Source organism: Gallinula chloropus (genome assembly GCF_964237585.1).
Source record: "Gallinula chloropus genome assembly, chromosome: 17".
In the NCBI taxonomy this organism is placed as follows: Eukaryota; Metazoa; Chordata; class Aves; order Gruiformes; family Rallidae; genus Gallinula; species Gallinula chloropus.
In genome coordinates, this window is record NC_140102.1 from 14,389,238 (window position 1) to 14,459,238 (window position 70,001).

At 46.2% G+C, this 70,001-nt stretch overlaps 2 protein-coding genes and 1 long non-coding RNA gene across 3 annotated transcripts in view; 2 read left to right on the forward strand and 1 right to left on the reverse strand.

Moving 5' to 3' along the window:
- The first annotated feature begins 11,187 nt into the window (after window positions 1-11,187).
- On the forward strand, window positions 11,188-57,186 carry MTMR3 (myotubularin related protein 3). Its single transcript, XM_084272155.1, has 19 exons — window positions 11,188-11,257; window positions 16,094-16,171; window positions 16,550-16,639; window positions 17,575-17,691; window positions 25,279-25,361; window positions 27,892-28,058; window positions 31,543-31,639; window positions 33,043-33,156; window positions 39,046-39,251; window positions 39,329-39,460; window positions 41,172-41,283; window positions 42,365-42,560; window positions 44,085-44,270; window positions 45,570-45,740; window positions 47,814-47,959; window positions 48,613-50,035; window positions 52,232-52,342; window positions 52,863-52,951; window positions 56,730-57,186. Exons 2-19 carry the CDS (start codon window positions 16,169-16,171, stop codon window positions 56,899-56,901), a joined length of 3,615 nt encoding a protein of 1,204 aa, XP_084128281.1. The 5' UTR covers window positions 11,188-11,257; window positions 16,094-16,168; the 3' UTR covers window positions 56,902-57,186.
- A 39-nt stretch (window positions 57,187-57,225) lies between these two features.
- Window positions 57,226-60,057, forward strand: LOC311198100. The gene is made up of 2 exons (XR_014617683.1): window positions 57,226-59,612; window positions 59,646-60,057. It is a non-coding gene; the product is annotated as an uncharacterized lncRNA (long non-coding RNA).
- A 2,216-nt stretch (window positions 60,058-62,273) lies between these two features.
- Window positions 62,274-70,001, reverse strand: part of LOC311197973 (acyl-CoA dehydrogenase family member 11-like) — a gene marked incomplete at its 5' end in the record, with an annotated part of 17,111 nt that continues 9,383 nt past the window's right edge. Inside the window, 6 exons of the mRNA XM_084271830.1 lie at window positions 62,274-62,730; window positions 63,019-63,085; window positions 63,306-63,477; window positions 67,789-67,896; window positions 68,270-68,362; window positions 68,861-69,001. Of these exons, the coding sequence (XP_084127956.1) occupies window positions 62,607-62,730; window positions 63,019-63,085; window positions 63,306-63,477; window positions 67,789-67,896; window positions 68,270-68,362; window positions 68,861-69,001 (705 nt within the window). The 3' untranslated portion in view covers window positions 62,274-62,606. The remainder of the gene's footprint in view (window positions 62,731-63,018; window positions 63,086-63,305; window positions 63,478-67,788; window positions 67,897-68,269; window positions 68,363-68,860; window positions 69,002-70,001) is intronic.

Below are 70,001 nucleotides of genomic sequence, written 5' to 3' on the forward strand. Positions count from 1 at the left end.
TTACACCAGTTGCGTAGCCTCTGGCAATAAAGGCTTGAAAAAAGTATTCTGAGTGGTGTTGCATTCCTCAGTTTTGCTCAGTGTGAAAACTTCTTTGCCTGTGAGTTGTTTTTCTGAACTTAGTTGAAGATTCCAACCTTAATACTGGGACATGGGACAGGTTGTCTAGAAATTGTGCTTAGTGGTACTCAAACCTTGTCTAGACAAGTCTTTCAGCAGCTTGATCTATTTGGAACTGTCAGGCAGGGGCTTGGACTACCTGATGTTCAGTTTTCCCATTCAACCAAAATAGTTGTGAGGGGGTTTTTTTTGTATGCATATCTATCCTGGCTCTTTATACTTCCCTGTTTGGACTTACAGGGGAAGAAGTAACTAAAGCTTCTTTTTTGTAATTTAATATTGAATCTTGTTCCTGTGACTTAACAGCCTAGAAATATCTGGTGTTGAATTTGAGTCTCATTCACAGAAAGCTCTCCTGAAGTTTGGACCTCCTGGACCTGATGGCAAACTTCACTGCAGGCAGCTTTCGCTTTCAGAGTTACGGGAAGGAATGAAATTCCTGCCCTTTTTGGTTTGGACTTTGCCCAAGGTTGACACCTCATAAGATCTTGAAGGGGATCCTTGAGTCCCTGAGCAAGCTGAGGGTGGGTATTGTGGTCATATGTTGTCAGCAGCTTCATCCTGCTTACACAACATGAAACAAGACTGTCAGTTGAGGTCAGGGGGCTTTGCCATTTAATTTAATCAGGAGCAAAGCAGTAAGTTAGGACCCCAAATTCAAGTACTAAACCTCTTCTTGCTCCTTATGTTTTATCTACCTTTTTTACCAAAAATTCACTGATTTCCTTTTTGAATCTAAGCAAAGGCCTTATTCTCATGGCTTTAAGACTGGCATCTCTGAGTTCATGTTGAGTAAGCACAGGCTTGGCTTTACTGCATGTCGACTATGTGAGGGAACTTCAAATTGGAGGATAAAGAATGAAAAGACTAATTTAGTTGATGTTACTTTTTGAAGTGCTACTAGCTTGACATCAGTGAGTCAGAGGTAAGAATTTGTGTTACACATGGGTAACTTATGCTATTTCTATGTCTTTAAGCAAGCCCTTGAACTAATGCAGACATTCTTGGGTGTCTTTATGACACAGAACTTCAAGGGGACATGCTAAATTACCAGAAGATGGTTAGAAATCTTTTTTCCTTCTTTAAAGGAAGGTAAAGTCTTGCCTACTGATAAATCCAATACAAAACAAATTTTAAGTGGGTAACTGAAGTTTCCTGCATATTTCTGTACATCTCAATTTGGGGTTAAATCCTATTTAAAATACAAATGCCTTACTTGATGCATCAGGAACAGAATTAGCTGTTTTGCTGTGCTGACTGCTGCAGTGCCTGTGGGAAAGATGTGAATGCATTGTGTTTAGGTAACTCACTGAAGAAACTAAAAGTTAGGTCTCTTAAAACAATGATTTATCTCTTAATTACAACCAAGTCATCTTCAGTAAACCAGGTTTGTTTTGAGTCATACAGGGAAGGAGTGAATGTTCTCTAAAGGATAAACTCCTAAATGACTTACGGTCTTTGTATTATTAGTGTTCTTCCTTCTCAGACTTCGTTATATCTGCCAGTATGAATGAGTTTCTCTAAGGAAAACGAGAGCTTTTAAATTGGGGTTTGCCTGACTTGAATGAAGCCAGACTAAATCAAATATTGGGGGGAAATTGTGTCCTGGATAGTCCAATTGGAGTTCACCAGGACATAAGTGCGTGTATCTATAGGCAAATGCAATCCTACACAGTTCAACACTGGAACCAGAGGTTGCTGTAGATTAAGGGCTTCTAGTGTTGGATTGTAGGAAGGTGTTTGGCTACCTACACAGACACTTGCTGCTGTCTTGCACTACTAATGTGCTGTGCTTTATGAAAGGGCATTTACTATAAGGTAATAACTCTTTTGGGTAAAAACTAATCAGCTGTACAGAACCTAGTGTGGATTGATCTAAGTGAGCAGGTAGGAAATCCAGACTTTGGTCTGCGTGTTCCCTAGAGAAACTCATTCCTTTTGGTTGATCTTGCCATTGAAGTGGTGATTTCAGGGGAGATATGTTACCATATGGGATTGATACCTTTTTCCACTTAAGGCAAATATGTACTGATACCTTCCTAAGGAAGCTTGAACACTTAAGTCACTGGATTTTTAACTTGAAGTATAGGAGGGAGGAGGAGTGGCTAGTAAATATTAACTGGAGATAGGCCAAACCTTGTTTGACTAGCAGAGTTGCAGTCTACTGCAGAATGTAGCTTCAGTTACAGTTTAAATTCAGTGTTTTGATATGCATCTGTGCCTTAAAACTAGCCACAGACCTTTCTGAAATGCCTGAATATATTTAACTTAGACTTCAGCTGTTTAGTCTTTAGAATAAGCATATTCTGTTGATACCAATAAATTTTTGGGTGACTCTGAATGCCTGTGCACCTTCAGTGTAAACTGACAAGCTTGTGTCAGTAGTGGGATGGCAGTTGTTATATAGCAAAAGGATCTTGGAGTTGTCATGACTGAATTCAGCCTCCCTGGGTAGCTTGGAAACATGACTTCAGAAATTGTAATTGTTCTTGCCTTTGACGTGGTCAAGATTTGAGCAAGCTGGCTGCATAGCTCACTGGGCCAGTTTAGTAGCTGGAGGGATACTGGACTTAACAATGAATAAGCTGAAGAAAACTTACGTAACACAGCCAGCCTGTTCTAAAGCCCACTGCTGTGCCTGGAGAGGAATAAATCTTGCAGTGTGATGAAACTAACCAGTCTATTGAAGACCTCTGTACTTAACTTAATACTGGATACTCATAATGTATGTGATCGGTCTTCAGAACCAGTTATGGAAATTGTACCACATTAAGACCAGCTTCTCATTTCTGTAGGCAATTGAGACTCCTTACTGTGCATCCCACATCAAAGATGGGCTGATGAAGATGCTGGTTAAATCTGGTATTTGATTTGGCTCTCAAGTGAGATAGTCTCAGCTGTTCAGAGCTCCTCTCTGTAGTTTGGCTCTGTCCTTTTTCTGCATATGGTTGTTAGGACCCCTTTTAAGACTCTTTGCCTCTTATTTTAGTTGTGGAGTCCCATCTCTTATTTAAGGGCAGCTTGCAAATGGAAGATAGTATTTTGCTGCTTCCTAACTCTACTCTGCAAGTTAACTATTACTTTGCATGAATGGAAAAAGATGGGAATTAACAACTGTTGTAATAATTGTAAGATACTGAAGTGAATTAACTAGAGGAGAAAGGTATTTGTTTTTCCTGCTCTTTTTTCTGGTGTTAGTGAATTGACTTGGCCAACCAAAGGACATGAAGTAGCAGGTTTCTTGGAGGCAGTGTGCTTGTGGATTAGCCAGACCAGTTTGTCCCTTGTGGTCTAAATATAGGAAGGCTCCTTAATTGGGGAAGGCATCTGAGTTCTGTGTATGTCTTAATATGTTTAGGGAGCCTGAGCTCTTCACTGCTGGACCTAGCTGAAGGGCAATGCTATGTGAGTCTTTGCTACAGCTTCACTAGTAAGAGTACTGACAGTTTGCCAGTTCTCACTTCTCCAATGGATTGGTGCAGTAATCTGCTTGCTCTAGTCTGACAGGGTTGGCTGCTCACATGTGAGGAGAGGGTAATGTGGTCTGGGAAACTGGGTGGCTGGCTTTGAACTGGAACATGCTGTCTCAATAGGAGCTAGCAGAAAATTCCTTATACTTCCCTGGTTGCTGGTGTTTCCTTACCCAGCTTCTCCTGGTGGCCTTCTCAGGCACAAGCAGACATGATGTTATCTCCATAACTTTACTTTTGCCTTAAAATATTTGCACATTTTAAGTGGCTGGTTGAGTAGTGAGTGCTGCTGAGGTCTTGGCAGTCTCATGGATGATGCCCAAACAAGAATTTGGGCTGCCCTCTAGGAGTAAACTGTTTGTCATCCTAGAAAAGCTAGCCTGATCCTTTACTAAACTCCTGAAATGTGAAATTTAGGTGGTCTGTTAATAAAAAGGAGTGTCTAATGGCCAAATAAAGTCTGCTTTCTACCTAGGGCAGCTCTCTTGGGATGATATCTTGGTTCACTTGTGCTCCTAGGATTGTTTTGCATGTACCAATGAAGAGATACCCGAACTCATGCTTTTCTTGTATTAAGTTATTTCACACTGTAAACAAACAGTAGTGCTAATGCTGTGATCAAACATCCTTTTCCCTGCTGTGGTTGGTTGGAAGAGACTAGCTTTTCATCCCTGAGATCTTGGACACTGCCAGCAGTCACTGCTCTGTGTGTTACACCAAAGGGCACCTTCAGATCCTCTTGGTACAGGATGCAGTTGGATGTGTAATAGCTCTAATGCGGATTTGGTCTTTCTGAGCTCGTTTGGTATTTGAATTGTAAACTCTGCCATTTAAACTTAGCCTGTTTAATGCTTTGAGAAATAAATATCGAAGTAATTTGAGATGAGCAAGTTAATTGACTAGTTCTGGACAGAAAATGTCACTTCTGCAGGTGCTGAAGTAATTCTTCAGCTACCTCAAGTTCTATAAAAACTAAATGCCATGCAGGAGCTTTCAGGCTATGCTTTCTATCTGCACCTGGTCTGGAAACACAGCACTGTGGAGTATAGAATCACAGAGTGGCTTGGGTTCATAGGAACCTCTAAAAGACATCCTCCACCAACCCAGGGTGCCTCAAGCCTCATCTAACCTGGTCTTGAACCCTGCCAAGGATCCAGGGGCAGCTCCAGCTTCTCTGGGCACCTGTGCCAGGGCCTCCCCCCTCCCCAGGAAGGATTTCTGCCTCTCAGCCCCTCTCCAGCTGCCTCCCTGCAGCTGAAGGCCATTCCCCTGGGCCTGGCCTTCCCTGGCACCAACCCCCCTCCAGATTTCTTGGAGCCCCTTGAGGGATGGGAAGGGGCTCTGAGGCCTCTCTGCAGCCTTTTCTCCGGGCTGAACTAGACCAGCTTTCCTAGCCTGGCTCCAGAGCAGAGGTACTTCAGCCCTCAGATCATCTCTGGCTTCCCTAGGACTTGCTCCAGCAGCTCCATGACTTAGTCCTGGGGACCCCCCAAGCTGGACACAGCACTGGGGGGGTGGTGGTGGGGGTGGGTGTCATCTCATGAAAGCAGAGAGGCAGAATCCTCTCTCTTGACTTGCTTGTAGTACTGCTACAATGTGACTGATTTCTGGATTGTTTTGTGCATGTAGAAGTTGGATTAAGTTATGAGGGGTCTGAAATATCCATGTGGGTGTAAGATAAGGGAGTGTTTTGCTGGGGAGCAGGATGAGAGCAGTACCCATTCTGATGGCTCCTTGTATTTCAGGGAATGTGAACAAAGGCTGTTTTAAAAGTAGAAGTGTTACATTTAAAAAAAAAAAGGCATTTTTGGGGTGTGCCACAGTTTCACCAGGTGCTCATGTGAAATGATTTTCCTGCTTGTATAAGGCATAAGTCATTGAACACTGAGCCTCACAAATGGCCTTCTCTTCCTAGAAGAAGACAGTGAAGGTGGAGATTATATATATCTTACCCAAGTGATGTCCTTGACAGAACAGGTTTTTTCAATGCAATTTAAGAATTAATGGATTAAAGCTTAAGTACTGCATTGTGCAAGGGGTGCAGTAAAAGTGACTTCTGGTTACAGGCCATGGTGACAGAGAGTGGTTCTCCACTGTCCAGGGTGTTCCTGGTTGCGTAGCTGATCAATCCTGCTGCTGCTCTGAGAGGCTGTTTCCTGTTAGAAACCTTTATAACAACTTCACCCCTTCAACAAACAGTTATTTCTCAGGGTGTTTTATTGTTGAGTCGTCTTCTAAAAGCTTTGTCCTGGGCAGTGTGGTGAAAAGGAGAGGTACTCAGGCTCTTGGGAGCTGATAGCTGTGACTGGGCACCTTGTCCTCTTGTAGTTCAGTGGAGGAAAAAATCTCATGGGGGTGTAACTTTAAAGAAGTCCTCAAATCAAATTTGCCTCTTAAGATTTTTAAAACTTTGAAAACTTTATTTTCTTTAATTGTAGATTTCTTCAGTGTTGTGTTGACTGTCAATAAAATCCAACACATAAGGAGCCTGTATTGCACAAGGTATTGTGTAATGCTGCTTTCCTACAATGTTACCAAAGGACTGAGGAAATCCTACTGGAGGAGGGAAGGAGAATGAATAGGAGTTTGGGAGAATAAGTTTGAAACTCTGGTTAACAGCCTCTTGGCCCTTATTTGTTGCTTTTCTTCTAGTAAGGAAGCCTTGACTCATGGCAAATGGGCTGTGAGGTCTCTAGTGGAAAAAGAAGTATGAGGAGCAAATGACTTCCTCCTTACTCTGCTTTGCCATTTCAGATGGAAGCTCTTGCTGCCTGGTCTGTCTTGTGCAATTCTTCTTTGTTTCATAACTACATTGTAGCATTGCCCTACTTTTCGTAGGGTTTTGGTTACCTTTTGATGTAACTTTCCCTCCCTGACACACTTGGTCACCTTTCTAGCTTAGAACCTACACCAGTCTACTCAGCTGAGGCCCTGGTCAGCATTTCCTAAATTCAGACCCTGTCCTTACAGAGCTGTCCACAGTTCAGACCAATTTGTGCAGTTCTGTGGTTCTTTCTAGGTGTTATTTGTCTGTCATGTGCATAAAATAGAGGAGTAGAGAGTAATTGAAATAAAAGAAAAAATGATAGAATGGGTTATATTAACTTGAGTTTTAGACTTCCAGTGGCTCATCAGAAGATCTCTGATGGATAAATTGTATCCTGGCTTATGTATGAACAACTACAGCATTTGAATCTCATCCAAAATGAAAAGAATTCAAAGAAAACCTTCAATCTTATGGAAAGTGACTTTCTTCAGCCCTTGGTTTCAAGCTTGCTGCAGTGGCTTGGCCTGAGTGGTTTTGAGATCAGTGAAGGAGAATGCTGATAGATAATTTATTACTCATAAACACTTTCCTAAAACCCCTCATTTATTGGAATGATTAATACCACCTAAAGTTCTACTGATGTTTATTTGCATGAGTTATGGATCTTTTCTAATGCAAGATTGTATTTCTCTTTCCTCCCCTTAACCTGTGGGATAGCTGCAGCCTCAGCAGTGCTTTCACTGCCTCCCCTACTGCATTCTGCTTCAGTCTTTGCTCACTTATTTGGTTTTCCTTTTCACTTAAAACAGTTGCTTCTGCATTTAATTTTTGAAGAGGAAAATAAGTGATTTTTCTAAACTAGTGTGCAGAGATAATCAGCTTAAACTAATGTAAAAACAGATTAATGCTGCTCCTGAGTGGGAAGATGAAGGAAACTAATATGCTTGCCTTTACAGGGTTCCTTAATTGCCTACCATGAGTGTGTGAGTCAGTGCAGTGACAGATGTTGGCAAAACCTTTTTGATGCTTTGGACTTACAATTAATTTTCTTCCCTCCCAGAAGCACAGGTAGAATGTTTTATGTAGGACACTTAGCTGTGATAAGGGAAAGTGAGGTACTTGGTCTGGCTGCTGGTCTCTGCTCACTGTTGTGTATGTGAGTATTGATATGAAAGCTTCACTTGCTTTCCAAGCTGGAAATGATGTAACATCATCTGGGCAAGTGGATGATAGCCATGTGGCAGTATAAACCAGACAGTACAGCCTTGGAGATCAGCAGTCCTGCTTATGTACATGTTTTAAACCCCTTTTATAGAAAGTAGTAACCTTGCAATATCCAGCTTCAGAAGCAACTGTGTTCTGGATAGCAATCTCCAGGCTGCTCTGATCCCCTGGTTTTTAGCCCTTCCACAAGATAACCACATCACCCTGTGAGGTAGGTAGCTGATAGTAGCTATTCGTTCCTCTTCCTTAGCATGATGAGGACAGGATAAAACTAGGTTTGGGGAGAGCAAGCTAAAATCCATCAGGAAGAACATTGAGGACAAGAACAATCTATAACCAGTACGTGAGCTGAAGCTGAGGAGAAAGCAGCCAGACAAACAGGTGATGAAATAGTGTGTGTGCTGATATGGGGCAAGAGAAGGTTCGGTGGCTGCAAAGCTACCTTGTGTGGGAACAGTGATACTGGGAAGTTACAATGCAGAAGTGGAGAACTCCTGATCAGAAGCTGCACTTGGGTAATAGTCAGGTTGTGACATGGTGTGGCATAAGCAGTGCAGAAATGCCATATTTCAGCAAAAAGAGGAAAAAAATACACCTTCAAAATAGTCAGTTACCAGAAGAAAGTTTGGTTTGGTTTTGTGTGTGTCTGAGGATAACTGTGTGGCCGGAGGAGATTGGGTGTTGTGGCTCAAGCTGCTTTTCTTTTCTGTCACTTCACATACCTGCCAAATTATAATCTCTCCTCTTCTTGCTAGCTGCAGCCTTTCAGCTAAGAAACTGAAATGACAAAATTTCAATCTTCTAATTAAACACTTACTAAAACTTGTCAAGAGTAGTGTCTGAGCTTCATTTCAGTGTCAAGTGAAACATTGTCACAGGCTCATGGTGTAATTTAGGTTGGAGGCTGTGTAGTCCACCACACTGCTCAGAGTATGGCCAACTTTATGTTGGATTGGGTTGCTCAAGGGCTGCTCAGCTTTGGAGTATCTCCAGAGATGGACACTGTACAACTGGGAAACCTGTTGTAGTGTTCAACCATTACTCTGAATTTCCCTTCACAACTATTATTGCTTGTGTTCAGCTCTTAGCGACTGGAATGATGCATCAATCATACTCTGACTTCTCCAGAGCATCTTCCAGGAAAAAACAGTGGAGACAAGGCCTGTGTGGTAGTTAGTGTTCAAGTACACAAATACCCAACAGAGATGGATCCTCAGAAAATAGTTCAAGGCAAAAACCTGGTTTAAGTCTTCTTGTTTGCATCACCTCAAGTACTGGAGCCCTAGGACAGAATGACTTCTCAGATATTTAAAGCTGGGTGATGTTAGTATGACCTTCAGCCCCTGTGCTTCAAGTCTTAAATGTTAAGGCTATGAGACTGCAACATGCTGCTAGGAAGGATGGTGCCAATTCCTTCACTGGATGTGTTGGCTCTGTAGGATTTCTTGAAAATAAATGGTCCTGGTGCCTCTTCCATCTTCTACTCTTTGCTGATGGTGCCAAATCTGTTCTTCCTGGATCAAACAGAAGAGCTAATGCAAAGGAAATGGTGGGAGCACATGGGGTGGGCAAACTTCTGGGGTGCTTAGCTTAGATCTGGGATTGCCCCTTCCCTGAGTAGTGTTTCTGAGACGGTGGTAGAGTTCAGAGATGTTTTTTCTCAGCTTTTTTTTTTATTTTGGCAGAAGTTGTTGACTTAGGAAGTGATAACATTTGAGGTGCTTATCTGTGACTAGCAGCTTTGCAAGAGGAATGCTGATGAGTGTGTTGCAAAGTGTTTTCTGAATACTGGCAGGAATAACGTGGAATTATTAACATTTATATTGGAACATTTTCCTCCTGTTTTTAAACTTCTCTACAAAACTCTGGAGATCCAGCGGCTTCTTCCAAACCTCATTAAATTCAATAAAAAGCTTGTTGCAGATTTTGTGAAAGCTTTTATTCTTGGACCTAAACCACACACAAGTTTGACTCTCTTGCTACCCTAAATGTGTATCTTGCTGCCTTTTAAAGCAAGGCTGTGGCCAGAAAGCTGTCTCTTCAAAGTCAGGCTGCCTTCCCAGCTTTCTTGTTTGATAGGCTTGTGGAGTTACTCCTGTCAGAGGTGACTCTGTACAAACTGAGCAGCTCTACAGTTGAACTTGTTGCATGATTAGGCTGGTACCTCAGAGTAAAACTGCCTCTTTTGCTTTGTGTGCTGCATTTAATTACCAACCCATAAAACTGTTGGGTTAGTGTTTGGCTTGTTGGTGGGGAGTATTTTAAAATAAAATTGAAAAAAGCTGACCTCTCTTGCATGTAACCAAAAGCTGCTTTTAGAAACTCTTTTATAGTATTATAATTCAGGGTTAGCTGAGGTGTTTAATGGTTGTGTGTCCATTGTGTGAACTATTAGGATTTCTCTTGTTTGATGACTTTTAAAACTATTTATTTCTGCTACATCATATTCTTTTTGTGTGCCAAAAGTATCTTTTTTTCCTCTCATAAGCCATAAACTAAAGGTCACAAATGCAGAATAGAGATTTTTTTTCTAATGAATCAGAATGTGAAAATTATCACTAGCTATCATAAAATCTTTTAAGGTAGGAAGAGACCTCTAAGATCAAGTCCAACCACCTGTCCAACCCCACCATGACAACTAACCTGTGTGCTGGAGTGCCACGACTACACGTTTCATTGGATACCTCCAGGGATGGTGACTCCACCACCTCTCTGGGCAGCCTGGTCCAATGCCTGACCATTCTTTCAGATATCTATCCAAACTTCCCCTGATGCAACTTGAGACCACTTCTAACCAAGCACTTAGAAAGTGCAGAATTCTGTGTTTATGCAAGTTGGACTTTCCAGGCGCTGTTGGGATAACTTCCAAGTCATTGTGAAGAGCAAATCTTCTGGTACACTGGATACAAGGGAGTGGTATTCCATCAGTCTGGCTGCCTGCGTGCTGTAGGAGGATTCAGCTTTAGTCCAAGCTTTAATTTTAGGTTTTGGGTATTTTAGTGTAGAGCTTGGTGTCCCACGTGACTCAGGCTGTTGGAGGAGTCATTCACATACCATAGAAGACACCTGTGAATACCTGCTGATGTCACTGCGTAAGAATGAGGCCAATTGGAGTTTATACATAGAATTTTTGGGGGGCAAACATATTTAAGTTGCAACACATCTTTTTAGGAAATAATTGTACAGCACTTAGGAAGCCCCACAGATAAGGGTGTTTTTAGTTATTAAATTAAAACATGCTTTTGAAGATCCATATAAAAGCATATAAAATGAGCTCTCCTGTAGTTGCAAAGTAACTTTTTAACATCTATGTACCAAAGGGTATTACAAAAAAAGGATTGTATTGTGGCCATGCTTTCTGCACTGTTCCCTACCAGAAGAGAGGCCTTGACCAGCACATGTGTACTTGTCAGTCTCATCGCTGAATTCCCTCCTGGGGCATATTTAGATCTCAGCAGTTATGACTTAGTATTTTTCACTTTTCCTCTTTAAGTTTAATGTAACAGTTGAGTGTTTTGTGTAAGTTCTTGGCTATTTAATGAGGGTGTTTCTCCATTGAAGGCTCCTGTTTTAAGGTACCATCTTTCCATTTGCAGTTGCCAATGTGACGTATCGGAAGAGCATCGCCTGAAGCTTTCTGGGGCAAAGAGGGGCTGGTTTAGTATCTTGTTCTTTGGTAAGTCAATCTTATTATTTTGATAAGACAGTCTACTTGATGGTGGGTTCTACACTTACAATTGATTACTCTCTGAATTAAGAAAGCATTTTCCAGTGTGTTAGACAAAAGTCTGTATTCTGCTGATTTGGAATTTGCAAGGTTTAACTATAAAACAGGCTGCTTCTGACTTCAGTGTACATCATCTGATGTGATTCCTTGTCTGTTCCACCCCAAGTGATGTGTCAGTGTCTACATTCCCCAGTAAATACATCTGAAGGCTATTCAATTACTCCTGCATTCAGTGCCAGGAAAGAGGGGGGAACCTTGCTGTCAGGGATTGAAATGTGGGAAACTGTGTTTATCCTTATCTCAGAATAACTTCCTTCCTCGTGTGAGAGGGAGAGAAGTGTTTCGCTTCAACAGAAACATCTTTTGCTAAAGGTGGATCACATTCTTGAATCTTTCATGCTCAAATTTTTTAATACTGCTTTGTCAAAACCTTTGGATTCCCATCTAAAACACTTGCAGGAAGACTGACACACAATGTAAATAGCTGTGTTTTGAGGCTGAGGGACAACTTGGTTTGATTTTGGTACTAAAATAAATGGAATTCAGGATCTGGACAGGGGAAGGCAGGGGAAGAAAGTGAAAATGCCTGGGTACTTCCTTTTTCTTTTTTCTTTTTCCACTTTTTCTCTTTCCTTGCTATAAAGTCTAATTACATCTAAACACATGTGAATTTAAATGATCCTTTATAATAATTTTGAATAGTTAATGGTGAATAGTTACTGCTTGTCTTAATGTGTATAATTTAGTCCAGAATGTGCATCTGGATTAAAAGATAATTAAGATGTTCCTGTACTAGCTGAACAAGAGGCTGAGGTTACAACCCTTACTAATCATTTATCCTTTGAAGCAGAACATGAAGATGGAAAATCAACAAGACAAACTCTTTTTTGATGTAGTTTAATATATGTGAAACCAGAGCAGAAAGGGCAGCACAGTAAACTGATAACAGCCCCTTTTGGCCTCAGTTCTGACAAATATTTCTAACATATTTCTAACAATAGAATAAAATTTCACTACACTGCATATAAGTTATCTACTATTTATATGTGATCCTATTTAAGTAGGAGCCTGAGTCTGAGGGGACTCTTTATGAAGATGTTTTCTTGGTCAGTTATTACCTAAGCTGTATTGGAACAGTTCTGTTTCATTCCTGGGAAGTGGCTTTACAGTTATGGGAGGGCTGATTGTTTGCCAGCTGCAGCCAAACAAAATGATTCCATTCTTCCACTCATCAAAAAAGATGGTGGAGTCAACTTGAGAAGAGATTTTTCTGGGTTTGTGCTGGACTCACTTCGAAGTGGCGCAGTGTGGGGATGATCCTGGGTCACTGAATGGGCTTGTTGGGGTTCATGGTTTGCAGGATGTCCCTGTTCTCACTGCTGAGGCACAGCTCAGATCTCAGCCTCCCTGTGCTTGTCACACAGTGTCATTGTTTTTCTACTCACATCACTATCCTGGAAGAGTTTGCTAAAAGTACAGGTGGCAATGGGTTAGAAAGCTTTGGTATAGACAGAAATTCAGGTTGAAACTGTGGCTTTGGGGCTAATTCCCTCAATCTCAGTACAGGCTGCTACTGAGCATAGCGTGTGGTCCCCATCCCTGGTCCCAGTGGTGTTTCCTGCCCCTTCAGCTCAGTCTGGTGATCATGAAGGGAATGGGCTCAGTCTGTTGGCATGATGGGAAATGTGTTATTTCTTCCAGTAAACTCACCACCTATCAGATCAATGACCACCTTTCCAACAATTCAGTATTTCTTGCTATTTTTGCCAATAACTTTTAGAAATGCTTTTGTGTTGTGGCAGTTAAGTTCAAGTGTTTCACTAATACCTAGAAGCAGCATGAGCATGTAAACTATTAGTTTTAGAACCAGCCTTAAAAGCTCTTGTACCGTGCCTGTTGGCAACATCACAACTTATATCTGGTAATCTTGATTGAAACAACTGTGCTGTTTCATCCAGCTTTCCTAAAATTCAATTTAAAAGGAAGATTCTCACACTGATGTCAAAAGCCACAGTAGTATAACAGAAGCTGTTCTGCAGATGAATGCAGCAGTTAGGAATGTGTTCTGCAGTACCTTGGGTAGTCTCTGCTGATGGCTTATGATGGATGGTAGGAGCACAGCTGTAAAATTTTAAAGATGCTTTTTTCTAATAATGTCCTTATTAACGTGTGTGGAGATGGTTGTGCAGTAAACTTGAAAAATAGATCTAATCAATCTGAAGCATAAAAGGCCAATTCTGTTACAGCACAGTGCCTAAGACATTAAAACTTCTAATCAGTAATACTAAGCATGCTTTAGCTTTGTAATAAAGCTCATCTTTTTAATTAGGTCAGTGTTTCTTTGGTAATTGTGCTTGACGTTGAGGGAGGAAAGTATTTCTTTCTATATTCAGAAGGCTTTGCTATGAAATGTTTAAAGCTTTCTTCAAGGTGTATGTAACTTGTCTGGATTAATTGATCTGGAAACATTTGGTCCTTTGGTCTTAATGACTTTAACAGTGGCTGCTCTTCTGGACGAGCAGCATCGGTGCTGGTGAAGAGGCAGTTGGCTGCAGAAGGCAGTAGTGCCAACAGCAGCCTGCAGAACTGCTGAGGCATTCCTATAAATATGTCCGAGCTCTCCCATCACTCCTCTGGCTGGATGTACACTTGACAGCTGGGTGTGTAAGCTTATGATTATTTTCAGGGTGAGGAAGGTGATTTGTGTAAACCTTACAGCTTTTAAACCCATCTTCTCTGGAATCTTTGTTATATCGGGGTATCCTGCAAAGCTAATCCAGCCTGCACCTTTCTTGATGGATGAGCTGTGCGATAGTGGTTGATTGGACAAATAAGGTTGTTGTTTAGCCAGCCATCAGTTTAAATTTGATTGAGCAGGAGGTTCATTTTTAAAACCTTGTAGCTCAAGAAAAGTCTATCATGTAATCCAGAAAACATACAGGGAGAAGCAGAAGCCAAAATGCATCTGAGTGCTGAACCCCTCCTTTCGTGGTATCTCCAAGCCAAGAGGAGACGTGGCTCTGGCAGATAAGCGAACCCACACACCACACACACAGGGTACCACGTCATGCTGCGATCGAGCACCAGCTCTTGTTTTGAATACAAGGGCTGGAATTTTCTAGCCTCTGATATACTAGAGGTCAAACCTGGTGAATTTATGGGCTTTTTAGCCTTTATTGTGATTCTGGGAATGTTCTCATCAGTTACAGTATGGGTTATATATCAACTACCTTCTGCTGCCTTTGAAACAAATGTTAAATAATTCTGCCTTCTTTAAACCACTCCTACAACACCACTGTCTTCATCATGCTGTTGCTAAAAAGCATTTCTAGGTTTCCTTGGTTTCTGATAACTTAAAGGAGTGTTCTTACTCTTTGTTGTTCTAGCAGGTGTGGAAACTTCAGTGCCAGTTTTTTATTTTTCTTTATCAGTTTCCACAGTTGGTAGACTCAGAATTCTATCATGTATATATATGATATACATGTTTATATGTACTTTTTGTATTAATTTTTAGTGAATTGGTGTGAGTTCAGCATGGTTCTGTTTGTAATTTATTCATATATATGTGTCTGTGTACATGTCCTTCTGCAAGCTGGGGGATTTTGAATGTACTTCCAGACACTTGTTACGTGGTTTCTTCTCTACCCTGGGGATGTAAAGGTATCTTGTTAATTCAGGATATTCCTATTTAAACAGAGGTTTTGGGGACATGTGCTGTGGTTTCTTCTCACTGATCGCTTCTAAAGAGCAGGATTAGTTTCAGAATATGTGTATCTCCTGCTCCTTTCCCTTGGTAGATCTTCTGTAGAATATAGGCCTTCTCTTCCTGCAGTGGTCATGTGCCTGTGAGCTGATGGGTTCGCAGTGCTTTCCGGTCAACAGCAACACTGCTGATGCTAATCTGTGAGGTGATACAGGAACTGAGAACTGACTGAACTCAGCTGATGCATTTTCATTTGAATCTTATGTTCTTTAGAATGCAAAGCCCATAAAATACCAAAATGAGTCTTTTTTTTAAAAATAAGAACCCACTAATAGAACTGAACATAAGAGAAATCTCAAAATCAATGGTAATCCCCATGTTCACTTCCATCATTACATTCCTAATAGCATCAGCTGCACAAATGTCAAGACAGACTGCTCTTTGATACCTCCAGAAAACGTGTGGGTAATGAAAGATCTGGGCATTGGGAGATGCTGGAGATAGCAATTCATTAGTTAGTGATCTGGAGCTCCTGGAAAGGTTGGTGCAAGAAAATGGGTATCTTGATACATTGTGGATATAGAAAATGAGTCATAACTATAAAATGAAGCATTTTATCGGTGGATGAATTCTAGTTTGTATGCCATAATTGAAACAAGATTCTTTCAGGAGGGTCTGTCAACCTGTAAGATCAGACTAAATGATCGCAGCAATCTCTGGTTTTATAACTGATGGATTTGTGAATCACCATCTGCAAGTGACTTGGGAGAAAATTCAGGGTGATTTAGAAAAATGAACATGTTTTAATTTAAATTATATAAACAGTGATCTAATTGCTGCATTCAGATGGGTATTCTCCCAGCAGTACATTCAGAGATGATTTTTCAGAATGAACAGGAGCCAGACACATTTCAAAACAATTTTGTGTCTCAGGAGGGTTAGTTTATATGGATTTCATCTTTTCATAATTACTGCTCACTTGCAGCTTGTGAACAGATGAGTTCTCAGTCTTTAAAAGTTAATTTGTATTTATTTGCCAAAGAAAATGAATTTAACTTTGTTACACTTCTCTGGTTTTCTAGATTTTAATAAGCGAAGAGGAGCCTCAGATTATTGTGAGTGAAGACGAGGATTTCTCCTCCAGTCCAGGGCCTGTCATGGTAAGCAAAGGGGGTTTTGTAGGGTCTGTTGTAGAGTGGAATAATCCCAAACACGTGAGAGAAACAAGGTTTACACGTGGGGTTGTTGCCTTAAGTAATGTGCTAGACTATACTAGCACTTTCTAATAGTGTTACAAGTCCTTCTTTTTATATAACTTTATTAATCAGGCTGTATGAAGGAACCCTCATTCTTATATCCTATTTAGTTGTTTGAGTGGTTGTCTTTGAAAGTTCAGTAGCTTCAGAGAACTTGGCCATCAGTAACTTCCTAAACACTTCATCCCCTTGTGCTTTTCATTGGTCACTGGCAGCTTGCTGTGTGGGGAAGGCGGCAGCAAGTGACAGTGCTGGAGTTAACTGTAACACTTTGTTTCTCAGGATGAAGAGACTCAGCACAGCCTTGAATGCATCCAGGCTAACCAGATTTTTCCTAGGAAGCAGCTGATCCGAGAGGATGAGAACCTTCAGGTAATCACCATGCTGCTCCTTGCCAGTTTGGAGCACAGTATCTCTAGTTGACTTGTGTATTTTCTGGACTCTGAATTTTCCTTTGCAGTTGAACACTGTAGTAGAAGAAACATGTTTTCTTTTGCAATACTTGTATACTGTTGGTATTTACTTTGCATAAAATGGATACTTTCTGGTTTCTTAATTTTCCAAAGTTCCTGTTGAAATACATTTAGTTCAAGTGATTTATCCATGCAGACACTCTTATCTCAACTGAACAGGTAATAGAAAATATTTTAAGCTAAGTTGGTGTAAAACCAGATTATTTTCAAGCTGAGTGCTTACATTTTTCACCCAGTTTGGCTACATTGGGCTTAAATCACATTTTTACAGTTGCAGTTTGTGTGCTGTGTAATACGACTGCAGGTGTTCTAACCCAGCAGCGTGTTGTGCATTTCTCTGCAGTGAGAAATATGAAGCAAAAAGTCTTTATTGTCCAGCTGACTTCAGCTGCAATAGCACTCAGATATCTAGTCTGAGCTGGTTACCTGAGCAGAGCATTACTCATCTTGTGTTTTGCCTACTTTAGGATGAATTTAATAACATTATGGAAATGCTGCTCTCCATTAAGTAAGGAGCGAGAGCATAAATCAAGGAATTGGTCAGACTGCTTGCCAAAATGTGAGGATATTTTAGTCAGGTTCTTCCTAAAAATTCATTATATTCCCTGACCAAGCACTTAATACTGAGGAAAATGAAAAGAAAATGAGGAATCACTTTTTAAAAGTCACAATTAACCTCTGAACCAACCTTACTCAGGACTTTCCTTCTCAGCAGCAATAGCTAGGCTGAATTCTCAGCAGTGTTTCAGTTTGATTTGATGATGGTTTGTGCTTCCAGCAGTTAAGATATTTTTGGGAAATGGTTTCTGAACAATTTTTCTTACCATTCTGAAGGTCCCGTTCATCGAACTTCACGGTGAGAGTACGGAGTACGTAGGACGAGCAGAAGATGCCATCATTGCACTTTCTAATTACAGGCTTCACATCAAATTCAAGGAGTCTGTTGTGAATGTAAGTGTTGTTTGTGCTGCTATGGTAATACAGGTATTCTGAACTTGATCCACATAATTCAGGGTAAAAGATCCTGCCTTTTAAGGTTTGGGGTAGTGAGAAATTTCTATGATGTTCAAATCCCATTTTTCAGGGAGAATGGATAAGGTATTTAGGCATTTTGCACATCTGAAAATCAGGCTTCCTAAGGCAACTTCACTCAAATTTGTGTTCTCTGTATATCTGTTCTCACTAAGTTCTGTGTATAGTGTGTAGGTCTTCCATATGGCTCTTTGGAGCACCCAAGCTTGGGGTTCATGCCTTGCTTGGAGCTTCAAAAGGCAGAAGTAGGTCTGTCTACTGAAGTTACATGCCTAAAGCTGGGCAGTGTGAATGCAGTAAGGGTACAGTGCATGTTGGAGATCTGTGAATTGGACCTCATCTTTGGATGCCTGTGCTCTTCCTGAAAGCGCTTTAATCAAGGGATCTCTTCTTAGTGTTACATATCCACTACTCATAGAATCATAGACAATGGGGGTTGTGTAGCCCCTTGCAGGAGTGTAATACTGATGTATACAAGTCTACTGGTTGTAACTCCATTTGTAAACAGCATAGAATTTGATATGACATTGTGTAGCACAGAAATACTTTTGTGGATATTTGCAATAAAACCATTAAAACAAAGTCTAAAGAATCAAAGCATTATTTTCTTTTTACTCCTGATGATGTGAGTAAATCTGATTTACTCCTTGTTTCAAGACAAATCCTGACCCTGGGTAGTTGTTCACAACTGTCCTGTGTCAGTCACAAATTGTGAACTAACCAGTGGTGAGTTGAATGTAAAACACCAAAACCACCTGTTATTCCAAAGTGGAGAAAGCAAGGGAAACAAAATAGAACAACTGACAAGTGTCCAACATGTCCAACACGTGTGACCCAGTGGTCTGGAACATCAGTGAGGTCTCCTGTGCATCTAATAGGTTTAATTTTTGATGCCATATCAATCTTTAATTTTTTTAGTGTTTTGTACCAGAACCAAAGTATTAGCAGTAAAATCGCTTGCTAAGGGAAACTCAGTCTTTACTGGCTTCTGTTGTATCTAATTGTACAGCTGTGTGAGCTACAGATTTAAAATGTGCCCTTGTCATTGTTACCATTCATCACTTCAGTGCTGCTGTAGTTCATGAAGTGTCAGTGCAGGCTGAATATGCCTGTCTGCTGGGCTGGCCAACATCTGCACCCAACGCTCAGGATGTGGGTTTTCCCCTCAAATAAAGGCATTGTTTCTGAACATGGCAGTTACTCAGCGATGCCAAACATTTGTGGAAATTGAAGGGCTGTTACCTTCCCCTGCTGACTGTACAAAGATGCAAGTACCTGCATGTAGATAACCTGACTCTTCACTTCTTGTTCTATAATCAATCTTGAGCTATACCTTGAGGCTTTGAAGTTAAGCCCTAAGTGCCACTGTGCATTGCAGTGTTAGCCAAGGGTTGGCTGGGTGCTGGGATGCCTTGGGTGCAGTCCAACCAGAAGCAGCTCTACGTGCTGCTGGCACCAGAGAAGGTGTATTATGATGTGTTTTATAGCATTTTTTTATTGCTTTGTGATAAATGTGAAATCTAGGACTGAATTCTGCCAGGGGGCCTGCTACAATAGAGCTGTGCTGTTACTACTTGTGGTTAGATTATTTTTGTAATGAATGTTGTACATCAGCTAGACTTGACAAAGGGCTGAATATTTAAGTATTTAAAACCAAGGAGCTGAGACATGAGAAATGAGAGTAGCCATACAAGTGTAGAGCTTGCCCTAAGGAATGCCAGGAAATTATAGTGTTCCCTTGTCAGAGAAGCCACTGATGCAGGTACTGTGCTTCCTGTCACACCTGTCCTGGGGATAAGTGGGGATATGAATGTTGAAGAATTTACAAGTTAATATTTTTGAGCAGTAACAACAATGATGTTTTCTTAAATAGCCTTCATGCTCAGGGATGAATCTATAAACAATTGTACATATTAACATGATAATTTTGCTTTCCTGACTTTGATATCCAGTATTCTTCCCCCCTTACTCTGGTGTCTCCAAGGTGCTTAGTCCTGCTTCATATGTCATCCTTAACCAGAGAGGTTCCATTGGATAGTGTAGCAGGTAGTGCCAGATACAGAGTATTCATCTGTACCCATATGTGACCATCATTAATGTATTATGAGCTCTACTGGAATCCAAGGCAGACAAGATTTGGAGTATCTTTAAGGATAAAACATGCTTGCAATAGTTGGGAACTATATTTAAGTTAAATTTTGGAGTAATAATAGCTTTGGCTATTGTTGATGAAAGCTATTGATCAGATGGTATTTTTCTAATTTAAGTCTTCACTAGAGTAATTTGTGATTGCATTCATCTTGAGTCTGTCTTACTGCTTTTCTATCACTAGAGCAATTTGGAAAACACCTGTAAGAAGACCTTTTTAAAATGTATAAATGTTTACTAACCTCAGGAGTTGGGTTTTCATTATTTCAAGTGATTTCCCTAAGAATCACTATCTGAAGTCCAGCCACACTAACGACCTTGTCACCTTGGGGGAGAAGTCCTCCTGTGTAAGAAAGAGGAATCTTCTCTTGAAGTAGGTGGGATGTTCTCATGGTAACAATGGTCTTCCAGAGAAAGCAGTGTGCACAGCAATGAGAGTAAAGGCAGCTGCATGAAGGAAATGGAATCCAGATAGAAATGGATTCCTGTTCGTTGCTTTCTTACCTCACTGTTCTCTTTTTTACAATTCAAAAGACTGGCTGTCAAAGTGATACTTGTGACACCTCAGTAAGTAGCACAGTGCTGTTAGATCATTTGCTGCACCCCTGCTTGAAAATAAACCCATGTAGAAGTTGATAATGCTCATGTTGCAACCCTGCAGAAAACGGCTGCATGCAGCAATCTTTTCCATGGATAGTTTCCTAGATCACAATAGTAATAGGAACATGGGGTTGTAAATGCAAAGGCAAAAGGTCCAGTAGACCATGCAGAAATTGGAGGGATTACAACATTCAGAAGTGTTGACTTACATTTATCCATGGGATAAAAACGCAGACTCAACAGGGATCTCTCTGTGCACATGGGATGTTTGGTTCCCAGGCTGATCTCTATTGATTGGCTTTCCTTAAGAAAATCACAAGCCCTGCAGCTGGTGTTTCTGTGTAATCATTTGTCTTCCTCTAAGCTCACTGCATTAATAAAAACTAATATTGCAGTGTAGCTCATGAAACTGCAGGCTTGGATGTGGCCCCTTTCAGTAGTTGAATTTGGACACAGAAAAAAAGTCATGCTGGGAAGATGAGGGATTTTGTCTTGGTGATTGAGTTTTAGTATGAACAATCCCTTGCTCAGCCCTTAGTGGAAAGATGTTTGGTTTGGTTTCTTCTTGCATATGAGTAGTAAGTGTAATTAGTTGTAATTAAAAGAAAAAATTTGCTGTGGGTACTTCTTGTAGGTTATATGAACAAGATCAGACCTGTGAGGATTTGACTCCCTCCACACAGGAGAGTCCTTGAAGTCCTTCTGAGCTGACCTGGCACCCTCAGTTCCTTCCTATGTTATGTTATACCATGCTTCAGGACATACAGCACGTAGCCTTGGCCTTGTGCTGTTTAACCAGTGTGTAACATAACCCTGACATTACTTCAGACTCTGAACTGGGAAAACAAGCAGAAAGTACTAATTACAGCTTGTGGCCTTCAGTATCCTAGAGAAGCACAGACTCGTGGGGTTTGGTGGGGCCCTCTGGTGATCACCCAGTCCAACTCCCTGCTGAAGCAGGATCAGCTCAAGCAGGTCATACAGGATGGCATCCAGGTGGATCTGGGATTTCCCTAGAGAAGGAGACTCCCCAACCTCCCTGGGCAGCCCATCCCTGGGCTCGGGCACCTGCAGAGTGAAAAAGATTTCCTTCATGTTGGGATGGACCTTCCTGTGCTCCAGTTTGTGCCTGTTGGCCCTTCTCCTGTCACTGGGCACCGCTGAGAAGAGTCTGGTCTCATCTTCATATCTACCCTTTACATATTTTGAAGCATTGATCAGTCTTCTCCAGGCTAAAGAGCCCCATCTCTCTCAGCCTTTCCCTCATAAGGAAGGTAGTCCAGTCCCTCCTTCATCCTCGCGCCCTCCACTTGACTCCCTAGTAGTTCCCTGTCTGTTTTGAACTGGAGAGCCCAGCACTGGACACCCACCTCCAGCTGTGGCCTCAGCAGGGCAGAGCACAGGGGGAGGAGAACCTCCCTGGACCTGTTGGCCATGCTTTTCTCAGTGCCCCCAGGACCTCTTGGCCTCTTGGCCATGAGGGCACACTGCTGGCCTTGTCACCAGAACTCCGGGTCCTTCTCTGCAGTGCTGCTTCCCAGCAGGTCAGCCCCTACCTGTACTCGTGCCAGTGGTTAGTCCTCCCCAGGTGCAGGACCCTACACTAATCCTTGTGGAATTTAATTTGGTTCCTCTCCTCCCAGTTTTCTAGGCTGTCCAGATTTTGCTTAGAGAGTCAGGCCAGGTGGTATACAGGGTATATAGCATAGCCCCTGGTGAAGGGGCTGGTATAGCCTGGCCAGTGCCCTCTTGGCATTGTGGTCAAGGATTGAGCCATGGGTGGGTTGGTTCAGCAGGGCAGACACAACTTGTGCATTTTCTACCTGCAGAGGTATTTTTCTCCAGTCTTGTCCTGCTGTTGGATAACAGACAGTGCCAGTAATTAAAGCAGTTTCTTAATTTCCAAAAGAAAAAGTTTGAGTTGTAGAACGTTGCTGTTGATTGAAATGAGATAATTTCAAAGAAGAGACAGTGAAGATACTGCGAGAACACAGTGCTCTGGGGCTCTGTAATGCAATAGGATTGGCCTTGGATAACAATACATGTTTGTTCCTATAAAAGCAAAAATGATTGCTTCTCTATTTCCAGAGCAGTTACTGTATGGTGAAGTGCCTGCAAATAGAATTGATGGCTCTTTCAAGAGCAAGCTGACTGCACTGGGCGTCTGACTCGCTGCATGCATCAGCCTAAAAACATCACGACAATGGAAGGTTATCAGTGGGGAAGGAACAGGGAACGAAGGCAGATCATTTCAGGGCTTTACTGGGAGAAGAATAATGCACAGGAAGATGATTGAAAATGCAATAGGATCAGGGGACAGATTTTTATGACCGGAAAAGAAAATTAAAAAGATTGATATGAAGGTTGCCCTGAAGAAAAACCAGCAAGTTATAAGGGAACGGATGATGAGTTGCATGTAGACTGTCAGGAGAAAGAAGAATGGCTGTTGAGCAGAGGGCAGATTGAAAGGGCATAGAACAAAGAGTGACTTTGAAAGAAGGAAATTAAAAATAACGCAGGAGTGGAATACTTAGTATGTCATTAGAGTGCCGACAGGAGGGAGGGGAGTCAGAACCAGCCTGCTCGGTGTGGGGAGCAAGGTGAACAACTGCTTGAATCAAGATTGACATGAGGAAAATGCACTAACAGAGGGCTTGGAAAAAATAATGTTAACAAAGCAGCATTTAACTGAAAAAGGGAGTCTTCTAGAGGCTTGTTTAGTTGGGGAAAGGTGCCTTACTTTTCCATGTTGGTGCCATGCAAGTCACTGGGAGGTTTAAATAATTTATGGGGGTATGTGATGCTGCCCAGTCAGGAAGGAGTGGAAGATATCCAGTCTGAGGTCTGTTCCAGTCCCCTAATTTGAGACAAAACTGTCACAACAGTTTATCTGTCTTGCAGACTAGAATCAAGTAGGAGAAGGCGTGGAAGAAATTAGTTAAAATAAAAAGATTAACTATAAGAATGGTACATCCGATGTTGTCTGCAGGGCATTTAAATACCCTGTTACAATGGTATCAAAGTCAGCTCTTCACTGTGTATTCTCTGTAGGTGACTCCACAGTCAGTTTATGATAAGGATAGCAAACAGGGAGCTGCTCTCACAGGAGAACCCTTATTTCATGTGCCCTTTCATGTTGCTAATCACATAATTTATGTCAGACTATCACAGATCTTTAACCAGCAATAATACTGAAAACGTGGACCAGAATTCAAGTTCTGGCTTTGTTTGAAAGCCCATCTTGTCCAGTCTCCTTGTGTGTGAATATGCTGTTCTTCAATGGCTGGGGGATAACAAAGGGAATGAAGAGTGACTTCCCTCTGCCAGCCTCGCTGGTCACAGGAGGTGAGGGTTGGTACCTTCTCCAGCCAGGGAGAGTCTAGTGCTGTTTCTTGGTTGTGGTCTGATGAGGGCATGGATAAAGGTTGAGTATTGAGCCTGTTGTATTTGGGGGACTGTGAGCTTCTGGATTCACAAGAGGACTCTGGACTCTGACTTCTGAGTTAGCAGGGAAACATGAGGTGCAGCTGTGAGCTGTGTGCCTGCCTTCCCACAAGACATGACAGTTCTGATCCCTTTCCTGGGCACAGCTTGTACCATCAGCTTTTTCTCTGCAACTTCATGCTCAGAGTGAGCCATCTCAGGGCTCATATTTCTGAGACACCTCTTTCCTTTGCCTTTTATTTGTAGCTCAGGTTCCTTTTCTCACTCCATTGCAGTTGGGTACTTTCTAAGCTTTGTGCTGCCTGAGTAGAAGCAGTCTTGATTCTGCACCCCTGACCCTGGGTTGGAGGTGACCTTCAGGGATGTGGAAAGGCACTGGCAAGAGTCAAGGTCTTACAGCCACACCTTGTAACCCCCACACCAGAGCTTCAACTGCTGGATCATCCCTTCTGGTGCAAAGAAACGGGCAGAGTGTTTGAGTGACAGATGATTCTTCAATAGCCGTTGTGTTGAAGGATGTCAATGGCAATTCCAGTCAGTTTTGTGGTTCATGTTTATTAGTAGGCATTAGCTAAATTCTGTGATTTGAAATGAGTTGGTTATGTATGAGATTGTCTTAAAAGGTAGCACTTGACTGTAGTGTACATTTGCCTGTCTCTAAAGGTTAGAAATATTAGTGAAAACTATTTCCATCCTGCAGTCTCTTCTCTTTCAAGTTACTTGCATGTGCTTCCATGTTTTGCCTCATCAAGCTTCTGCTAGCTACTTGTTCTAGAAAAGGTTATTGGTGCACATACCCATGCCTTTAAAAGTGAGTGATTCAGCTTTAGGACTCTAAATGTGGCTGCTGTGAGTGTGAGGCTTGCTTTCTACAGGCTGAGTGACTCTTCCCTGAAGAGGAAGTAACGGGATATTTCCATATAACAAGCTTCAAGACTGCAGCAGTTTCTTGAGGGGAATCTGGCTTAGCAGTCAGTTCTGGACACCAGTAGCTGAAATGATATTCCTTAGATCCCTAAACTTGGACCTAGAAGAGAGAAAGATGCTTTTTGTCCCTCCAGATTTGTCACTGGTGCTGCAGTCTTCTCTGCTGTTTCTGTGTGATCCCTTAAGGTTTTTGGACTCTACAGCAATAGAACTTCACTGATAAGTGGTACTACACTTCAGAGCTGTTGAAGTAGTTACACTCAGGTTTGGTTTCTCTGTCTCTCTTTCCAGACTCCACTTATTCCTATACTAAATCCCTCTGAGATATACAGAGAAAATAGCATTAGTCCTGTTTTAAATAAAATCATGTTATCTCTTTCCCTGCAGGTTCCCTTGCAACTCATCGAAAGCGTCGAATGCCGTGATATATTCCAGCTGCATTTGACTTGCAAAGACTGCAAGGTTATAAGGTATGTAGAGCCTGGTGCTGAGCTGGGGGTCATTGCCCTTTCTGCCTGCTGTGACATTATAAGGAATTACTGTTTTTCTTCATGTATTTGCTTTCCCCAGAAAGCTTTTCTTTTGTCTGTTTCTGTGAATGATAGTGGAGCATTTCTGTAAAGAGGGGAGGAAGGTGGTTTCTGCATTTGATTCTTGTAATACAGAATAGTGTAAAACTTGGTCTGCGCCTTAGTGGTTAATCTGATTTTATCCTGAAGTTGATTATAGTCTCACTGCAGTTTCCTGCCCTAATATCAGTTAGAATGTATTGTTTCAGTTAGTTGTAAGAGCCAAAACTAGATGAATCAAATCCACACTTCTTGGAAAAGCGTTAATTGAGATCTGGGGTTTGGAGGGTTAAGGGGTGGGTTTGTGTGGGGAGAGGGACAGGAGATGGGACAAGGGGAAATGGCCTCAAGCTGCACCAGGGCAGGGTCAGAGAAGATGTTAGGGAAAAGTTCTTCCCTGAAAGAGTTGTCAGGGCCTGGAACAGGCTGCCCAGGGAGGGGGCTGAGTCACTGACCCTGGGAGTGTTTAACAGATGGGTAGATGAGGTACTTAGGGCTATAGCTTAGCATAGGACAGGGACGGTTGGTCTTGATGATCTTAAAGGTCTTTCCAACCTAGTGATGCTGTGAAGGAACAGTTGCTGTTCTTAAAACATATTAGTGTATTGGAAAAAACAGGTGAGAGGATAAAGTAAAGCCAGGTCTGCAGACTGCGTTCTGTAAGGCAGGGCAGCAGGTAGCATCATCTCATAGGGAGTATTTATGTCTGTCCTTCCTCAGTCTGCCCTGGAGCCTCTGAGCTCCTGAGCCTGAGCTACAGCTATTTCCTACTTTTCTGCTGCAGAAATTAATTTTGATCTATACACTTTAATTAACAAGAAAGGAACATTTCTTTTTGATTAAATGTTTGCTGGCAGTACCTTTTGTATAATGAAATGAGCCCCAGTCACTCAGAATGTTTAACAGGCCAGCTGCTTCCTGAAATGCTGTATTTTGATGAGGACTGATTTTACTGTAGAAGTAATATTTAGTTTAATTTGAATTAAATATTTAACTTCCTCTTAACTTGTAGCTCTTGACATTTAAAAAAGTCACCCTTCCTCTCTGCATTAATTTGTTATTTCTCTTCAGTTGTAGAATGAATGCAGATTATTTATATTTATGCCCTTCCCTATAACTTTCCCTTCACAATTGCTTTTCCAAGGATCACTACTCAGTGACACTGGCCTTTGAAAGGTCATGAAGTATGGGGCTGAGATACCAGATTTAGAACATGTTCTTTTCCACTAAAAAAAGTAATTTGTGTTTTGAATGATGGGGCTCGAGTGAAGATGGCACTTGCTAAAAGAATTTAGAAAGAAACAGAGTTTTTTAGGATGAGATGCTTTCTGTCTGAACACAGATACTATATAGAGAATTAGCCAGTCTGAGCTGGTAGTCTCAGCTTGCTGTACAGTGAGTGATGGGAAATAACCACTTCCAGGCTGTGGTTTCTCACCGTTCTTTGAGTCGTGTTTCATAAGACAGCACAAGTTGGCCAGGTCTTCCTCCTCCCACTGCCTGACTTCTAGATGTTCGCAGGTAGAGGTAATAAATCCTGCCCTGAGAGAACAGAGATACTATCATTAACTGGGAATGCAGTAGAGCACAAGCTGAGCAGAATGTAAATACCTGGTGAATATTTTATAGCTATAAAATCTTGAAGAAATCTATTAGAGCAAAATAAATCACTGATCTTATTTTCACCTTTTCATTCTGAAGAGTCCAGGAATCCTCCTTAAAAAGACAAGCTAATGTAATTTTCATATACTGCTTGGATTAGTTTCTCCTATGCAGGGACTGTTCTCTCCAGTTGTTTATCTGTAACGTTAGGCAAAGCTGTTTCACAAACTTTGTTGGTGCTTCCCACCAAGGTCAGGAAAGAATATGTTGGTATGTGAGATGGGGGAATAGCACAAGAGCTCAGAGACTGGAGATTATCCTTGTTATTCTGAAATTAAGAATATTAACCAAATTTCTCCTCTCTGATGAAAAACCTGTTCTTGGTTATGGGAATATGATGCATGAGCTTTAAGATATGTGGTGAGTTTCCATCAGAGACCACCAGGCAGCTGGGTGCTCTAAGACATTCCTCCCTGGGCTGGTGTGACAGTGGCTGCCTGCGCTCCGTCATACCGTCCTTGGTTTTAGAATATACATGCCATGAGTGTCTCCCCCATTCACAAGTGGCAGGATACTGGTTAATTGGCAGTCACAGAACACTGCCTTCTTGCCTATGGTTTATTTTGACTTCACAAGTATGTATTTCTTTCCTAATAACTGAAGGTTTTATTTTTGTTATCCATTAGAACGTACGTAGAAGCAGAACTAAATCATCAGTGAGATGTTTGTTCTTGCTTTTGCTCTCAGAAGGGTTCACAGTCAGCCTGTCAGATCTGAGTCTGGTGTCTTTTGCTCAGAATTAATGGGTGAATGTTTGGTTTTGGGACAGGTGTCAGTTTTCTACCTTTGAGCAGTGTCAAGATTGGCTGAAGCGGCTGAACAATGCCATCCGCCCTCCCTCGAAGATAGAGGACCTGTTCTCCTTTGCCTATCACGCCTGGTGCATGGAGGTGTATGCTAGTGAGAAGGAGCAGCACGGGGACCTGTGTCGGCCAGGTAGGTGGAAACCCCTTGGGGTTGAATGGTAACTGCCTCTTTGCTGGAATCCCAAACTTTCAAAGGAGATTAAAGCCAAATTCAGTGTCTGCTCTTGTAAATTGAACCTGAAAAAATTCCAGTATGGACTTCGTGCACGAACGTTCTTGCACTTCACTGACTGTGTGGTAATTACATGGAAGTGTCCTTCACTCAGCAAGCAGCATGGCTGGAGGTTTGTTCCTTCTGAACAAAGGAGAGATTAGCTCCTGCTGTCCTTGCTTTGAGATTGACATGCAAAGCAGTACCTGAATATCCAGGGGAAATCAGTGGTGGGTTTGGTTTAGCCAGACATTTATAGTGCTTACTAATAAAGCCTTGTTCACCGTGGTAGCAGCTTTCATTCTAAAAACCTATTGTATTGATTGTGCCCACAGAATGGGGGCTTCAGCATGGGTGTGGAGGAGCAGGAGGTGAAGGAGAAGGAATTGCCAGAGATTCATTCACAGCTGCAAGACAGTGACCTATTTTAGTGAAATATTATCCTTGCTGCAAAGTTTTGGATGCCCATAAGTAAATCAAAGCAAAAAATGGTGATACAGGTGGTTATAGTACTTGTTCCAGCTTGAGGCTCTCCTCTACTCACAGTCACCTGTTGGAGAAGCCTCTGTTGTTAGCAGGATTCAGTCCTTCCTGTTGAAGCTGGTCTAGGGCTGAGCCCAGGGAAGAGCAGGCAGCACACAAGCAGCACAGAGGCAGGAAGGAGGTGCTCCTTGGTTCTGGTTCCTGTGCTTCTCAAGCTTTATGTCAGCAGTTCCTGGAAAAAAGGCAGGGCTCTCCAAGCAGAACTTAGAATTCAGGGCTCTTCTGTCCTAACTCAATTGAGGATGTGTAGATGGCATCCTGAGTCTCCTTGTAGTCCTTTTCCTTGCTCAAACAGATGGGTTTCAGCCTAACCTGAGGTTGGGATGAGCAGCAGCATTTACCTTTTTATACTTGTTTAGCAACTGGAGTTTTTTCATGTAGGTGTGTCTGTTTTCTTTAATGCAGATTTTCCTTCCCTGTAGCTTGCTTGTTTCTGGTGGTAAATACTCTCCCTTTGAGTTATCATTGCAATAAATCTGTGGGGATGTAATTGGAGATAAATCCCAAGACAGTCTCATGTCAGTTTTTTACCCTGGTATTTGGTCCATATGGAAAAATACCAAATTGCTTCAAAATCTGTGGAAGAATCAACTTGGGGGTGGGGGTTGGGGGGATGGAGATTTTATCACTGTATGGGACAGGATTTGAACTGTGCTCCCAGGGTCAGCTTTTACAGTCAGGAGGCACAAGCCACAGAAGGTAGGGCTTTCTTTTGCTCTGATTTTGAGAGTTGTTTGGGATGCTTCGAAAATATTACCCATCCTGGCTCAAAATGCCTCTTAAAATACCAGCAGCTCTGAAGGAACAGAGTGTTACAGCTAGGGTTTCATTTCTCAGTGGAAAACCCATGATTTCATGACGTGCACAGTATCTGGAAAATTGGAGGGAGAAATCAAACAGAATATTTCATTTTCATGGAGTTTTATGTGTTTGTCTTGAAACTCACTGGCAGCGTGCAGCACTCATGGTTGGGGATGTTTCCACCCTTCTTTGCTATCCAGAAAAATCCTGATAATGTCTGTCCCTGGAGCAGCAAGAGCGTGCTGCTGATTAATAAAAAGCTGGATTTTTTAAAATAAAAACCCCTTGCTAAGAAAGAACAGGACAGGGGTGGTTGTCTGGCTGGAATTTCTTGTACCCAGTGTCACCTCTGCCCTTGAGGAAGGATGGAAAGAGCTCCTCCCAGGGCTGCCACCTCTGCAGAACCATCCAGATTTTGTAAACCAGGGACTGAAGCAGCTGCTGGGTTTGAGAGGTGGCTGGACAGTAACAAACTCCAGCTCATGCACAGTTCATGTGAGAAGTGAGAAATTGCTGGTGAGCTCTGGCCTGGATGCAGATAAAGCAGAACTGTGGTGCCTGTGCTGTGCTGAGAGGAGAAAAGGGCAGAGCTGTTTCTTTTTTACAGTCCTGTTGTGCCAGTGGCATGCTGTAAAGAGACTTAAGTGATGATGGTTCATCAGGTCCAGAGGTTTTACCACCATCTGCCTTGCAGAGTGGAGATTCTGTTTGCACAGTGTCATTCTCACATTTTACTTAACAAAAACTTCAGAAGAGTGATGCCATTATGCAGATCTTTCCCACATTGTCCATATTCTTAAACATGTCCAGGTTTGCAGAGTGCTGTTCTCAGTGTAGGAGCTGACCTGTGGGAGTGAGGAACATTGTCACTTTTCTTTCACAGCTAATTAAGCCCTGTAGTTAAGCAGCTGTCTTTACCCTTAATTTGCCTGCTTCTCTGTATTTAATTGTTCCATAACATCATGTTCAGAAATGGCTTCAGACACGTTTACAGCTTTGAGATAAGTCTGTAGATACATATATCTTGGGTATTTAAGGGGCTTCTGAAATATATAATGGAAAGATGTAATACTTCAAACATTAACTTTCACCAGATTTTTTGCTCCTGTTGGGTGGGGCCCTGCCTTGTGATTTAGCAGGGCAGTAATTCAGAGAGACAAGCAGTGGGACAGACTCTCAGAACCATTTTATTGAGCGTGGCTCACACGTTCCTTGAATTGATCACATTCCTTGGCCCTGTGAACCTGGAAGCTTTGTACATTATTCTCTCCTACATCTTGATCCAACACCTTCTAACCCTCTTGACTTTCTGCCTATCAATTATTACACTTCCTTGTCACTGTATATTCTTCAGTCATATTTTAATACTTCTAAAAAACAGCATCCAGGGAATTAATGGAGCTCAGTTCCTGTAATGCATTAATCCAGGGATTGGTGAGCATCTTGTGATCGATACTTATGTCAAACAGTCATTTATGCATTTTAGCTTCTTATCTCCACCTGACTCCTGGGGGAATAACGTCCAATTTACAGCTGGGGAACTGAGATGCTGGTTGAATGACAGGGCTTCCCTGCAGTCCTGCAGGAAGCCTGTGGCTGAAATCGCTACTGAATAGGGATTGCCCAAGTTCCAGACCACATTCCATATATTACCCCTTTGTGTCTTACCAATAGGAAATTGTTCTGACCTTTGGAAGAGGAAAAACTACTCGTGTTTTCCCATTAAGACTGCTGATGGAGCTAAATTGCTTCTGGGGATGTGTTTGGCTCCAGCCAAATTGATTGTTTCTTACATGAATTTACAGGAGATGGTGATTTAAGAGAAAAGGTTCTTCCTGGGCTTTGGTGCTTCTGGAATGTTGGCCAAGGAGAGCCACCAGTAGAAGCTGGGGTTCCCCGATGAGGGTTTGCAAAGCAGAGTTGGGAAATGTGGAAAGTTCTTTTCTCATTTCAGTTTTTAATAAGTATGAGTGCAGTGGTTTGGCTTCTCAAACTGTTTTGAAAGGTAGGAGTCTTACTTCTTATTTTGCATTTATTTCTCTCTGCTTTTAATACTCAGGAGAACATGTAACTTCAAGGTTTAAAAATGAAGTGGAGCGGATGGGTTTTGATATGAACAACGCCTGGAGGATTTCCAACATCAATGAGAAGTACAAGTAAGTTATGTGGGCTGCTGATTCACAGCCAAATGGCATCTCAGAACACCAGCAGATCACTTTTTCCAAGTTCTACAGTTCCTAATAAGGAACAATCAGAATTGGGATTTTGTTTTAAATGTTCTCATAAAGTATTATTTAATGTTTTATCAGCTGCTGCGATTTTTTTAGACTTAGAAATACCAGATTTTGATGTGTTTGCTGGAGGACTTCATGGAGAATAAGCATTATAACGGAGAGAAGGGCAGCCTTATGTGGACAAAGAGTAAAGTGTGATTTCTAGAAACCATTTTTTAATTTGTCTTATTCTCTAACAAAAATAAAATACATATCTAAGGAAGTTTGGAAGAGTTAAGCTTGTAGACCCTGAAAATAAGAGAAGAAACTCTTTCTCTGGTCCTGAAAGCAGATAAATGTCCTCCTCTCTAGCTGATGGAGCAGGGAAAGGTGTTCTTCCAGTCTTGCTTGGTTGGACAGAGTGTACTGGCTGATCCCTAATCCAATTCAGAGCAGAACCAGCAGTGACACTTGAACATGTGTCATTGCTCTGTCGTTGCAGCATAATGCCTTACACTTACTTGGTAGTTGGCATCACTGCAGGAAGAGTCTTGGGCTCTCAAAATCTAGGAAGAAAAACTAGCTATCCCTTACATATTTAATGCTAAAGAAAAGGGGAGAAAACCCACCCCACTTTATATGTCATACGAAGCAGAATGATGCAAACTACTCCTATCATCCCTGTGGCCAGCACCTCAGCACTTGAGAAAGGAGCATTTGTTCAGGATGCTGTGTATGTCGTTCTGAATAGAGCAGCCTGGCTCCATCTGTCCTTGTGCAGGAAATGCATCTCTTTAAGGGAATGAACTGGGAATGAGCTAGCATAGGATTCAGCAACATATTGCAGTCCCCACTGACTGCTTGTGCTCTCTCAGTGGCAGTTTATGGCTTGAAGTGAAATTGTGGAGGAGGAGGAGGTGTATCTAGTAGAAGAAGGTTCCAGTTAACCCATCAGACATAAGCCAGTGCACTCAGGTCCTGCCTTCAGCGAGGGTTGATGAGCCGATGTGCTTTTCCACGTGTGGCTCATTCTGTAGCCTGGAGAGGTGTGGAATGTCTTTCCTGTGGTCCAATTTATTCAGCAGCAGGAGTTAAAAACCTCCTGTATGTGAATTTCCTGTGAAAACACCAGCTTGACTCTTCCAGTTCTGAAACAGGCTTATGCCCCTCGATGCTCAGTGCTTGTTGCATATGCGAAGGAGGAGTTTATTGCCGTGCAATGAAATGGGAATTAACAAAATAGTGTTTCACTGAGATGAGCAGCTGTTGGGTTCCCTATGCTGCCTGGGAAGTGTGTAACTGCCTGGATCGCTTCTGTTCAACCCTTTGCACCACCTTTCTCACAGGCTCTGTGGTAGCTACCCCCAGGAAATCATAGTGCCTGCCTGGATCACGGATAAAGAGCTCGAGAGCGTGGCGAGCTTTCGGTCCTGGAAACGTATCCCTGCTGTTGTGTACAGGTGAGGCTCTCACAGGTGGAACAGCCTTCACCAGGCTGTAAACAGGATGTTCTACCAAAGAAAAGTTGAAGTAAGCTGTAACTGGGAATCGTGGCCTGTGCCAAAAGGTGTTCAGGCTCCTCTGCGCTCCATGTGTCCCCTCACGGAGCCTGACACTTGAGCAGAACTGTTGGAGATATTTGAAAACAGTATGTTTCTGATGTATTCCAAGTGGAGAGGTCTGGCTGGCGTCTTGATGTAGGTTTGTATGTGTAGCACCATGTGGGGGGATGCTGCGTGAATGCCCAGGACCTGCTGGGGTAGGGTTGGAGAACTGGGCTGGGAGGAGGGAGCGAGGAGTGGAGTGGTACCCAAGCTGATCTGCTGTGGGTCTCTGGGTGAGGTCCTGTGTTCTGCTCCAGAAGGATCTCAGAAGCAGTTTAGCATGGATGATAAGGGGAAGAGGACCCTGGAAGAAAATATGAACCACCCAAAGGGTTTAGATATCAAACAAGGATGAGAGGGGACTCCCCCTTGCATGGGAAAACAGTCAGACCTATTTACCTGGAAGAGAAGTATCACCTGTAAGGCCTGACAGCTCGGGGTCTCTGTCTCTACCTTTGCTAGTTATGTATGTCTTGGTTTATGCCCATTCAAAACCTCAAGAGTGGTGGGACAGCACAGTTGGTGGCCCCTGTCAAGCTGTAAATGGGGTAAGGCTTACTATGTATTTGCTCTGCGTGGGAATGATGGTTTGTATCTTAATTCCCAACACATCATGGGGCAGTGCTCAGCATGTGCACCTCCTGCAGGTCGTTCCTAGGGCAGTCACCAAGTGAAGATTGATCTTCGTTTTTTTAATGAGAAAATGACAAAATTGGAAGCTGAGGACATGGACACAGGTGAAGAACTGATAGATGGCATTGCTGGCTGGGTGCTCCTCTGGTTCTTCTCTTTCTCATCTGGCTGATAGTCAGACTGCCACACAAACAAGGACAAATCCCCAGTTATTGAAGGGAGACAGAAAACTCAAATTATGGAAGAATGTACTTGTTAGCCCAGGCTGCATGTTATAGATCGTTGGAATCAGACAGTCTGTTCTTCAACCCAAGTCCAGCAGCTCTTCAGAACAAAATTGTTCTTCTGAGATGCTGGGTTTTGGCAGCTTCTTTAGCACAAAATATACCTCAGCCTCTATTGTTCTTTTTCAGATACTCTGGCGCTGTCTTTCAATACCTTGGCCACTTCCCTGGTGCAGTTATCCTCCCATAAATGTTTAAAATCTCTTTAAAAAAAAAGATGACAGAGGGATTAAAAAGATAATGAATACTGATAATTCCATTAAGTATGCCCAGCCACCCATTCCTTCTGAACAGTCAGAAAGGAAAAACTGCTCTCTGAGTGACAAGCTAAATTTAGAGTGCAGTAAGGTGACGAATTCATGTGGCCTGGGTTGAGGAGCAGGTGTACAAGAGTAGAGTAGGCCACAAAACATTATTTACCTAGCTTAAGAGTTGTTCTGCCAGGGAAAGAGAAAAAATTAGCTTGTGACAGCAGACTGTTATCTTTAAATCCTCCTATCTCTTGTCTTTTTTCTTCTAAATAACAAAGGCACAGTCTCTTTCTGAATGTTAAAGAATCGCTCCATCCTCTGCTCAGCTCTGTGAGGGAATTGCTTTCCAGCATATACTAAATTAAGTCTTAAGGTGATTTAAATGTTCAAAGACCTCATAGACTGAAATTGTTTAATCCTTGGCATTCCATTTTCTGCAGTTCTGAGGAGACCACGTATCTTAAATTACCCCGTAGTTTTTCATTTGTAATCTTAAAATCAGTGAGAGGAAAGGTTTTCTCTTTCCTGATTTCTTTTTTTCCTTATCTTGACATTTAGTAATAGATTTTTCAAGGCATCCAGTTCATCATTCTGTGCTCTGATCGAGCTCACACCAGCTCGTGGTTGATGATCCATGTGATTGGAAATCCATGTATAGTTTTCTTTCTATAAAAATAGGGGTTTTGTTACTTTTGAAGGAGTAAGGGCTGACAGCTCATTCAGCATTTTTTATCAGCTGAAGTTGATTTTGAGACTATTAGTTTAATTATTGATCACATTTCTAAATTCCGTTCTTTTTGCTTTACTTCAGGACAAAAAAGAGCTGATAATGATTTTTTTTTATTTTATTTTTTTTTTAAATTTCCCCAATAACTTGTTACATACTTTTTTCACCCTGGGACAGAAAAACCAGAGACATTTAGCTACAAAAACCTCCTTGTCTGTCCCTGTAAAGCGCTCAAGTGCTCTGGTGCTGTGCATGGGACAAAAGGCTGTGAGTGGGCTGGATTCAGAGGCAAAAATTCAAACCCAGGCAGCTGTGATTGTGCTGTCAAATGCTTCTGTTTCACCATCCAGTTTGTAGAGAAACCTCATGCTCTGCTCCTGCAGCTCTTCTCTGTTCTCAGTTTTTGCACATGGGCACACAGTTACATAGAGAAATCTGGTCTGTAACACGGCTTCTCTTGTTTGCTCCCAGAAAATCAGTGTTAGGGGGAAGCTGCTTTGGGCTTTACAGAAAGATGAGATGACTCCATCCATTGTGTTAGTTTCCCAAACTCCTGAGGACCTCCTTGGAAACCACCTGTCTGGAGGGTGTCTGTTTGCCCAGGCAGGCAGCATTTCTGTCCACATGGGGAGCCACCCTGAACAGAAATGGCTGCGTACGCTCCTTCCTGAATTGTACTGGTGAATTGCAGCAATTAATTTTGCCAGTTGCGAGTGCTAGTACTTCTGGAAAGCTATGGAGGGAGCTGTTCAAACCTTTGTTAGGCCTCTCTGTAGTTACTGGGACTCAGTGGATTTATTGTTCTCTGAGGGCTGCTTGAGGCACATGCAGCAGTGTCCTGTATATCGTACAGCTACACAGGGCGTTACAAGGGTTTATAGTTCTCCCACGGTGATTTCCCATTGAGTTTCTGTGGGGAGGCTGCATGCTGCTTTGTCTCTGATGGTTAGATGTGCTCCAGGGGGGTTGCTTTAATTTTTTTCATCTTTTCCTGGTTCCTGAGATGGGAGTGACACCGAATTATCCCCACCTCTGTCTCTGGGGGACTTGGAATCACACTTCCAACTGTTCCCTATTTTCTGTTCTCCTGGCACGGCTGGTAGGAACGAGTGTGATTGCTCAGCTCTCCACCCAGACTGTACATAGAATTGTTTGCTGATTTCTGCTGGTATGTCTGAACATCATCTATTTGTGCTGGCTTAGGTGTGGTGGTCTTCACAGCAATCAATGAACCCAACTTTTGGCCTAATGATTCTTTCCTATTTGTTGTACAAACGAGAGATGAGAACCTGGAGATGAAACTATAACAGTTTATGAACCTCTGAAAATGATTCTGCAGGCAAATAGCGATGAAATCTGGGAGAACATATGGAAAAATAAATGAGCTTATCTGAGTGTTCAAAATAGATTTCTTGTGTGGATAATGATGTTTTATTTCCTTTTGTCATTTGTGCCGGCGGAGCAGGGAGCGAGGTGGCCTTGCAGCGATGGGCTGAACTCATTTGGTGTCAGCAGAGCTGTTTCTGGGAGGCAGAAACACGTTTTCCTCTGCAGACGCCGGCACCTGCTCCGAGCGCCGTGGCGTGCCGATCGCTTTTCCTTTGGGTTGGCTGATGTGCTGTGTCAGTTGCTTCCTCTCAGAGAAGGAATTTTATGTGAAACAATTACTAAAGAGCTACAAAAAAAGGACTTAAAATGCCATATTGCAACCTATTTTACAAGTTCTTTGTGGCGAGGAGCCTCAGCCCCCATCAGTGTTGCTGTTGACCGAGGCAGCTGCTGGGGCTGGCTGCCGTGCCCCGCAGGCACTCTGCAGAGGTGGTGCCGCTCGGTGCCTGGCACGGGCTTGACAGCACATTGTAAACCAGCTTCTCACACCTCTCTAAACATTTATTAGAGAGGTGAGAGGGGCAAAAAAATGAAGATTTATAGGTTTGGTTGGGTTCTCCTTTTCAGGGCTCAACCTGTTAAATTTGCTTAAAGATTCAGCTCACCCTTGCTGTTCTGTGCAGTTTTTTTGTTTGAGGGGATTAAATGACTCTTGATTGATGTGAAGCCAAGAGCCCAGATGAGACCCACCCCAAAGATGATGAGAGCATCTCTCGTGAGGAAAGGGTGAGAGCTGGGGCTGTTTAGCTTGGAGAAGAGAAGACTGAGAGGGGATCTCATTGACACTTGAAAAGGATCTAAAGGGTGCATGTCCAGAGGAAGGGGCCAGACTCTTCTCAGTGGTGCCCAGTGACAGGACAAGGGCCAACAGGCACAAACTGGAGCACAGGAAGATCCATCCCAACATGAGGCAAAACTCTTTCACTCTGTGGGTGCCTGAGCCCAGGGATGGGCTGCCCAGAGAGGTTGGGGAGTCTCCTTCTCTGGGGAGATCCCAAACCTGCCTGGACACCATCCTGTGTGACCTGCTCAAGGTAATCCTGCTCTGGCAGGGGCTGGACTGGATGGTTTCCAGAGGCCCTCCAACACTGCTGGGTCTGTGAGTCTGTTTACAGGAAGACTCTCAAATCCTTTGCTGCATGGTAACACATAGGAGCCATAATTGACATGTACATACTGCATAGATACAGGGTTCTGGTCAAGTTTAACAAAACCACAACTCTTCAGATGTTTGAAAAAACCCAACAAACCAACTGATGATTGTGTTTAATATCACTTTCCAGAAGATGATAGCTGCATTCAGGTTTGGTCTGCAGTTATCTCCCTGATGTTTTGTTTTCATAGACTCATCTCTGGACTCCATTAGTCCTCTGAAGCTTTATTGGTATATAGAGTGCTTGCAGTTTGTATCTCATTTCAGTAAAAATACTCTGTTAGTGAACAGTGTTTCCTTTCTTAGTGCTGCTTGGGTGTCTGTAGCACAATGTACTTGCTTGTGGACTTCTTTAGCTCCCAGCCTGCACCGCGCTGAGGCTTACTCGTTAGAGCTGCTGTTGCTTTTCATCAGCTCCTTGGTGCCCTTCTGCTGGGTGTGGTGGTGGTTGAGAGGCAGGAGCTGAACCATGAGCCCCAGAGGGTCAGGAGGAAGGATGGAGAAGTTCCACACATGGAGGAAAAGCAGCTGAAAGGGGGTGGAAGAGCCAGTCCTGTCTAACAGGCACTAATGCCAAACTTCAGGACGAGTGAAACCACGAATGGCATCCCGAGGTGCAGAGGGCTCTCTTCCTTTGGGCTAGTGAAACATTTCCTACCACAGCCTGCTGGCTTGAGGTGTGATTCTGCAGGGCTCAGGGACCACCTCCTGTCACTCACAGGTGATGCCTGGAAATGGATACCGTTGCTGAACAAGAGTAGGGTTCTGGGTTACTGTTAGACATCATCTGGCAGAAGGCATGCCAAAATCTGCCAGTGTTTCCTACCAAAATTGTTCCTCAGATTTAATTAGTGGTATCTTTTGATTTTAGAAAATCTCATCAGAAAGTGAATCTGTGGGTTCACTCCTGTCTTCCAGCCTTAAAAATAGCATGAGCTCAGTTGGGCTTTCCTATTTACTCTGCTACTATAGCAGCAGTAGACCTGACTGTCCACCTCTTTAATCCCTCCCCTGCTGTTCCAAAATGTTCCCCAGGTTTCACTGGCCAATAGGCAACAATACCCTTTTGTTTTCCTCTTACCCACCTCGGCTTTGGCTTTTACCTTTCAGTGACTGTGTGGCTGCAGTCAGCATTTTGAGGGGAAGCACGTGGAAAACGTTTCCACTGAATCACAGCTTGAGGATAACTGCTGAATGACAGGTCCCCGACCGGCGTGAAACTGCTGGAGTGATTTCTCATGCCCTCTTGTGGGTTTTTTCAGCTTGATTCTTCCAGGTTATGTACTGATCTCTCTTACTCTTTTTCAGGCACCAGAGCAATGGAGCAGTGATTTCCCGCTGTGGACAGCCCGAGGTCAGTTGGTGGGGCTGGAGGAATGCAGATGATGAACACCTTGTCCAGTCTGTAGCCAAAGCCTGCGCCTCAGATTCAAGGTCCAACAGTAACAAATTAATGAATGGAAATTGTTCTAGAGATTTCTCCAATGGAGGGGACCTCTCTGATGTGGAATTTGGTGAGTTTGTCAGCAGAGCTTCCTGTAACAGCTTCATCTCCTACGTGTACTGTAACAGATTCAATCCCCTCCTCCAGATTCCTCCATCTCGAATGCTTCAGGAGCGGAGAGCTTGGCAATACAGCCTCAGAAGCTGCTGATCTTGGACGCGCGATCTTACGCAGCGGCTGTGGCAAACAGAGCCAAAGGTGGTGGCTGCGAGTGCCCAGGTAAGTGACTACCCTGGTGTCCTGCAGTGCTGGTGTTTAACAGGCTGTGTGGGTGCAAGTGCTGGTCATCTCAAAGCGCTGGGTCGCTGCAGCTCTCCCCCAGCCCTCCAGAAGGACAGGTGCAGCTGTTAACTCTGCTTCTCAGAGAGTAAAACCAGATGGTCACAGTGTTCCCTGAACGCAGAACTCTGTGGAATCTCTGATGAGCTGAGTCAGATAAACTGGAGCGAGGTGACAGTGTCCAGTGTGCTGCTGCCTGAAAAACCTGAACAAGCTTGTACAAATCCCCTGACTGCAGAGGGTGGTGATCATGTCCCAGTGTGGCTGTGCAGAAGACAACCTCTCAGCAATTTTTCTAAAACTGGAACGTTTTTCAGCACTTCTGTTGTAACCCAAAGCAAGTGAAGTCCTGATTCATCTTCCATTTGTAATACATTTGCAGTTACCACTTGCACTTGTAAATTGTGGGTATTGTAGCCAAGATGATATTTTATGGTCGCTATTGGTTGTGAATGCAGCCTGTTAAAACTCCATGGCTCTAGAAAATCCCAGCAGACAGGAAAAACTGTAGATGAAGTACCAAAAGCTGGTGTGACCATATATTCTTGCTTTGGCATTTGCAGCAATAGCTGCACTTTGATGTGTAGCCACCAGTAAGAAAGATTAATTTCCCACCTAACACCTCAGAACTACTAAGGAACTCATCATCAGAGAGTAACATTTCAAAACAGAAAAGCAGAGTACACAGGAAGTTTAATTTTTCCTCCTGTAGATTGATTCTGGAATTCTTTGTAGAGAATTTCCAAACAGCTTGTCACCTTCAGTACATTGACCTGCATTAAGTGCTTCCTTTTTGCTGATAAGTTTCCTCCAGGTATTGCCAAGCTTGCCTCAGTCTCTGTAAATATATCTTGTTTATGCTGTGCTTTGCTTTATATATATAGCATAATTCAATGAAAAGACAAAAAAAATGCTTACATTCTCTGTTACTATCCATTGCTTCTGACTGGAGTGATGTAATCTGTCACTAACAGAAGTTCTGGTTTGGCCCAGAATCAGTAAAGCAGTCAAATTACATCAGCCAGGCTCTGTCTGGAGGCTGCTGCGTTGCCTTGTGCGAGCACTTGAGAGCCCCTGTTCTGAATCCTGATGCTTTTTTTCCTCTCTCATAGAAGAGACCACACCAGCTCTCATGTCATCATGAGCTTCGAGTGTTTCTCACACACGTGGTGGTTGTTCCTTGGAACAAAGCAGCAAATAAAGTAACCTTTCAGCCTGTTTGGCTAGGAAAAAGCATCTATCACTTGTCTAAAAATAGACATTATTTACCACGTTTAGATACATCCATAAATTAGCAGTTAAATATTTATTCTCTGCAGCCTCTTAGGATGCTCCTCAGTCATTTTTAAACCTGTAACCTTGAGCACAGCACTATCACCATCCTCAGAGGTATGTACTCCACTTTCTGCAGCGCAAAGCAAAATGTAAATTAATACAGAGCCACTTTGCTAGCTCTTTCCTGTTTTGCTCTGCTGTGGTGTAATGTCTGGAGTGCCTTCTGAACACCAAGTACTAGTTTCTCCTCACAGAATGTTTGTAAACAGATTATTTCATCGGCCCACGGCAACAGCGGTTTGTTTTCTTGAAAAAGCTTCTTTAAGAAATGAAACTTGCAGTTTTTAGCTTCTCCCCTCTTGATGTTTCCCTACAGAATATTACCCAAACTGTGAAGTAGTGTTCATGGGGATGGCAAACATCCATTCTATCCGGAAGAGCTTTCAGTCGCTGCGTTTGCTCTGCACACAGATGCCAGATCCAGGAAAGTAAGTGGGTGTTGGGTGTTCATTGCCTTTGTGTTTTCAGGTTTCTGCACTGTGTTCTCTCCCTGCTGATTAGTAAACTGAAGTTCAGTAGTTTTTCCCTGGGTGAATTTCCTGTGTGATGACACTGAGCTGTATTTGTTTATTTCCATGGAATTTGAGCTGAAGGAAGTCCTTGGCTTTATTGTCATGGAAGTGAACCTAGAAAATGAGATCTGGGATCATGATGTAGCCTTGAGTGTTGATACTAGAATGTTACTGCTTTCAGGTGAGCTGCTGAGTGCTAGCACTTAGGCTTATGCGCTCTTCCTGAATCCTTAATCTTTACAGATTGGCTTTCCTACAGAAAATCCTGGTGGAATTCCATGTGTGTCATGTGTTTACAGTGTCTCCTAACATTTTTTTGTAGCCCTCCAATGCTCTGGGATAACCAGCCCCTAACAGCTCATCGTCTCAGGAGCTTCTGAGGTTGGGTCTTCACAAGATCTCTGTAGTCACACCAGCCCTGTTTACCCCATCATTTCCCTGGTTTCAGAGCAGACCTGCAATGGTCACCCTTACTTGACCAGCCATGTAGGTCTTCGCAGGGCTGAGGTTCTTAAGGTGCCTGCAGCACCTTGTGAAGCCTGGTGGAGGTTGAGATACTGGTAATTTTAAGGGTGCTTCAGGTTCCACCCTTTGATGGAAGCACAGAGGTGTCTCAGGATATTCCAGTGATACTGAGACTGCAGAGTAACTGAATCCTCGGCCTGGGGGAAGGCAGACAGCAGAGGCTGTTGGATGTAACAGTTCCCTAGCAGTGGTGGCCAGTCCACTGTGGGGGGGTGACCATTGCTGGTGATGTGTTGGGCTCTTCTCTGGGAAAAGGTCATTTAAGCTTCTTCCAAGTCATATGTAGCAAAGAATGTACCAAGGACTTGCTGCTCCTCATGTGTCCTGTGTGGCTTTCTCACAAATCTGGGAAAGCACTAACGAGACTTTAAAGGAAAAACATTCAGGAATAACATTCACAGCTTATTATTCAAAGTTCCAACACTGAAAGCATTTTAAAAGAGCAAAAACTGTCTTCCCTGTTTTCTTTTAGTTGGTTATCAGCTCTGGAAAGTACCAAATGGCTGCAGCACTTGTCTGTGCTTCTGAAATCTGCGCTACTTGTGGTTCATGCCGTGGACCGAGACCAGCGACCAGTCTTGGTGCACTGCTCAGACGGCTGGGACCGAACACCCCAGATAGTGGCCCTGGCCAAACTGCTGCTAGATCCCTATTACAGGACCACAGAGGTTTGTACACTGTCTGTTAGTGCATGAGGTATCTACTGAGCTTGGGCCCTTCTCTGAGGAAGTCTGTCTGTAAATCGCTTTTTTTTTTCCACTGGAAAAGGCACTGAAGCTACCAGGAGGTTACCAAGAGTAGTAGTCTGTAGATGCAGTTACATATAGGTGTAAATCTAGTCTGTCCTTCCAAGAGCAGGTATTATTTTCTCCTTTGCAGTCGTGGCCTGGGCTTCCCCGTATTCAGCTTAGCGATACATGGTACCAAGTGCTCTGTAGTGCAGTTTCCATTACACCACTGCAGCTTCTCAGCTGGCTGGAGATACAAACCCTTTCTCTCCTCTGGGTTTCCCAGCTGTGTGCTTTTCCAGTGTCACGCTTTCATTGTCCTCTGTCAGTTACATCTCTCTTAGTTTCTCAGCCTGAGTTCCTCCCCCCACCATCACTTCCATCTGCTGGCACACACACACAAGATGCTGTTGTTGTCGAGAGCAGAAACGTGTCTCTGAACACCGTGCTGTAAACTGCTGCTTAGAGCTTGGGATGCACGGGCACCACAGATTTAAACTGCAGCAGTGCCTTTTGGGATGAAAATGTGGAAACTTAGATCCTTTTCCATGTGGGTCCTAGAAGTCAGCATCTGTCAGGTCAAAGCGCACTGCTTCGTCCTTGGCAAGGTCCTTCTGGTCCCTCCTAAGAGCTCTGTCCTTCCTGTTCCAAGTGCTAGCACCCTTTTCCTGCCTCTGCATCAGAGGAAGCCATGAACTGTAGCTGTCTATACCAGGATCAGAAACACTTCAGAAAAATGAGCCTGTAACCCTGTCACATTTCAAGCCTTTCAGCCATCAGCTGTTATTTTTGCTCTGATCCCATCCACTGACTTCCTAAGCATGCTTTACAGTTTTTCTTCCCTCTAAGAATGGAAACCTCCCTAACCCAAGGTGGGGTTTAGGTCCTGTAAGAGGAGGCATTGCATTCAGGTGCTTGCTAGGAACTGTTCTGTAATGCCCTTTTCATTTGCATAAGAAATCCACGCAGCTTGACCTTTCATCAACCTTGCGGCTCTGCTGCGGTTGGTACACACGCAGGCGTGGCTGTCCTCTCCTGGTGAATTGTTTGCTTTTATGATGGAGCAATCTGCCCAGCATTCTCAAGGGAGAGCTTTAAAACATCCTCTCCTGTCTGACTGTTGGTTAACACAATCCAGAATGTTTGATCATGATGAAGTTCCTGCCTGGCCCAGATAGGGCTCATCTCAGGAACTTCCCTGACAGTTGTTGAGGACTCAACCTGCCTAATTCCCTTTCCTTGGTAATCTTATCCATCCTGATTTCACTGTGCAGCGTTTTGGAACACAGAGGCAGCAGGTAAAGCAGCAAAGAGAAGTGATGAGGACAGTGCTGAAGGGAAATGGGAGTGAGCGAGGCCACGGCAATGAGGGGGTTCCTATGTCTGACTAAAGAGTGTCTGACTCTTAGAAAAATGGAAGCAGAGAAAAACAAGAACTTCTCATCTCTTCTCTTATTTCTGCAGGGTTTCCAGGTGCTAGTGGAGATGGAGTGGCTGGATTTTGGCCACAAGTTTGCAGATCGCTGTGGCCATGGTGAGAATTCGGATGACCTAAATGAGCGCTGCCCAGTGTTTTTACAGTGGCTGGACTGCGTCCATCAGCTCCAGAGGCAGTTCCCTTGCTCTTTCGAGTTTAACGAAGCATTCCTTGTGAGTTGTGGCTTGAGAGATTGCTGTTTTATAGACTGCTGCTAAACATACCATAGAGCCCTGAGGGGTTTCTGATTTTCCCATCTATCTGTGATACACTGCAGCCTGATAAAGGGAAAGGGAAAACTGCCCAGATACAGTAAAGCACTTGTATACTTCATGGGTCGGTTTGCTCTTAAAACCAAAGCAGGACCTTGAAGGACTTCTTTTAAAGTTTAAAGAAAGAAATAAATTATACCAGTTTAATAGCCTCACCTAAGAGGTGCTGAAATAACTCTGATATGATACATACAAACAGCATAAAAAAGTCATAGTTACTGGCAATAAAACTTCCCCCTGCTTTGATCTTGTTTGGAGTTGAAGGCTCCTTCTCTACAACCAGCCTGCCATTGCCTTTCCATTTGGTTCTTCTGCTGAAGATGTGTAGGATCTATGAGCTCTGCATGTCTGCTTTTGAAACGGACAGCTCTCCTGTTAGACCCTTGCTTGGGATGGTCAGGATCAGTCCTCAAGGCCAGAAAGCAGGTCTCTGGGAAGGTGCCAGTCATTGGCTGCATGACTTGTAATCTGAACAGAAGTTTTTTCTGAGGTGTGTGATCCCCTGAGAGATTTAAAGTACATTCCTGTGATTGTGGGTGAATGGAATTACCACTGGCCAGCTCAGCCGTGTAACCGAGGACATGCATGGTCCCTGCTTAGCTCAGCTGGGAAATGAGATACTGGCTCCACGGCACACTGCTAATCTACAGGAGCCATGTGTGAACATACCCTCAGTATTCTGGCCTCTGTAGAGTAACCCCCCTAATTTATTAGAGTATTGAAGGCCTTGTCTTCATTTAAACGTCTGAATAATCCCCTGGAAGTCATTTATATGCTTATAGTTAAGTTCATGCTACGCTATGACTGGGGCCGCTGCGTGGAGTGAATAACAATCGGGATCTCTGTGCTGCAGTGATGTTTTGTAACAGAGGGATTGTGATTCTCCTCCCTACCCTACAGGGCTAGGAGTTTGAATCAGTGAGACTTTTATGCTTGATTTATGGACAAATATTTTGTATTTTTGTATTTTTCTCTGATTTTGGTTACAATTTTAAGATTCAGCTATGCTTTGGTGGTTCTGCAGTCATTTTAGAAGGATGTATGCAAAACCTGCCAGGTGTGTTTGTATCAGAGCCTTTAGGAAGGGGCTGTACTGCCCTGCCAAGGAAAGGATTGTTCCTCTTTAAGCCTTGAATGTTGATTCTCATGTTGAGCTGGTAATCTTCTGCTGTATAACAGTGTTTGTATCGGTCTGTGCAGGTGAAATTGGTGCAGCACACCTACTCTTGCCTCTTTGGTACATTCCTGTGCAACAATGCGAAAGAGAGAGGAGAAAAACATACTCAGGAACGGACCTGTTCTGTCTGGTCTTTGCTGCGGGCAGCAAACAAAGCCTTCAAAAACCTGCTCTACTCCTCCCAGTCGGAATCTGTATGTATCCTCCGTTCCCCACCGTGTGGGGAGAGTCCCCGTAGGTACAGTGATCTCACAAACACGGCCCTTAAGAGAATAGCTGAGCTTGTAGCAGTGGGACATCATAACGGCTTAACCATTGTGTGAATGCAGCATAGAGAGGGGTATTTACCCAAAAGTGTACTCTGCTCTCCGCATCAACACTTACCTTTGAGTGCTCTGGTTGCTCTAACATTTTAAGCCTTGCATTAGGTTTCCTGACGTTTGAAGAATGGCAGATGTGACCTCAGAAATGTCTCTGTGCTGGAAAAGCATTTTCTGTAACTAGATATTTTGCTTTATTTTTGCAACAGAAAACATTTCAGTGTTTGACAAACAGACCTTTGGGGAGAGCTAAGCTCTGTCAGAGGAGTGCTGTAACATCACGTCCAAGCCTAGACGCTGTGTCTGTATTCATCTTGCATCTAAACAGAGAGAGTTGCTCAGATGATTTAGTATAGCTTTGTTTCTCTTCGTACTTCCATGTTTTCAGTTTGAGTTGATCGTAGCTCACTGAAACTTCTCGGGAAGGGACTCGCTGCTACCTTTGTGTGTTTGATAAAAAGTCACGTAAAGCATTGAGAGATGTGCTGGGGTGGGCATGTGAACAAACAGTCAGTCATCAAATGTCACCAGGAGCAGGACAGCAGAGACTTTTATAAATATTTAAAGCCGCTTTGTTTATAAAAGTATCTGATATCATAAACCTGCCTGTAAGGACTGTGCGGTGCTTTAGCATAGAACAGACTTGGCTTTGAGCTCTTCCTTAGAGTAACATGAAAACCTGACTTAGTGTGAAAAAAGAAAGCATCATGGGTCACAAAAAGATGAATTTTACCTTCCTGTCAGCCCTGTGTGACTGTCTGTCTCCACGGGACACCAGACATGCTGCCTGCACTCAGACTGTGCGCAGAGACCTTTGTCCCTGCGACAGGCGGCAGCAGAGTGAGCCCTTCAAGACTTTCCAACCTGATGTTGTCATCGTAGGAGCGGCTGTGGCAGCTGCCAGCATGAGACACAGATAAATTCAGCTTGTGAGGACTTTTAAAGCTCTGGATGCATCTAAGCTTTCCCTGGAAGTACCTGCAGGTTTGCAGGAGGAGCTCAGAGCTGGCTGTCCTGTCCTTGGGCTGCCCTTACGTCTGCCGCTATGTCCTGCAGTGTCGATGCAGCCTCGGTGACTTGGCCTCTCGGTGGAGGTCACGCTGTACTGTACTAAGCTAATTAGGGTAATTTGTGTGTATGTGGGAGTTTGGGTAATTCCCTGTCTCCTCTGTGTCTTGTTGTGGCTTTACTTTGGCTGTTGAAAGGTGCCACTCTGATGTAGCCACATCTGTTCTGAAGCCGTGGTTATTTAAGAGCAGTGTCTACCCAACCAGGCTGCCCCACAGCCACCCTCCTGCTCCATGCCAGGAAACTTGGCTGGTTCTCTGCTGTTCCACGTGAAAGTTGCCTGGGAAAGGAGTGGGATTGATAGTGACCCATGGTGGTTTTAAACCGAACCAGAAAGCATATTCCAGTCAGGGTATCCCTTGCAAGAGCCAGCTGCCTCTTCAGCTAAGTATTTCTGCACGTATTTAATTTTCAATGTGCGAGTGCTTTCGTTGAAGACAGGGCTAGCTTTGATGGGCTGGAGCCTGTGGAAGGAGGTTATTAGTTCAGCTCTCACATGGCGTGGTGTAATGCGAAGTACAAGGAAATCTCTGCGCTAACAAGGGGCTGCTGAATTCTTTGGCAGTTTAAATTGCTCAGAAGCATTATTAAGGTGTGGATTCACACAGAGCACATTGCAGTAATTCATTCATGAGGAGCTGAAAGCTGGCATTGTTAGGCCTCAGCCTCTGTCTCTGAAAGAGAAGATAATTCTATATCCAAGTGTAAGTGATTAAAAATGCCGTAGCTGCTCGTTGCCCTTCAGCGTTATCTAGCGACCCAGCAAAGCCTCCCAACTGCAAACCCCAACAGTCAGCTGCCAGCTCTGAGCGCTTCTCCTCTGCTTTTGGGGAGTGAACAGGTTACCTCTTCTGACCTGTGTGTGTTCTCCCCTCTCAGGTGCTGTATCCAGTGTGCCATGTGCGTAATTTAATGCTCTGGAGTGCTGTTTACCTGCCGTGCTCTTCCCCCTCTACGCCCGCTGATGACACCTGCGCCCCATACCCTGTTCCAGGCTCTAGCCCTGAAGATCAGCCTCTGGGCAGGTGAGCCTAGAGCCCAGAAATCCCACCCTGTAAAGTAAGATCAACAGAGAATATTGTGGGATATAAAGAGGAGAATACGTGGGGTGGGGGGGGAAGTACTTTTCATGGGCTTATTTGCAGGACTGTTTGCCTGACGTACCCAAAACTGTTGTCGTTTCCGTTGGGAAAGCTGTGAAGTTTCAGAGGTGACAGCACAACAGGGAGAGAAGATCAGCAAATAGAATTAAGCTGTGGGTATTGCATCGCCCTGTAGGATTCCTTAAACCCTTGTGGGAATCAAGCTTTCCTTTGGTTATCTCAAATTTGAGTTGGGTTTCTGTGTTGTGTAACTGTTCCTTTGGTTTTTTTGTACCGAGCACATGTTCATTAGGAGGTGGGACAGACTAAAAGCATTTGGGCTTTGTGGTGAAGGGATTATTTCAGGCGTGTTTGAAGTCTGATTGAATATGTTTTCCTGATGGCAAACAAAGAAAGTACTGAAGCAGCGCTGCACTACAGATGGTCAGAATGTGCTTCTAGATGATGCTTCACAGAAGTCCATGAGTCAGCATATTGTTGCTGTCTTAATTGTGGGGGGGAGTCTTTAAACCATAGTAGCTAAGCACTTTAAAATATATCCCTTGACTCTGGATTGATTATTTGTGCCTTTACAGGTTACCAAAGACAAGATCATTTGACAATCTGACAACAGCCTGTGATAGCAGCGTGCCTACAACCAATCGACGTAGTAGCGACCCCAGTCTCAATGAGAAGTGGCAAGAGCACCGCCGGTCCCTGGAGCTGAGCAGCCTCGGGAACCCTGGGGATGATCCCTTCGATGGGGATGGCCTGAGTAAACAAGGCAGGGCTCCAGTTGGAGCAGAACTCTCTGTTGCTGCTGGTGTGGCAGAGGGACAGATGGAGAACATTTTGCAGGAGGCCACTAAAGATGATGTTGGTCTGGAGGAGCACTTAAGGGGTAGCCTAGAGACAGCAGGTAAAGGGGTTGAGGTTGCCCTGGACAAGGAGAAGAGAACTGAAAGTCTACACGGGTATGTCAGTGACTTCTGTGGAAAGGCTGAGGTGGATAAAGGCATTGTAACGAACAATCCGGTAGCCAACAACCCACATCCACTTTCACAAGGTGTTTTGGAGCTTGAAGGACAACAGGATGAGCATCCTGATCTTAGTAACACCATCCAGAAGTTACCTCGGGTGAAAGGACTACCGGCTGTTCCTCTAGAGGGCTTTGTAAATAGAGACGCTCAAAGGAACCCGGAGGAGGAAGGTGCTGGCAAACCCGAAGGAGAAGCAGAGAGCCCGTACAGCACAGCCCAGGCCAGCCTCCCACTGCCCCTCACAGCCCCACATGAGGCAAGAACATCCAACATTGAAAGTTCTACAGAAACCTTAACGGAGAATGAAGTGAAGCAAGAGCTTGTTTCTAAGGGCCCTTGCCACAGGCCACACCAGATCTCCAACAGCGCTGACGAGCTTCCTAGAACTATTGAGAACAGGCCGGAGGGGGAGAGCACGCTAGAACTCCAAAAGCTGGGGGCAAAAGTGCATAGGACTTCTGGTAGCAGCAACACACACCTCCCGATGCCTTCCCCTTGTGCCTTGCCTTTAGCTGAATGTAAAGATGAGATTGTGTGTAACGGAGAGCTGGAGCCTGAGAACAAGATGGCAGAGAAGCCTGCGGGGTTTAGCATCGCCCAGAAGTACCATGCGACGAACGGGCACTGCGTGAATGGAGAGGACGGTAGGATCAAAGCCTCTCTGAGTCGGCAGGTCTCCACGGCTAGCTGCAGTTCTGCACAGTTTCACTTGAGGAACTTGCACCAAAAATGGATGCTCAGTCATCTTGGTAAGCAGCAGGCAGCCAGCAGCCCAGACCAACCTGCCAGAAGTCACCTGGACGATGATGGGATGCCTGTCTACACTGATGTCATCCAGCAGCGCCTGCGCCAGATAGAAACTGGACATCAGCAAGAAGTGGAGACCTTGAAGAAGCAAGTGCAAGAGTTGAAGAGCCGTCTGGAGAGCCAGTACCTGAACAGCTCCTTGCGTCTCAACGGTGATTATGGAGACGAAGTGGTAAGTGAGATGGGAACTGGCCACCACTGGAAGCAATGGGCTAGTCAGTCACATTCTGGATCTCACCAGCTCTTGGTTCGCTAGGCAGGCAGTGATTATTTGGCCATATGGGCTTGTACAAACCACTTGAGGTTATTCTGAAGCAAGCAAACATACACAGCAAGTGGCAGTTAGTGACAGCCCAACACCTTTGCTCCAGTTTGGTTTGCCTGTAAACATAGCACAGGTTTATTTCGCAATGGGTGTTCCACTGTGTACTCACACACACCTGCACTGGCCCACTCCAGAGAGTGTTTATTTTACCACTGTATATTTTCCTAAGGATGTGGATGTGCTGGTTGGGACAAGAGCACTTTGTGCTTTGGTTGCTTGGGGTGCAAAAGGTGCAGCAGCGCCTGCTCTGTTCACTCAAACCCGTTGAGTTCCTGGCATCCCCTTTTCAGATGGAGGGCCTGCTCAAGGCTTGTTAACTGGAATAAATTAAGAGCTTTTGTGACAGCACGATGTCAGCAAGGGCTTTTTCTCAACAAATTTCAGAATTTGAAGGGAGCTTTCAGCCTGTTAAGGTTTTAAACTGAGCTTTTAAAGTCATAAAAGTGGAGGCTGACGTTGAGGTGTGATTCAAACGCAGTGTGATTTCCGTAGCTATTAAACGCTCTGTGTAGTGATGGTGGCAAGAGACATTGTAGTGCAGTTCCGAGTTCAGGATCTCAGCAATGAGCAAGCTTTCTATATGTGTCTTTGGATTTTTAAGTCACTGCTCCCCTGATGATTTTTTACCTGATTTTTCTCCTCTTTTGACTACAAAGTAATAATAAAAAGTTAGAAGAAATCCAGTCACTGGCTTTATGCTGTTGCTGGAAGGGAGCTCCTGTTCAGAGAACAAGCCTTTGACTTCAAGTAGCTGTAAAACTTGGGATTTGTTAGTTAAATATAAGAAATGAAGAGGGAAGAGCTGTGAGAGGAGGAAAGGGGCACAAAGGGGAAGGTGGCAAGACATAGAATCCCTGAAACGGGGCTTGTATCATCCTGTGGGTTTGAACATGGGGCAGAGCGTTGCCTGGGTGTACCATGGTTTATATGCTTGCAAAATTGGGGCTGGGAGGGAACTGCATATGCCAGAGGTTTCCAGCTTTAATTTGATCTTGTTTGGAAGTGGCAGAGGTGCTGGATAGTCCCAGGTACATTTATTAGGAAAAATACCCAGAGCCTTCTTGGCTGTTCCCATAGGAGAGCACAGCACTAAGCGCTGCTCTTGGACATCTTTCAGCTCCGAGCCCTTTCAGCCAGGTGTGACATCCCTCACCAGCAGAACGGTGGGTTCCTTGGACAATGTTGGTGCTTTGCCTTCGTTTATCATCATCCTGGGTTTTAAGGGCCTTTGCAGCCTGCAGCATAGGGCTGGATGTGACCACATGCCCTCCTCTAGAAAATACAGGCTTTAGAAATCTGATCCCTGCCTCAGTTTGGGTGTAACAGGTTTTCCTCTGGAGCTCCCGAGCTGCCCACTTCCCAGCAGAAGGAGATGGATGGTCCCTCAAAATTTCTGGATGGTTTTGATGTATTTTAAGGGCTGACTAAATTTTAAGTCAGTTAAAAAGCAACTCTACCTGGCTAGGCTATATTAAAGAAGGATTATTCCCAAAAAACTATATACAGCTCAAATTCTGAGCATCCCATGCATGATTTGGCTTGTATTTTCCCAGATTTTTTTTTTTAACAGAAGTATCTTAAGTATTACTAGTCTTAGTCTTGAAAGTGAAACAGCCTTGGGAAGAAAATGTGCCCGTGGAATTGGAGTCACTGATAGCAGCTTTTTTGTCTCATCACCCAAAGTGTTGGCAGAACCCTGTGCTAACACAACAGAAAACAGAGAGAAAATCCATTTTCCCTTACATCAGAGGGTCAGAAGGTGACCTGCTTGGGTTTTTTGTGTGGTTTTGCAATTTACCACTGAAGCAACCTCTTCATAGTGCCCATTTAGAGTCCTGCTCCAAAAGGTGCCCTTGCCCTTGCTGCCAGGTGTGCGCTGTAGGTAGGTGCCTGGATGTGACCCTTGCCCTTCCGATGCAGCACCGCCTGCTCTCTCTTAGCAGGGGATAACCTTTCCACACCTGCCCACAACTGTCCAGCTTTGATTTGTATGGAGGTAGGACTATGGGAAGGTTCTGTTCAGCTGTGTTTGTTTGCCAACAGACTTCTATACCCGACTCGGAAAGCAATCTGGATCAGAACTGCTTGTCTCGCTGCAGCACAGAGATTTTCTCTGAAGCCAGCTGGGAGCAGGTGGATAAACAGGACACAGAGGTACAGACTAAATCCCTGTAAATCACTCGTTCTTCTGGTAGGATGGGATATTCATAACTCAAATTACCCTGTGGCCTTTGGGGGCATCAGCTTCCTGTCAGCTATCTTCCCTGCGTTTCACTTGTCTCTTGTACTTTAATGATGAGTACCTGTGCCTATGAGCCCTCTGCTCTGTGTGAGAACTCTGAGGAGCTGTGAAAGGGATGGGGAGCTAAAGGAGCTTTAGGTGGACACCTGCTTGATGAATATTCTCAGCCTGCATACGTTTCAAAACCCCAGGAATTGGACTGTATGGTTTAACTTCTGTTTGTGTGAGGGGAATTCAGTTCTCAAAGGGAAATCCATTCTCAGGGGAAGGTTTCTGTCCTCTCTCTCCAGCTGCTGCAAACACCATGTTTGTGCTCTTAAAATAAAACAAGCGCTTCCCTCCTGGCGCTTCGAATTTGTGTGTGCAGATCAGATGGCTTTGTCTCTAATTAATTGCCCTCTCCTTGACAAAACTGGCTTTTATTTCCCCCAGGTGACACGATGGCTTCCAGACCACCTGGCTGCACACTGCTATGGCTGCGACAGCACGTTCTGGCTTGCCAGCAGGAAGCACCACTGCAGGTAACCCCTGCGCCCACGGTGGGTAGGAGGGAGGGAGGTGTGGCTGTGCTGGGATCCTTCCCTCCCTCCTTAAACCAGGGAAGGGTTTTCTTTGCCCCAGAATTCCTTTCTCAGGAACTCTCACATGTGGTGTTAGAGTAAGGTTGGGCACACTCTGAGTAACCCAGAGCTTTGGAAGAACAGAACGGTTTCTCCTGTTGAGTTGCAGTTCAGAGTTTATCTTTAAAAAGCCACCCCAGCCTAAACATCCTACCCATTTTCCCCAAACTGCATTTGGAGGCAGCTATTTATTTTAAGTATTTTTTGAAAAATAAGGGCCTGCCATTTTAGCATTCAGTGACTCAATACTGCAACTATTTGAGTAGCATCTTCTTCCCATAATGGGTCCAAAACTTCCTCCTTTCCTTCTCCAACCAGTCTTCCCTTTGCTTTGAATTGCTCTTGGAAGAGATTCTGAACAGGACACCTCTGAAAGAGGAGTTTTCTGGATTACTCTTTGCCCAACACATTGCCAGCAGAGGCTACAGCAGCCAATGCAGCCGGCAGGGGCTAGTGAAGGGCGGGCAGCTGAGGCCTTTTGATGAGGTCATGGCCCAGCTGAAGGCAGAGAATCTCAGATTTCTACGTTCTACTTCAAAGAAATTCCCCTTCCTGGTTTCTGGACATGAGAACTATTAGAAGAAGCATCATTTAAATAAATGACAGCTATCCCATTTTGATGCTTCATTGCTTTTCGAGTTGCAGAGCATTCCAAACATCTCTCCTGGTTTGTGTCCTTTCCCTGTTTTCTCTGTGTAGGCTCCCTGTAAAGATGACCAAAGCCAGGGAAGAATGAACACGAGCTGAACAGCTCTTCTTTTTTTGTTTTCACATTCACTGTGTTTGTGGCCCATTTGTACATCTTAAGGCTTCAGGTCTCACACAACGTGGAGCTGCCTGTTCTGGAAGAGTTAGATGTTCTCCTTTGTCCTTGTCCGAGCAGTGTCTGTCGTGAGGTGTGCCTAGCAGCACTGTCACCCTGCCTCCCTGGGCAGGGGGACCTTGGGCACCTGTGTTCAGTCTCCCCAGCCAGGGCTCTGCAGAACTCCTGGCACATGGGATACACATGGGACACGCAACACTGAGTAGTTACGCGGGCTCTGGGCTTTGAGCCTGGCTGCAAGTTTCCCTTTAGAGTCTTCGTTCCTCCATCTTCTAAACCTCTGACCCGGGTTGCCCAGGCCAACCACATAAGCTCCAGCTGCTCATGGTAGAGCCTGGCCAGGAATGGCAGCTGACAGGAAAACCTGAGTATTGCCACAAGTATTTCCAAAACCCCAGTGCCGAGCAGGGGTCTGCTCACTGTCTTACCCAAGGGTGGAAGTGAGTCAGGACCCCTACGCACAGAGGCCTCGAGCAGGATGAGAATACCCAACTGCTGCTTTTGCTGGTTCCCCTCTGAGCTCTCTCTCCCCTCCTTGCAGGGACAGTGAACGTGTGGGTCAGATCTGGTGAGCATTTCCAACAGCCTCTGTCTGTTGTCCGTCTGCGGTTTCATGGTAACTTCTCCAAACTAACCCGGCCTGTTTCCCCTCTGTGTTTCCTGCTTGCCCAGCAGTAAGTTGGGGTGGCTGGCACAGTCTGTTGGATGTTTGGCTCTCTGTGAACGGGCCCCTCTCCTCACAGCAAGGCACTGAGGGCTTGGCTTTCAGTAGCTTGAACTGGGGTGTGGATCACACTAACCCTCGCCATCAGTAAGTTGTGTGTCTGAGTAACGGCGGATGCTTCCCCGCTAACCGAGCAGAGACTCTGAGTTCAGCTGTGATGCCATGGCAATTTTTGGCCTTATTTTTGGGGTAAGCCCACATGTGCTCAAACAATTCTGTCACTGTGCAGTGTAGTGACAAAAAACCTGCCACTTGTTTTAGAAGGACTGAAAATACTGTGGCAGCACTGGGTGGTGCAGAGCTGGTAGAGGGTTTGTACCACCAAAGCAGTAGGTAAATATCCATGGCTTAGAGGAGGAAGTGTTGGTAGCCTGGTTTGAAGTCCCTGTTCCTTAAAGGAGAGATAGCACCTTTGCAGCGTGTTTTTTACTGCCTCTCTTTAATCTCTCAAGCAAAGCAGAGAAGTTCTGGGATAGAGTTGTTCAGATCCTTCCAAAGCTTGGGGGAGAACAGTTCCAGACCTCTGTTACCTCTCTGAGAGGGATCAAACAACAAAAAAAAAAAGCCCCAAACATGTTACATAGCTGATGAGCTACAACAAACAAATATTGATTTAATCCCTCTGGCTCTTTTTTTTGACCTCATCTGTCAGCCACGAGCTGCTGCTGGGTAACAGCCCCGTGAGCAGCAGAGCTGTGGGCTGCGGCCCTGCATCTCTGTGAGGTGTCTCCATACAGCTCCTCACAGGACTCGCTCCTGCTGCTTTTTCTGCTGGTTGTTTCTCAGAGGGTCCTTCAGGTGACTTCAGAACCGCCGCAGAAAGGCTTGCCCATGTCCGCTTCCTCGCGCTAGGGCTGTGGCAGGGAGACCAAACCGAGCTCGCTGAAGTGAGAAATGGGATTTCTCTGCTGCCTCTTTCCCCATCAGTCACCAGCATCTGGAAATCTCATCTCTTGGCAGAGAAGGATTAATGGGAGCCGTGGGGCGTAGCAGAGCTCTCTGTCAGTCTCTTGGCAGCAGCAGACCTTTCCTAGCTCAAAACTGCGATGGCACAAACCCCCGATGCCAGAGAGTTAATGCCAGGGGCATTGGGCGTGGAGGGACACGTGCAGAACTGAGGTGCCCAGAGTGCTGTTCTGAACCCCATGTGGGAAGCAATGAGTTGGAGGACGGGGTGCTGCAGTGCTCAGCAGCCCAGCTTGAGCAGAAGCAGGGGCTGAGGGGGCTGCCAGAGGAGAAGGTGATTATTTTCAAGAGTTAAATTTTACCCCTGCCTCTTGCGAGGTGCATGTGCCGGCGTGGCTCCACCAGCTGACACCTGACAACGCGTGTGAGCGCGCTCACCCTGCCGCAGCGTGGCTGCGTTTCGGAGCATGACATACCTGGCTGCCCGTCTCACGGCTTTGCATGGTCCTTGCTGACTCAGTTTGACTCTACGCAGAGGCGCGGGACTGGGGAGCCAGCGCTGCTGGGGCGACAGGAGGATTCCATCAGCTGAGACTGGTCTTAACTTTTTTCATCTGTCCCCTGCTGCAACTTCCCAGCCATGTGCTTGAAAGGAGCAGAAGGAAGTGTCTGTGCTGTCTGCAGCAGCACACCCTTGTAGGAGAGTGGAGGAGCAGATTCTTTCCTCCCTCAGGACTGCTGTATCCCGCCTGTCTCTAACAGAAAGCTGGGTGGGGATGAGCAGCACGTTCCCCACACCTTCATTCAGGAAGGCCTCTTGTTTGCTGTCCCACAGTGTGCTCGTGGCTGTGTGCCCCTCGGGAGCCGGGGCAGTGATGAGTAGCACCCTGCTCCCCTGGTTCAGGGGAGGGAGCAGACCCCTGTTCCCTGAGGAGGGTTCCCTCCAGTCTGGCACAGGGCAGTGCTGTACAGAAGAGCCCTCACCAGAGATGCCTAACGAGCTGTAATTCCTCACTGCAGTTTGTGCTGGGCTCCTTTCCGGTGGCCGCTCCCCAGAGCTCCCCTTCAGCTTTCCAGGCGAGCAGCACAGGGTGCAGACACATCGGAGGGAGCCTGCAGCGTTCTGACCCCGTCGCAACACCAAACAGTTTAACTTCAGAACTGGGGTACCTTTGTCAAACTGCTGCTAACATTCTCTTTTCCTTTTCTCCCCCTCCCGGTACAAGGAATTGCGGGAACGTGTTCTGCTCCAGTTGCTGTAACCAGAAGGTGCCCGTTCCCAGTCAGCAGCTCTTTGAACCCAGCAGAGTCTGCAAGTCGTGCTACAGCAGCTTGCACCCCAGCGGTTCCAGCCTTGATCTCGAACTGGATAAACCCATCACTGCCACATCAAACTAAAGTTCTGGCCTGGGAGCAGCCGGGGAGCAGCCGTGCCGACTCTCCCCCGAGAGACACGCAGATTCCCAGGGGGCTGAGGCTGGGAGGACGCGGGAGCCGTGCACTTTGGAGGTTGGGCCGTGGGACGCTGCTCGGCGGGACGGACTTCAAGGACGTACCGCTGGATTGCGGGGTTCTCCTTTTCCAGCTGTTCCCCCTCCCCTCTCTGCCCTATCCGTGTGTATGTGTCTACGCGCGTGCGTGTGTGTATATAATAATATATATATATGTTTGTTTGCTGGAAGATTGTGCAGGTGGGAAGGGAGCTGGTGCCAGAACCAGGTTTCCAGGTTGTATTTTAACTGTCCCACTGCTGGACTGTTGCAGACAGATGGTGTCGCGGAGGAAAGGAGAAGAGGGGAATTGGTGCCGCCAGCGTGCAGAGCATTGAATACCTGTAGCATCAGTGCTAGAGCTTTCAATCACTCCCATTACTTCCAAACAAGAAACTGCTGTTTGGGAACCTGTTGCTGCTAGAAGAAATGGGAACCTCCTTCCCAAGAGAGCACTCTCCCTCTCTGTTCTTAGAGTGGGCTTAGTTATCCTCGCTGCGTGCAGGGGCAATCGCGGGTTTCCGCACTCAGCAGCTCGGTGCGTGCACACACAATCCCTGTGCTGTGGCCATCAGCCCTGCAGCCGTGGCACCGAGGGGAAGCACCTGCTTCTTGGGGAGAGCTGAGAAAGGGATTGAGCCAGCTGCCAGGCTGAGATGGGCTTCACACAACGCTGCCGCCTCTCTCTGAAGTTCTGTCAATGCAATGTGCTATTTAAAACCGAGTGGGAAAGTAGAAGACCTTCGACTTCCACCCCTGCCCCATCTGTAGGGTGGGTTACTGGATGCAGAGCTACTTTTAGAGCCGTGCACTTGTCGTGGTTCCTGCAGCTGGGCCGTCACGTGCCGTTGTTCAGACTCGCACTTTAATGAGACTATCCAAACGCACGGGAGCGCAACTGCGATAGGCTGGGGCTTCCGCCGGGCTGGGTCCCCAAGGAGCGCGCTGGTGCTTCTAACGCTCCTGGGACATCTCCTCTCTTTTGGTCTCTCTTGGATCTACCCCGGATAGGAAACACCCACCTGAGGGTTTTATAAAGACCTACAGTCCATCGTGGTGGATTCCCCTTCTTCCTTCTGTCCCAGTCCGAGTTGCTTCAAAGGTCACCTCATTAAAGTGTGAATCTCTTGAATATGTTTTTAAGTGAGTGTTAGGTACTTCTCCCCTCTTCTGACAGAGCCTGCTTCGTGCCGTTTGGCGAGGATGAAACATAGAGATCCTGCTTTGCAGTGTGTCGCCTCGATGGAGTTACAGCTTCTCTGGTGATACTCCCAAGAACACCACAAAGTCCTGCTGGAGTATTTGAGAGTTTTAAATGCAAAACCCCAGAATCCAAGAAACCTCGGGAAAGGAGCGCTTCCCTTCCCTGGAATGTCAGAATCACACCATCCAAAGCGAGTAGCACACGGAGAAGACAATCTCAGAGTATTTGTTAGGCCTGATGGGGAAGAGAAGTGGTGAGGTGTTTTAGTTTCAGCTGTGAACTTCCCACACCCTTTTTCGAGGGTCGTTACACTGCTGCGGTGTGAGCTGAAGATGCCCAAGACAAAGATGAAGGTCCAAGGAGGCCGGGTTTTTCAGCAGCCCGTGTCCCTGCGGGGAGGGGGCTGCCAGCAAAACACCTCGGGATCTCCCTGGTACCGGTTGTGAAAGGTTTTCCAGACCATCAGGAGGGAAGAGAGAGGAAAAAGAGCTGGGTTCTCTGGTCGAGTTAGGTCTGTGAGTATTCGTTCTGAAACCAGTTGGGGTAGAGCTGTAGATGCTGAGTTCCACATCAAGCAGAGGAGCAGGAGAAGGGCGACGCGTGGCTCCTGCTCTTCCCTGGAGGGACTGAGGAGGAGTTAGACATTGGGGTACGCAGGGCAGCGCTGTGTGCCAATGTTGGGGTAACATAGGGCAGCACTGTGTGCCAGTGTTGGGGTACGCAGGGCAGCACTGTGTGCCAGTGTTGGGGTAACACAGAGCAGCGCTGTGTGCCGATGTTGGGGTACATAGGGCAGCGCTGTGTGCCAGTGTTGGGGTACGCAGGGCAGCACTGTGTGCCAGTGTTGGGGTAACACAGAGCAGCGCTGTGTGCCGATGTTGGGGTACATAGGGCAGCGCTGTGTGCCAGTGTTGGGGTACGCAGGGCAGCACTGTGTGCCAGTGTTGGGGTAACACAGGGCAGCGCTGTGTGCCGATGTTGGGGTACATAGGGCAGCGCTGTGTGCTGATGTTGGGGTACATAGGGCAGCGCTGTGTGCTGATGTTGGGGTAACACAGGGCAGCGCTGTGTGCCAGTGTTGGGGTACATAGGGCAGCGCTGTGTGCTGATGTTGGGGTACATAGGGCAGCGCTGTGTGCTGATGTTGGGGTACATAGGGCAGCGCTGTGTGCTGATGTTGGGGTAACACAGGGCAGCGCTGTGTGCCAGTGTTGGGGCAGGTAGGGCAGCGCTGTGTGCCGATGCTGGGGTACGCGGGGCAGTGCTGTGTGCTGATGTTGGGGTACATGGGGCAGCGCTGTGTGCTGATGTTGGGGTACATGGGGCAGCGCTGTGTGCCGGTGTTGGGGTAACACGGGGCAGCACTGTGTGCCGATGCTGGGGTACACGGGGCAGCACTGTGTGCCGATGCTGGGGTACACGGGGCAGCACTGTGTGCCGGTGTTGAGGTAACACAGGGCAGCACTGTGTGCCAGTGTTGGGGTACGCAGGGCAGCGCTGTGTGCCGATGTCAGGCGGGTTTGTGGTGCAGATGGAAACAGAGTGTAAGATTCTGCAGTTGTGTTGCCAGGTGCCAAGAGGTTCTGATACGGGTTTGGGGTCTGGGATGTACAGTGTGAATAAATGCTTGCGGCTCTTTAGTCTTTTTTTGATCGATGAAGCACTTTTTTTATTAATATTATTTTTCTTTGTATGTAAAGGAGGAACCAGTATCTCTCCATAGCTGTACATATAACCGGTCTCTCCTCAAGAGAGTAAAGTGCTCCTATATTTTTCATTTTTGTCAAAGCGAGAAGTAAATACTTTAGAATTGTTAAATATATAAATAAAAGTGAATAAAGTTTAGACTTTTGCATGGGAGCATTTGCTAACACACTTGCTAATTCTTTATTTTTCTCTCCTCCGTAGGGGGTAAATCTGGGGTTCAGCAGGAACATCGAGGCCTCTGAGAAAGGAGGCTGCAGCAGGCCACCTCTTCCTTTCTTGTCCACTCCCCGTGTTCGGAAGGAACAACAAACTGTTGCTCCTGAACTTAGAAAGAAAAGAAAATAATAAATTTAAGCTTGGTTTTCCTGATGTGAGAGTTCCAGGGTGGGGGGAAAGGCCCAAACCACATGCACTGCTAAAGATCCATGTGTCCACAGGTGGGGCAGCAGCAGCCCCGGCCTCTCCCTGGCAGGCAGCACAGGAGCTGCTCAGCAGCTGGGTGGGGATTAAGTTATCACTTAATCACATTAGTTATGGCTTAATTGTACATGGGGGAGGTGTGGCAGTGTGTAGGGTGGAAAAGCAGAGGGTGTTGGTGTGGGGGAGGGGTGGGGAAGCTCCATCTCCCCAGGAGAGGCTGTCAGTGGGGATGAGTCCCACGCTGGGAGAGTCTTTTGAGCTGTTACCAGGCTGCCGAGGGCAAAGCTGGGCAGGTTCAGGGCCCGTTGAACAGCGTGCAGGGTGTTTAAGGGTGGTTGGTAATCACAGCTCTGACAGACCCTGAGTTAGCGCGAGGGTTTGAGAACCATCCCTGGAGTCAGTCAGAAGGGAGTGGGACGTGGGGGCAGCAGCTCCGCTCTGGTGTAAGATCCCAACCAGGGATCACATGGTCCTTGGAGCTGCCCTCAGCTGGGTCTTGTCACTGCTGTGATCAGAACTGGCCTGGTGAGTTCCCTGCAGCACCTTCACTTGGGTAACAAGCAAAAGCAGCACTTGGGCAGCTCTCGAGTCGCTGTGGGGCAGATGAGAGCTGCAGCCTTTGCTTGTGCTGTTGGGTTTTGCCCTCTGAAGGCCGCAGGAGCGATGCTCGGGGCTGCTCATCCCAGCCTGGCTGTGGGATGTCCCTTTTCCAGTTTCTAATACTTCAGCTCAGTTTTTTGTGAATGAGGGAACCGACCGGCGCTGGCTGGAGTCGGGGTGCAGAGACAGAACCTTTCCAGGTGCAAGTGTTTGCCCGCCTCGCCCCCCCTACACCGCAGCACTGGGCTGCTCCCTGGGCAGAGGGGTAACAAATTCCCCTCCCTTGGCATTACCCTGTGAGCAGTGGAGCTCCCAGTGCCACGTGTTGGGGCTTCAGATTCCCGTATTCTTTGGCTTTCCAAATTTCTCCAATGCTGCTGAAGGTCTATCTTAATTATTTAACTGCCCTTTATAAGCAGATTTCCTGGGGCTGTAATATGAAAGGAGCTTCACCTTGCAGTGGCAACAGGCAATGCATCCGGCTGTACCTTTGTGGGGTTTTGTTTGGTGGGATCTGTATTAAAATGACATCCAAAGTCTTGACTAATTACTGCAAGAATATTGGATTGCAGAGCTCTGGGAGCAGGGAGCTGTTCAGCAGCAGCAGCATGAGTGTCAGTCCCTGGCACTCACCGGGCTGTAGCAGCATTTACTCTGCTGTTGCCTCAGAGCAGATACTTAGATCTTAATAACTTTGTTGTTGTCCTACATGGTGACAGTTCAACTGTCCCTTATGGGGGGCCAGGTTGGGGGGCTTTGGTTTTCAGCAAATTGTAGTTTGTGTACGAGGAAAAGATCCAAAAAAACCAGGCAAAGTACTTGGGAAAGAGGCAGTGGGAAATCCTGATGGGCAGCGAGCAGCTGGATGGGCACTTTGTACTATGGCTTGTTGTCCTCTGTTATTAGGGCCTCTAATTAAAAACTCGTAGTCAGCAGGGCCGTGCCAAGCAGAAGGAGGGACGGGTTGAGGGTGGAGAGGAGCCTGCAGTCAGTGTTTAGGGGTTTGGAGGAGGATTGCTGGGTCTCAGGCTAAAACTTAGGTTAGGAGTCACGTCAGTGTGAGCTGCAGCACAGTTAGGACGCTCACAGAGGAATGAGTGAGTTTTCAGGAGGTCACAGAGAACTAGAAAAGCTTTCTTCTCTTAGGAAAAATAAAGAAAATCCAATTTTTATTGAATTTGGCACCAGCCTTGTAGAGGTTTAATGTAATTGGAGTGATGTAATTCAAAGCAGCTCCTCCCCAGCCTGAGCACAGAGGCTGCCTGGGAAGAAGATCCCACCCCTGGCAAGTGCCAGGGCTGACAACCACGTGTAGCACTGGAAAGCTCAGAAGTGAACAGGGACACACGTGAGGTTTCCGCATTTATTCAGCCTCCAGGAGTTTTCAGTCTGATTTTTGGTCACTTTGCTTTAGAAAGAACCAGTTGGCACTTGAAGAGCTGCTGCTTCAAGTTGCTGTCTGGACACGATCGCTCCGTCCTTACCAGAAGCACCTCGGACTGACCCTCGGGTGTTCCAGCCCAGAGCCGGTGGTGCTGCTGGGGGTCAGTGCAGCAAGATTCAGCCTGGCAGAACATCCCATCCCCACTGTACCTGTAACTCGTGGCTGCCTGAGGATTTGGGGATTTCTTGTTTCTCTTGGAGCAGAACTGAGCTGCTGTTTCCCTGGGGTCTTCCCAGTGTCAGAGCCTGCTGCCAGCGGGGCAGCCCTCGTACACCAGCGCGCTGTTGGTGAGCGCTTCCTCTGCCTCGTAGCTGCTGTTCCCTGACTCCGTGGCCACAGGACACAGCTCCTGGTTGCACCACCTGAACAGAGAATGAATGAGGTTTATCCCAACCCCGTTAACCCCGTGCTGCTCCCAAGGGGAGCTCTGCCTGGTCTGGATCCCTCATGGCTGCCAGAACACACTGCCCAGGGCAGGGAAAAGCCACCACGTTGCTGGCAAACAGCCTGGAGCATGGCTTGGCTCCAGCTGTGGCTATACCGCATTTGGGTCCCACCACATCAGGGGCTGGGAGGGCGCAGAGCCCAACCTGCCACAACGCGCAAGGACCTGTCTGAAGCGCTGGGGTTAGCGGGGGGTTTGCTCTCACCTTCGAGCAGCAGCCAGGTCTGTGGGGGAAGCGCCGGGCCGGGCTGCGTGTTCCAGCAGAAGAGCTCCTGTGGAAAGCAGGAGATGGTAAAGGTCCCTCCTAAGCGGTGAGGGCTCCTGTAGAGCGGGTGCTGCTCGGCGGCACCCAACAGGCTGAGGTGCCCAAGTCTGAAAGAAGGTGGGGACCCAGCTTTCCTTTCAACCCCACCCAGAAGGGGTGAATCCAGGCGAGCTGGGGCTGACTCCCCGCCCCACCCCGGGCCTGCCAGCCCTCTGTTCTCCCACTACCTGCGTAGATCCTCGCGAGGCTGTAGGAGAAGTCTCTTGCTGCCAGCTCCATGGTCACCCCTCCCCTTGAAGCAGCTTCTTGTGTGAACTGCGCAAGACTGCCGACGGCATCCCGCGTTCGCTTCACAGCGGGTGCCAGTTCTGCACAGCTTGAAACCAGCTCCAATTTTTTCTGGAAAACAAAAAAAAAAACCCAAACCCAACCTAATCACCAGAAGAATCACCATGATTTTCCCTCCTTCAGCTGGCAACTCCTGAGCACACCCAGCAACTGCTAATGAGAAGTGTAAGGTGAGGTGGCTGTGCTGGAGCAGCTGGAAAGGAGATGCTGCCAAGAGGAGAAACTGGCACTGGGCCGAGGACAGAGAATTCCAGGGAGCCAGACCCAGTGTGGGGCTCTGTGTCTGTGCTGCCTCTCCTGCTCTGCGTGGGGACAAGGTCACATCCCCAGTCGTCCCCACTGCAAACCTGGATCAGGGACTAGTTATATGCAACCTGCCCTGTTTTTTCCCTTTCCCTTCCATTCAGGAGCCAGGGCTGCGTCCAGGTGGGACAATGCAGATTGCAAGAAGGGAAAGGCCCCAGGGCTGGAGCGGGTCTCTCCTGATGAATATCAGACCTAGAAGCTCTCCCTGTGGTTGAGCTGAGCTGCTGTTCCTCCAGCATCCCAGATCTCTTCTGAAACCACAAGCAACAGCTTGCTGAGAGTCTGGAACAGTGTTCTGCCTGTGTGCGGCTGGCAGAGGCCAGCTCTGTCTGGCTGGGGTGACAGCTCAGCCCTCACACACCTCTGGACCCTGCTCCCCCCAGCACCGGGAAGGGGGCTCAGCCTCAGCCGCGGGGGCTGCGTCGCCAGAAGGAGCCATGGTGGATTTAGTTCGTGGATGGGAGGAGGTGCTTTTGTTAATTAGTCTCCTGTCCAGTTCTGCACTCCAGGCAAAGGGCTACGGGGCTACACACAGCACAGGCTGGACCAACACAGACCCATCATCATCTGAGCAGGTGGGTCCCAGTGCCAAGACACAGCCCAAGGAACCCCCGAGCCTCCAGGCTGCTCCTAAGATCTTTTAAAAGCAGCTTGGAGCTTGTTGCTAACAAGGACCAAAGACCCCCAAAGGCAGAAATATATTCCCAGCAGCTTGGGTGGAAGTGGAAACTGGCATCACACAGGCCAATGCAGAGATACCACACATGCTCCTGTCGGCACTTGTGCTGCTGGCTGGACTGCTCACAGCCACAGCCTATGCTGCTCTGCTCTTCAGGGTTCCAAGGCTTGGGCAGCACAGGCTGGGAATATAAAAGCATCGTTTTAATGCCAGGGGGGAGAAAAAGATGTTATTCTTTTTGCTCTGCAACAGCCAACAGGTTTTTTTTCAGGCTCCAATGATTCTTTTCTGACCCAAAAGCACCGAATCCTCCAGAAGATGGAGCTGGGATTTTTCCACATCCTCCCCCGCAGCTGAGAGTGAGGGGCTGGAGAGCAGCTCCAGGGCCAGGCTGGAGGAAGAAGCTGCTCCAGAGCCAGGCTGGAGGCAGAAGCAGCTCCTGTTTTCTCCCCTGTGTGTTGACCTGCCCTGTGGTGTGACAGAGGGAGGCTCACGGCATCGCTGTGCCAGCTCCACGCTGCTTTCCTGGCTGAAATCATTGGAGAGCAGAAGAGCTTTAGAGCTCAGGTATTTCTGATTCCTTCTGTTTGGGGTGAGGAACTGTAAGATGCCACTCCTGTGTCTGCTCCCACTCACTCCCAAGCAAGGCTGTCCCAGTGGCCTTTACTTAAAGAACAATTGTGCCTGTTTAAGAATGCAGCAGCAGAAGAGCATCCAAACCAGGGTGGGAAGCCTTGTCTTAACGCTTCAAGCGAAGACTCAGCCTCACTCTAATAACCTACATTTGCTTCCTGCTGTGTTAGAACTGGTTATGGTCTGAATGGGACCTGGAAACCAATCATGTGTCTTAGATCACCAGTCTGATTTAGAGCTGGGGTTTCAGCCCTGTGCAGGGGTTCTTGCTGTGTAGGATGCTGGATTCTGGGCTCTGCACAAGGGCTGTTTGCAGGGCTGGTGCTCAGAAACACAACTGACCCACGATGGGACGGAATCTCACCTGGAGGGACTAAAACACAATAATCACCTAACTCCCCAGTGCTATTTTAGAGTCACTTTCCAGGCTGTAATTGAGCTCTGGAGTATACCCAAGGCTCTGGCTGAGAGCCCCAGCTGATAAATGTTGGGTGCAATGTGAAATGACTTTGCAGACTGACTGTTTACCCCCAGGTAGGTTGGTTGGTAACAAACTCCCTCAGGTATCAAGAACCCTAAAAATTCAGCTCCTCATAATCACATCATGTGAGGATGAGGAAGGTCTGTGTTTCCCTTTTCCCGAGGGTAATAACGATAGTGGGTTCCTGCTCCTAGATCCCAGGTATCCCACCATCAGTGGAGGCAACTGACACGGGATAAACGCAAAAAGACCTGGGAGTGGGGTCAGGGGGTTGTTACCCTGAGCTCCCACCATCAGAGAACAGAGCACTCCCCCCATACTAACGAAGTACTGATGCTCCTTTTCCCAAAGCAGCCTGGTGTTGGGCAGGAACCGTCTGAAGTGAGCACCCTGGAGGCAAACCTAAAGCTGGGTGCACCAGTCCCGTGTGCATCCACGGGATCAGAGCAGTAAAACCCCCTTTACAAAGGGCTAGATGGTCTCCTTGCTGGGCAGGAATGGGAAAGATGTTTCAAACTGAGCCAGACTCCCAGAGACCCAAATGCTTTGGACCCCTGGAGCCCAACAAGAGGCGGTTTGTCACCTGTGAGTGGAACCCTGACTCTGGTGTAGAAACTCAGCACGTTCCTGCCTGATGCTGCCTCTGATCTGCCTTGGCAGGGCGTGAAGAAAAGAGCTCCCTGATGTGTCCAGGTTAAACGTGCCAACCAGGAGCTGTGGCATCTGGAACCAGCTCATCCCAGCTGCCCTCAGTGGAAGCGGGAGGCAGCCTCAGCGCGACGTGAGCAGCAAACGCAACGGCGCTCGCCGCAGCTTTAACTTCCATCTTCCTTTCAAGTCAGCGCTCGCTCCCCGCCGCTCCCACGTACGGCCTGATTTGTGGGAGTGTGAGAGCAATGATGAGCTGCTTGATTAATGAGTCTCGGTGCTTGGTGTTACTGCTGGGCAGGTACCTGCTCTGAATCCCACCGCTGCCTTCTGCGTGCTCCTCCCGGTATCCAGTCTGTAGGGAGCTGGAGGAGCCTCTCGGCCGCGCCGGCTGCTCTGAGGACGGGCAGGTGGCACCTCGGTGGGTCGGTGTTCACAGCAGCAGCAGCCTGTGGGGCCGGCTTCAGCCCGCCCGCGCCTTCCCTGCGCTCCATCACCTCCAGTGTCGGGCTGAGCTGCCGCTCACCCACAGCCAGACCAGTTGGCCTTTTGCTCAGCCAGTGTGCCCACTCCTGCTGCTGAGCAGCTCCAGGTCGCTTCTTCAGCAGGCAAAGTGTCCAAGGTGTTTTTCCATTGTTGGAAGTTGTCTCAGAGGATGATGAGAGGACAGTTGGTCATCCCTGGGGTCAGGGAGGAGTTCTGTACAGGACACAGCTGAGCCTGGGTGTTGAGGTGTCGCAGAAGCAGTCAATGGTGAGGAGGAGTCCTGCTCTTGCTCGTGTGTTTTTGGGACGTACCCAGGTGTCAGCGCTGCAGGGAGCGCGGTGACCCAGACCCGTCCCCTCACGAGGAAGCAACAGCTACATGTAGTCAAACCCGGTGCTCCAGGTGTGGGGGATCCCCTCGCCCGCTCTGGGCTGCTGTAATCCAGGCAGCTGTATGTGGGTCAATCATCTGATCTCTGAGAGAATCACAGAACTGTAGGGGTTGGAAGGGACTTCAAGAGATCATCGGGTCCAACCCCCAACTTCTCCCTGAGGTGGTGACGTGTGTTTCAGGCTGGTTCCTGTCTCCCTTTGCAGGATGAATCAAACCAGCTCGATGCTCGTTTATCTTCACGAAATTCCGAGCTGCTCTGACCTGCATTCTCCTGACTGCCTGTCATCCCAGTGCCCTTCAAAGAGCCAGGGAACGGCACGAGGCAGCAATGGGATTCTTCCAACTCTTTCCATCTTTTCAGTGGGAATAAACCCAGTTGTAATGCAGTAGGCAGCCCTAGTGAAGGGGTAACATTCAGCAGTCTCAGGGTGGTTTTCCAGTTTACAACCCCACGGGATGATTTTGGAGCCAGGACGGTGACTCCCTTGTGTTAAACCCAGATTTAGGCAGGTGCCTGTCGGGAGGGTCTCTGACAACACAGAACTCTTCTGCAGCACACAGTGATCCCAGGAGGAGAGCTGCCACGTCCTGCGTCTCTCAGTGCTATTGAAGGGCCAGGAGAAACCTTCTGGATGCTCATCTAAAGCTTCCAGTTTGGCCACGTTCCCTCCCAGTGTCAGCCAGGAGCGTAAGCACCGAGTACAGGCCTCTGCTGAGGTGTCTGATGTGGGCTCACCTGCACTGTGGTGAAGAACACAGCCATCACCTGTCCTCGACTCTTGGAGAGGGACCGCAGGACATCAAGGGACAGGATATTCGTTGTTCCCTCCCATATGGACAGCACCTGTGGGGCAGAGGAGATGGTGGAAGAGAGCAAAGGAGTCTTTTGGAGCGACTGTGATGAAGAAAGGGGAAGGTGAGGAAACAGAGGGGGTCAGAGCCCAGGTCTATCAAGGAAACCTCTGGAGAGGTTTCCAGTGCTGTGGAAAGGAGCAGTGGTGATGTGAGCCAGGAAACAAGCCCTGCACCAGGAACAAATCACATCCTCTCCATGGTGACGACTGTGCCCAGCAGGAAGGGAATGTCAAAGAGCTGCCCTGTCTGCAGCAAGAGCGAGGAGGATGCTTTTTCCTTGGGCTGTGTCCCTAGTAGGCACCCACAGAGCAGTGTGCATGGCATTAGGTGACACACAGGAGCTTCTCCTGCTGCTTTCTTACCAGAGTATCGCGGACTATGACTGGCAAGCCTGTGTCCTCCATGTAACCTTGTCCTCCAAAGCTCTCCATTCCCTCAATAACAACAGCAGAAGCCTGCAAACCACAGAGAGCTGGTGTGATCCACGTTGGACAAGGGGAAAGAGTGGCTGCAAGCCTCTAACATCACTCAGCAGTTCCTGCTGGGATGGGACTGACTGGGTCCCAGCAGGAGCAGCCTGGGGGAGACAGGCTGAGTCACGCTGAGAGGACTGGCAGGAGCAGCCAGACCTGGGGAGAAGCTACAGGTAGGGTCCCTCTCCATACAGCCCTGTCTCCATGCACCCCTCTCTCCATACAGCCCTCTCCTGGTAAGGCTGTGCCTGTGCTGGGCTTGGCACAAGTGTCTCTAGTGCAAGAGAGGCTTTGCCTCCTGCTCGCCCATGGTGTGTAAGCTTCTGAGTATTTAAGCTGAGGGCACTCAGAAGTGGACCAGGGAGGGCACTACCAGTACCCCCTGTTACCCCTGCCCTTCACGTTGGCCACCTTAATCACTCCTCTTCCCAGCTCTGTGGCTGGTGCTGTGCCCACAGCCCCAGGCTGTTCCTTCCCTACCTGCTTCCCAGTGTACAGTTTGGCGACTGGTATCAGCAGTCTCAGGAGAAGCTGGTCCTCCTCACTCGCCAGGTTGGTTTCCACAAGTCCAAGCAGACGAACGGTCTCCATAAGCAGGAGAAACGCTCCTCGCGCCTGCACCTGAGGCAGAGAAGTGGGGAGCCTCACCGACAGGCACCTCTGAGTCAGGAGGATTCCTGCCCCTGTGCAGAGACCATCCAGGAGGGATGCACACTACTCAGGCCTGGGCAGACCCACAGCACCAGAGACACCGACCAGCCCTGGAACAGGACATGAAATACCAGAGGCAGCCTGGGGCTGCCGCTCTCAGGCACCGTGATCCAGTGTGAGGAAAGGGGCAGTGCCATTCCATCAGGCCTTATCAGAGCTCCTGTCAGGCACCCCGCTCACACAGCCCCTTCCAAGGGGAAGGGACATGAGACCACACAGAAATCCCTGAGCACCAGAATCTGCGAGGTCTCTGGCAGCTTTCTTGCTGAGCAAATCACTTGCCCCCAGCAAGTTGTGATCTGGGAAGTACAGAGATGCAGAGGTGTCGCCCTGGGACTGTACAGGATTTGGCCTTTCAGAGGTAGAGTTCTGGCTGAGAGATGTTGGAGCTTTAAGTGGTGCTTGTCAGATGTTGACCATTTCTCTTCTCCCCCACCTTGCAAGAGGACTTTAAAATACTGTTTTAAAAATGTGCATGAACCTACTGCAGCCCAGGCCAAGTGCTGGTGTCACACCACTTGAGAGAAGTGGTAGTCCCTGGACGGGTGAGAGAAGAGCTGGGTGCCTTCTCTTTGAAGTTTTAGTTGGGGTGAGAAGGCACCTGCACCCTGTGAATTTAGGGAGCTGCTCAGGTGGTAGAGATGCTCTGTGTGAGATGTTCTGCTCCAAGCAAAGGCCCACGTGTGAAATTCATGCTGCTCCCTCTTCTGCTATAGTGTTGCCCTAGGTGACATTCACTCGAGGTCGGTGTCTTGTGGTGACAAGCAGTGTGTGGGTACAAAGCCAACACACACTTGTCTCAGAAGCTGAAGTGTGTGGTGACAGCTCAGGAATTCCACAGGCCTGCTGGGAACAGCCCATCTCCTGGTGCACCAGCTACTGGAGAAGCTGGATGAGAGTTGGTCTTGGA

Bases quoted from the DNA above. Each gene is read 5' to 3' on its own strand.
- MTMR3 (XM_084272155.1), top strand. The intron at 17,692-25,278 runs GTAAGTGTTGTT...CTTTCCCTGCAG, and splicing joins TCAAGGAGTCTGTTGTGAAT to GTTCCCTTGCAACTCATCGA. The intron at 25,362-27,891 runs GTATGTAGAGCC...GTTTTGGGACAG, and splicing joins AAAGACTGCAAGGTTATAAG to GTGTCAGTTTTCTACCTTTG.